The sequence below is a fragment of the Lygodium microphyllum genome, chromosome 30 (genome assembly GCF_053477565.2).
Source record: "Lygodium microphyllum isolate KBCC chromosome 30, Lygodium_microphyllum_v1.1.10, whole genome shotgun sequence".
NCBI lineage: Eukaryota > Viridiplantae > Streptophyta > Polypodiopsida > Schizaeales > Lygodiaceae > Lygodium > Lygodium microphyllum.
The window spans coordinates 4,640,180-4,702,500 of NC_141164.1; the positions used below are offsets into that span (position 1 = coordinate 4,640,180).

The 62,321-nt window shown below is 39.7% G+C and overlaps 2 protein-coding genes across 3 annotated transcripts; one reads left to right on the plus strand and one right to left on the minus strand.

The window, feature by feature from the left end:
• The first annotated feature begins 10,140 nt into the window (after positions 1–10,140).
• On the plus strand, positions 10,141–11,080 carry LOC148009504 (uncharacterized). The gene is made up of 2 exons (XM_087672800.1): positions 10,141–10,456; positions 10,600–11,080. The coding sequence occupies exons 1-2, from the start codon at positions 10,281–10,283 to the stop codon at positions 10,946–10,948; spliced, it is 525 nt and encodes a 174-aa protein (XP_087528926.1). The 5' UTR covers positions 10,141–10,280; the 3' UTR covers positions 10,949–11,080.
• An 11,993-nt stretch (positions 11,081–23,073) lies between these two features.
• Positions 23,074–60,521, minus strand: LOC148009505 (chloride conductance regulatory protein ICln-like). 2 transcript variants are annotated; one of them, XM_087672922.1, is made up of 6 exons: positions 60,288–60,521; positions 44,561–44,681; positions 25,023–25,143; positions 24,782–24,838; positions 24,578–24,684; positions 23,074–24,451 (listed from the first exon to the last, which is right to left on the minus strand). In XM_087672922.1, exons 1-6 carry the CDS (start codon positions 60,446–60,448, stop codon positions 24,389–24,391), a joined length of 630 nt encoding a protein of 209 aa, XP_087529048.1. In that variant the 5' UTR covers positions 60,449–60,521; the 3' UTR covers positions 23,074–24,388. The 2 variants fall into 2 exon arrangements, with proteins under 2 accessions (XP_087529048.1, XP_087529047.1); XM_087672921.1 differs by having other exon boundaries at positions 23,077–24,451; positions 24,782–24,841; positions 60,288–60,518.
• Positions 60,522–62,321: the final 1,800 nt, after the last annotated feature.

The following is a 62,321-nucleotide window of genomic DNA, read 5'->3' on the forward strand; positions in this document are numbered from 1 at the left end:
ATGGTTTCTTGTACAGAGAAGATGCCCCTTGGTCCTAACTTCTAGCCTGCGGGCAAATGCACCAAGCATACTTCAGAAGAGACCATGGATCTTCAGGAACGTTCGTATGCTTAGGTTGCTTCTGATTTTGTGGATTCTCAAGATGTTGACTGGGAGCATTTGTTGGAGTTTTCCAACACTCTGCTTGGTGATTATGTTCAACATAATCATGAAGTGTTTTCTGACTCTGAAACAGAAGATGTTCTAGAAGCCACTGTGGACCCGTAAAATGTCTTGTGCTCATTCTCAGTGTTTTATGAACGTAATGTTATACTCTTCTTCACTAGTAGGATCCCAGTGCTTTCCCATATTTGCCAATGGCTGCAAGGTCTACTACAAGGGGAGTGTGTTGAATAGATTTTTCTTGGGCCCGAGGATTTTATGAGATGCTGTTGAAATCTGAGAAGAATCTTGTTGATCTGCTGTCTAAACTGCCATTGTTCTTTTATCACCGTTTGGTTCATGTTGTGCCATAGCACCCAATGGCTGATTTTCAGTGCCTGCTTCAACGTGAATGCCCGGTATGGGTTGAAGTGGAAAACTGTCCGGCTGTCTATTGGCCGCTATTAAAGGATGCCATGGCCATTGTGGGCACTGTTTTGGTCCCCCCGAGCCTAAGGGCCATGAATCGTAACCATTTGTGTATGTTATGGGATACTGCTCAGAAAAGGCGTGCTTGGTTACGTCTTAATTGCTCTGGCATGCATCCGTTGCATTTTCGTTTGAAATGGGGTAACTTTGCAGGGCATTGTTTCTTGTGTGGAAAATTGGGGCATTTTATGGCCGAATGCCCACTAAAGCAATCGACTTCAGATGCTGCCGCCCATGGAAGATATGGTGCTTGATGCTCCGTCGTAGGATACAACCCAGCCACCCAAAGTTTTGGATAAAGGTAAGCAACATGTTTCGGGTTTGGATTCCCGTGGCAATGACTGGGTAGATGTACATGCAAAAAAAGGTAAAAGGTTTGATGTTGGCATGGCGGATACTGTGCCTAATGCTTCACAAGATTCCTTGCGTACTTATATGCGCAGGAAAGAAATGTTGTCTTCAAAGCACACTGCTCATGCTATGGTTTCTTCTGCTCCTCGGAATCAGCCTGCTAGGAAAGTATAAACGGATGGTCCAAAGGGCCCACCTGCTAAGTTGGCTTTTGATGCTAGAGGTAACGTGATTACCCCATGGGATCGTCGTTATCCCCGTTCCATCCCCAAGACAGTGGATATACCATCTACCTCTAAATCTGGCCTCTGAACTTTTTTGCCTTGTTAGCTGATTTTTTGGATGAGGGAGTCCTTAACATTCTAGCAGAAAAGGTTAAATCGAGGCAAGCTCTGCCTCGCTCCTGATTTTTCTTTTTTGAATATACATGAAGATAGCCACGTGGAACGTGCGAGGCATTTGTTCTCATAATAAGCAACATGCCATGTGGACTGTATTGCATGAGAATTAATGGGATGTCTTATGTGCTGTTGAGCACAAGAGTCATGGTGAAGTAGGAAAAGTTGTGGATTGCCATGGGTTTTGCTTGTTTTATGTAGGGACGCATGCCAGGCACTATTCTGGTGTGCTTATGATTATACATGAGAAATATCAGCCTATTCTTATAAAAATGATGTGCATGGTCGTTTTGCGGTGATTGAAGTTTTATTTGAAGGAGAGATCATCTAGTTACTTGGCCTCTATGCTCCAAATGATCCTTTATCCCACTGGGATCTTTGGAATACTTTGCAGACCTCATTGTCACTAGGCAGACGGGGTTTTTTTATGGGGTATTTTAATATGTGTGTTGATTCTTCGTAGTCCACATCAAAGCATTAGGTGATGGACGCTCCAGAAAGCCGCGTATGGAATGCGTTTGCTCTTGCTGTACTTAAGCAAGATCTCTGGTCATGGCTACACCCTTCTTCTACAGGTTTTACTTTCCAATCTACGCAGTATACAACTACATGGTCGCGGTTGGACCGCATGTATATCATGCAGGATGATGATTTTCTTCCTGAGATGTTGGAAATGAAAGTGTTGCAGCAATATGCCTTGTCAAACAATTTTCCTCTATAGCTTGAGATGCTTGCACAACCCATTATACCTTTTAAGCAATTTTTGGATAGACTCCCGTTGCATTTCAATTCGTCTTATTTGAAGCATTCAATCTTTCGGGGCTACATGCAACAATTGATTGATAGATTTTTATTGGACTTCTCCTCTGATGGCAATGCTTCTTTTGAACGATTGCTCGCTAATGTGTAGCGGGTTGTTCGGCAGTATGGGATCCATCATGCCTCTCTTTGTCGGCAGTGTCGACAAGCAGCGGAGGAATTATTGGCTTTGGTTCGTTCGCTACTAGTGGAGACTCCAGATGATGCATTTATGCTGCCATTGGCTAGGTGTTTGGTCGATCTTATTAAAGAGTTTCAGTTGAAATCTTATCAACAGGCTAAATTGCAAAATTTGACTGAGAATTTGCAAGACAATGCTTGTCAGACTCATAAGTTCTTTCGAGCTCTTCATGCATCTCCTGCTCGAGAGAATATGACTAGACTCCAGGATGCAGAAGGTCAAATGGTCATTGATCCTCAGACTATTGTGAATATGTGCAGGAATTATTTTCTAGACCTTCTTGGTTCTACTCCTTCACCTTCGGATCAAATTACTCATGCCCGCTCAGTTTTCTATGATTTGGTCCGCAATCAAGTTTCACATGACATGCAAACTACTTTGGAGATAGATATTCGTGAGGCGGAGGTTATGGATGTTTTGTTACACTTGCCCAAGGATAAAAGTCCTGGTTGGGATGGTCTCACCAATGAATTCTTTGAGGCTTTTGCTACCCAACTGGTGAAACCATTGATGGCTATGTTTCAGCAGGTTTGGGAAACGGGGTTCATGCCTTCCTCATGGAAAGAAGGACTGATCAAACTGCTTCCAAAAGTTCCGTCGTCATCTATGCTAAAACATTGGTGACCAATTTCTTTAATGGGTTCTATGTATAAAATATTTTCCAAAGTAATGGCGAATCGGCTCCATAAGCATCTTCCTGCCATTGTGCATCCTCTTCAGTATGGCTTCATTAAGGGCCGAAACATACTGCATAATGTCTTAAATGTGCAAATGGCTATTGACTATGCAAGGCACTCTAACCAGGAGGTGGTATTGATTCAATTGGACTTGGAAAAGGCTTTTGATTATTTAGACTGGTCTTTCATTACAGAAGTTATGTCTACTATGGGCTTTGGTACTCGAATGTCTCATTTGATCTACACCATTAGTGTTGAGGCTTCTTCGCGAGTGATGCTGAATGGTGGTGTTTCCGAGCCATTTGTCCTTGCACGCTCTGTGAGAAAGGGTTGCCCTTTGAGTCCTCTCTTTTTTGCTCTTGCAACGCATCCGATGCTTTCATGTTATCTCATATGGCAGCTTCTACTCAGTTGGCTGGATTGTCTTTTCCTTTTGGACAGCACTTCATTAGTCAATCCTTGGCTGATGATAGCTTTATGATTTTGCGTGCGGATAAGGATAATCTTCGCAAAGCATTGGATGTTTGGACTCTTTTTTAGTCATGCTTCTGGCCTTCGTATCAATGCTTTGAAATCAACCATTCTCAGTTGCACGGAGTCAGATTTGCAGTCTTTGGACTGGTAGGTAATGGTTGTTCCCCGTGGTTCCATTGTCAGGCACCTTGGGTACCCGTTGGGTGTTGATGTTCGGCCGAAGCAACTACTTCAATGGATTTCACAGAAACTCGCTGCTAAGTTTCTGTATTGAATGTCACAGGCTTGGCCCTTCCATGTTCGCCTCAAAGTGGCTCAAACAATTATGTTGCCAATGCTCACATATTTCTTGCCACTATTGCCTTGGACCACTACTACATTGAATGCTCTGACTCAGTACATTTGTTTCATGTTATGGAAGAAGGACTCCTTGCATGCATGCATTTCATGGATTTCTTGGTCGCATGCATGTACCCCCAAACGTATGGGTGGTGGGGCTATTTTGGATGCCGAGACTCATATGCTGGCACTCCGTTGGTCTCTCTTTCGTGCCATGTGCTTGGATCATCACCCGTGGGTCTTTATAGCTCGTTATTTTCTAGAGTATCACAGAATTGTGCATGGTAATACCCAAATTCGGAGCTCCTGGTGGCATGTCCTTAATGCAGACTCGCGATTTTCTAGTCCTTCATCATCCATGCTTGCTCATTTGGTATGTTCCTGGAAATTGGTTCTCCAGAAGGCTCAGTGGCATCCAGCGGAGGACCGCTCAGCTACTAACTCTTTCCAACTGGAATTGTTGGCACCCTCGCGATTACTTTCTTGGAAAGGCAAACATGAGCTCAAACCAAAATTTAACCGCATGGCACATTTGGGCTTGACTTCAGTTGCAGATGCCACCCTTGCCAGCCGCAATGTGTTAATATCGTTTCGTACAACTAGGAGGCTTTTCAGGATCCCTCGTGGATTCCGTGATTTATGGGGTCGGCGTTTGATGGTACTCCAAAGTAGACAACCCTTTCCTGCCCTCCAGTTGTATCATCTTTTGATTAAAGATCATCAATGGCTGCTTACTAAAGCTAATATTGTATGGGGTTTGCATAAACCTCACTCATGGTGGAAGGCAACTGTGATGGAGGGCTGGTTGAACAAGACACCTTTCAAATGCAAGGTCTTTCTTTGGAGGGTGATGATCGGTGGTCTTCCCCTTGCTTCAGCCCTTTCCAAGTGTCGAATCTCCAACGGCAATTGTTTCTTTTGCACCACCAATGTGGAATCGGCCCGTCATCGATTTATTTCTTGCCCTCTTGCTAAGAAAATCTGGTCACTCTTATCGACAATTTGGCGAGTAGTGGTTGGCTTCTCGTTAAGCCCTTTTGACTGGGTTTTTGCGCGGCCCAAATACCCCACACCGGCTCAATTGCATACGAAGATCTTGTTTCACTTTCTTATATACTGGGGCTGTTGGCACAATTGGACCATTCGGAAGGCTTTTCTTTTTTATTCAGCCTATAATGTTCCGAGACATATTGCTAGGCTTAAAGGCCTTTTGCATTGGCAGATAGATCTCACTCGGCACTCTGACTTAGTCCCGCGGGAGGACTTACTTCCTAAGCATATGACAATTTCCTCTGCATCTTTGCCATGACTTTTTGTAACCCTTTTGTCGTTTACTACTTTAGAGAGAGAGAGGGATTTTACACATGATGGCTTAGAGCCATTGTGTATCTTGTAATCATGTAACCTTGTACCTTTTTTTTGAAATTAATACAATTACCTTTTACGAAAGAGAGAGAGGGGGGGGAGGGAGGGAGGGAGAAGATGAACATAGTGGCATGTTGACAACGAGACAGGGTGACAAATGTGGCAATGATGTGACTTCACATAATGCGGGCAATTGGGTATGTGACATTGCAAAGAAGCCAACTAAGGTGGGCTAGATGTAAACAACTAACATAGGTGAGAGATACATAACAATGCAGATGGGTAAGCAGTTTGATTGTGGAGAGAGAGAGAGAGAGAGAGAGAGAGAGAGAGAGAGAGAGAGAGAGAGAGAGAGAGAGAGAGAGAGAGAGAGTGTGTGTGTGTGTGTGTGTGTGTGTGTGTGAGTGAGTGAGTGTGTGTGTGTGTGTGTGTGTGTGTGTGTGTGTGTGTGTGTGTGTGTGTGTGTGTGTGTGAGCTTGATTTTTTGCGGGGCAAAAGGGGCCATCTTATGACATCAAAAGATTTTGATTCTCCCCTTAATAATCAAATGGTTATTATTATACATAATAGTTATTAATATTAATATTTATTATTTGAAAATAGTTCATGATAAGTAGTGTTTATATAAATACTTAATATTATTAGAAAATTAATAGTTAATCATTATTATTATTATTAAATTTTTAGTTAAAAGAATTAATATTCATAAATTATTAATAATTAATATTATTTATTTATTTATTTTTACTTAAAAATAGTTCATTGTTAATAGTATTAGTACTAATTGTTAATATTATTAGGTATTTAATAGCTAATAGTTATTATTCATAGCTAATAGTGTAACTATTAATAGTCAATCATTTAGTGTTATTAGTTTTACTTTTTATTATTTAAAAATTGGTAATAAGTAATAGTATCAATATATTGGTTAATATTTAATATTTCTATCAATATTTGCTATTAGTTAGTATTTAATCTTGCTACAATTTAAAATTTAATCCTATTTATTATTTAATCAATTAATAATACTTAATATTAGTATTAGTTAATTTTAATAGATCCATTTCATTAGTCAAAATTATTAGTATCTAATATTACTAATATTTTAGATTTAGTAATATCTAATAGTTAAGATTTACTCAATTATTAATATTTATTACTAGTTATTATGTTACAATACTATTAGTTATTTTTTTATATTTATAAATATTTAATATTTATCTAAATATTAGTATTTAATAATGGTCAATATTTAATATTATAATTCATATTAATAGTTAAAATGAGCACTAATTAGTTAGTATTTCATTATCCATTACTATGACTAATAATTATACTAGTTAGCATCAATATTAATTAGTATTTAACATTACTATTAATATTTAATATTGGTGAGTACTTAATATTTCTAATATTTTAGATTTAATAATATTTAATATTTCAAATTTAGTTCATTTTTAATATTTGATATTTGTTAATGTTTTATATTATTATTAGTATTTATACTAATTAGTTAATATTATTAGTTGGTATTTAATATTATGAATATTTAATATTTAGTCAATAGTATTAAATATTAGTTATCATTTAATACTATTATGAATGTTAATCGTTAGTATTAGAACTAGTTAGTTAGTACATAATCCACTAATATTACTACGAATATTACTATTTAGCATTAGTATTACTTAGTGAGGAATCAATTGAATAATTAAACATAGTATTAGCTATTAATAATAATAGTATTAGATACTAGTTAAGTAAATGTTAATTAGTCAATATTTAATTAATGTGAGAGAGAGAGAGAGAGAGAGAGAGAGAGAGGGGTTACGGGCAACCCCTTGTCCAACGAAAAAATTTTCGAAAGTCCCCTCCTTTGCCTCTCTGAGGGGACTTGTGAAATTATTTTTTGATGGATGAGAGGCTATCCACAACCTTTTCCAAGTGAAAGAAAATTTAATAAGTCCCCTCCATCTCTTTGAGGGGACTCGTTGAAATTTTTTTGGTCGAACAAGGGGCTACCACAACAACCCTTTTTTGGCGAAAAATAATTTTACAATTTCCCTTCTTCACATATCTAAGGAGACTTATGAAAATTTTTTCGCTAGGTTGTCAGCAACCCCTTTTTTACACCCAAAAGAAAAAAAAAACGTCCCCTCCATCTCTCCACCTAAATAGTTAGATTTTTTTAAAGCTACTATTGGTGTCCCCTTCCCAACGAAACGAAAAAACAACAAATCAAGTCCTCTAAGAGAGAAGATAAAGGGGACTTGTGAAATTTTTTCTACCAACAAGGAGTTGCTATCGACAACCCCTTGTTCAACCAAAAAAAAAATCACAAGACTCATTTTCTCTTTGAGGTTGCTGTTGACAGCCCTTTGTTTAGTAAAAGAAAATTTACAATTCTCTTCCTTTTCTCTTTGAGGGAGCTTGTAAAATAATTTTTCATTAGTAAGGGATTACCAACAACCCCTTGTCTAGGAAAAAAAATCCAATCAACTCTCTCTCTCTCTCTCTCTCTCTCTCTCTCTCTCTCTCTCTCTCTCTCTCTGTGGGTATGTCTCAATTTGGCTTTGTTCTTGCTTGGTTGCCATGCTTACTTAATTCATAAGTGGTACTTAATTCTTGCTCAATTGTTGTAATCTTATTATGTGAAAGCTTTTAAACATTCTTCATCTTTGCAATATCAATAATAATGTTTTGTATTGTACAAAGGAGGAAAGAACTCTAGAGCATGAATGTGCAATGCCAATGGACGTGGCATTTACACGTATAAGTAAACAAACATGACTCATGAATTTAATGTGTTATGATCATATAATATGAAAGCTTTTAAACCTTCTCCCTCTATACAATATCAATGGCAATGTTTTGTCTTATGCAAAGGAGGAAAGAATGCAAGAATGTGAACTTACAATGCCAAAGTCTATGGCACCTACACATACAAGTAAACAAACTTGATTCATAATTTTTATATTCAATGCCATATTATGCAACAATTAAAAAAAAACCTTCTTCTCCTTTACAACATCAATAAGAATGTTTTGTCTTGTGTAGAGGATCTCACTCAGAAAGCTCACTACTCGTATGTACTTTGTGGTCCGAAGTTATCTTTTACTTTTATTATTGTAGGTAGCAAGGTCACATAAGATTGTAGTGCTATTAAGATACACAATGATAGATGCGAAAAGGACATAGGGAAAGCATAGGATAATGCTAAGTCTTCTGATGATTGCACCATTGTTTCTAAGTCTAGTATTTAAGATAAAATAGATAAATGCCTTAGAGTATCATGATTACATACTTGCTACCCCTTCACTTGATGCTACTTAGCTACTTGATGTTCAATCTACTTATTCTCAGTATTGGCTTCTTGACTTGGGGGCTTTCTTCCTATTACCTTGCATCCTCATTGGTTTTAAACCTACCACACTATTACAAGTTCCATCAAATTAGGTGATGATCATGTATTTAATATTGTTGGCATAGGTGATGTGAGATTATAGTTTGATACTAGTGCTCCATTTATATTGCATGATATATGTCATGTCCTAGTTTTGATTAAAAGCCTTATCTTAGTTGGATAGCTAGATGATGATAAGTATCATGTATCTTTTAGTGATTCTACATAAATGATTATATGTGAAAATCTCATTTTTGCTAGAGGTGCCAAGGTTGTCAACCTTGGCATATCTAGCAAAAATGAGATTGCCAAGGTTAGCAATGTGTATCTCTTGCTTGAATCTAGATCTATTGATCATGTTTTGGCTGTGACTAATCTTCCACGTGTATCTCTTTGGCATCATCATCTTGGGCATATGTCCCTTAAAGAAATGAAAGTCCTTACTCATTTGCAGTACTTATATCCTCCTGACTACTCACATTTGGATTCATGTGATCATTATTTATATAGCAAGTAGATCCGTAACTCACATAAAAGGTCTAGTTCTACATGCATGGATGTACCATTGGCTCTTATGTATTCAGATGTCTATGGTCCCATGCTTTGTCAGTCTTTAGGTGGTGCAAAGTATCTTAATACATTCATTGATGACTAGCAAATCTCCCTTGTAGGTATACTTGCAAGTCTTTGAATGTGAGACTTTCTGCCATATTTCCAAAGACAAACACAATAAGTTAGATCTAAAGTATATCAAATGTATATGGACTATCACCTTTGGGATTCGTAGGCTTGGAAGGTTATCCATGGCCATGATGTTATCTTCCATGAGAAAAAGATAGATATGAGACCAAAGTAGGTAGTTGAGATATGCGTGGCGATCTTTCATGAGGAGCCTCGTGTTACAATATAGCCAATCCCAATTAGATAGCTTGTAGAGCTTCTAATGAGAGAGTGGTCTAGTATATTCCTGTTGTGCAAGATTATGATGCTACATAGAGAGAAAAGGGAGTATAGGCCCCACAACCAGCTTTGAGACACTCTACTAGAGCCTCATGTCCTCTTGATTGCTTTGAACCCTCTATGCATTATGTTATGTTAACAAATTCTGGTTAGCCTCTCACTTATGAAGAGGAGGCTATGCATAGAGGCTACAATTACTCTTGGGTGAGAGCCACACAATCTGAGTTTGACTTACTATAGAGAAATCATAAATGGGATTTGTTTTCCTTACCAGACAGTAGAAATGAAATGCCATTCAAGTGGATGTATAAGTTGAAGAGAACCCTTGGTCACCCTGAGCCAACATGCAAGGAACATTTGGTTGTTAAGGATTTTTAACAAGAAAAGGAAGTTGACTTGGATGAGATATTCTCCCCTACTCTTAAGACGACTATCACTTCCTTATATTGGCTTTGGTAGCACAAATGGATCTGAACTTGTATCAAGTGGATGCTTAGATAGCTTCATAAGAGAGAGAGAGAGAGAGAGACACACACACACACACACACCCACACACACACAAACTAGGTGGCAATTTGGCGCTGTGTAGAGGAGTCTTTATGCCTACGAACAACAACTAGTCATTGAAGCCGCATAAGGTTTCATCGCAAAAATCAACCACAACCCACCATGAGACGGCAAAGATGATGTCTCCTGCTGCCCGATTCCTACAAAGCGGGAGACGCTTCTACTCCTCTCATCGGCACTTCGCTGCTGGTTCTTCTTCTGATCTGCGATCCTGCTATCGGGAGTTAGGTCTTCCCTCCGGTGCAAGCATTCCCGAGGTCAAGAACGCTTATCGTCACCGGGCTTTGCAATGGTCTCTTACTGGTTTTGTATTAAATCTCTTCCTACGCAAACACCCACACACAGACATACCCACACACATTTTCTATCCTGGATGCCGGTGGTGATGCCCCGTGCTCCGTTATTGTATTTACCCTGTGTTTCATGACGCTGCAGCCACCCGGATCTGCATCCTAGCAAAGGAGATGAATTTGTCCGCCTGAGGGATGCCTACGACAGAATTCTGATGAACAAGGGGAGATGTTCCGGCCCCATGCCGTCGGCAGCTGCAGCACAAGGGAGCTATCAAGGGTGGCCTACTATCCTGCGGTCAGTTACCCTATTGCTGGGAATAGTGTTGTTCTGGTATCCCACCCAGATGTACCTAGAAAGGTGCAATGATCGTCAGAAAGGGCCTTACATGGCCGTAAGGCCAACACGCGATGTGGTCAAAAGGGAGCGCATTGCAGCCATAGTCTTGGAACGACAAAGGAGAGGCAAGGCACAGGGTAGTGACAGAGCTTAGAAGCTAGAACACCCCGAAACATAGGGGAATTGTACTTCTGAGTTTTTCTAAGAAGGTACCTCCCTATATTTGAGTTGTTGTCCTTCAGAAGATGTAAGGAGGGCAATACAACCATAAGGAGCATGGTATCTGTTACGTGATACTGTTCATCTAGGGATAAATCATGTACATTACGGTTTCTGACATGTAGATACAATAAGGAAGTTCTATCAGTGAAACAAGACATCCAGTCATTGCTAAATAATCTACAAACAAGCTAATTTTATTTTATTGACAAGCTTGATAAATACAGTCTATCATATTGTTTAAAGTAGCCTCATGATTCAAGCAGTTGGTCTTTGCAATTAGGAGATTGTCTCAAGTCATCTTCATTGGATATCAGTACGTAACCTGCATTTTTCGTTGTCTTCTTCTTATGCACTACTGTTACATGTAATGAGAACTGACTTTCACTGTTTCAAGTTTCATCTTCAAGCCAGAAAAGTTTTTGGACATGTATGTAATGTATGTGCAACTCATCTAAGACTTACAATCTTGCCTACAGAGGTAGTGTGGAAATGGTTGAAGAGTTGCTTTATGACAATGAGCTTGTTCACAGTGGGACTTGCAGTGCGTTAGCATTTGAGCAAACATTGCTTCTGGAGTATTTGTGTTTTGCCTTTTCCTAGCAATGCAGTTCTTGAGCTGTAAACACAGGGAATTGAGCTCTAAATTCCTGCTGTTTCCATATTTGAGCAAATGCAGCCACACAGGTAATTGTTGTAGTCAGATCAGACAGATGAATGTGGGCATCGGTGGCATTAGTGTAAGTGCTTCATATTTCTCTTCAATCAGCCCTTCCAGTATCTGGATGACATATGAGCTTCCTTATGTATGGTTATAGACTTAGAGCTATGTTTCTCTATGAGTGGTCTACCTTTAAGGTCTGCCTCTTTGGAGGTAAGTAGCGTGCCTACACATATTGCATTAAACTAAGTATTTTGACATCTGAAAAATGGTTAGGGTTTTCTCTATGCAAAGCTTTCATGTTTGCCACAGTGACGATAATGTAATGTTTTGTGGCTGTCAAATGACAAGACTCCTGCATATATCTAGGAGAGGTGGCATGAGGTTCCTATACAGTCAGTACTTTATTGGAGTTGCTGGACAAGGTACAATGCCTCCCCCAAAACCCTGCCTTGTTTGGCTTCTATCTGGGGTATTGTAACACTCAGATGGTTATTCTGTATGACTATAAAACATTTTTGTATATTATATTTGCAATTTGGCTCCCTTTCACTGATGGAAATTGACAATGTGCACATGCTAGGCATAGTGCTTGGCACATGTCAACCAGAAAGTGAGATTGCGAAAATGGCAAGGCAAGTTTGTGAAGAGGATAGTTTGGATACATGAAGACCTTAAAGGAACTAAATTCTTAGGCTTTCTAAACTCCTTTATGTTAGATTGCCTTGACAAATTGCACATTTGCCTTCATGTCAAGGCCTGTTGGTGATTTCACACATGGTTGTGTTGTGATCCACATCTTGGTTCCCTTGAAATATTTTGATTGCTTCGATGTTGCAACTTTATCTTAGCATGTTTCTAAACACCACGTTCGCCTGATTATTTATTTGCTTGGTGATTTTCCATGATACCATCCAATGGAATGCTTATCCTTGCACTATTGGCCTTAGGTTAGGCCATAGCTTGTAGGCTTTGCTTGGTTGTCCTTATCATCAAGTTTCTCTGGTGCTTTTTCATGCCACCTATTAGGCAAGCCTTCTAAATGTGTATAGAAGGTAATCATATTTTTTGATATAGCTTCATTGACTATTTATAGGAAAGTGTTTGGGATGCCTTGCTTATTTGTTTCCTTGTTTCAATTTTATTATGTGTTTTTTAGAAAGCTTTACAATGGGTTGCATGAAGCTACTAATACAAAGATGACACAGAGAGAGAGAGAACAAGAAAGAGCAAGAAAAAGGAAATAAACTTTTTTACTTCCACAATCTACAAGGGTTGTAAAATGAAACTTTTGGGGAATATACCAAAGCAGCCTGTTTTGGAAGGTGTTATTGTGGCTCATTCAAGTTGTTTTATCTTTGGAGTGCATCCAAAAATTAACTTTTCTACTTTTTCCACAATCTACAAGGGTTGTAAAATAAAACTTTTGGGAAATACCAAAGTAGCAATGTCAGGAATTATTGTGGCTCATTCAAGTTGTTATTTTTGGAGTGCAGCCAAATGTCTTTATACATAATCAAATTGTTATATTTTTCATTTTTGAGTCCTCTTATTTAATGAGATTTGTTTATAATCTATCAATGATAATTTATACAAGTTGTCATCTAGCATTTTTGTTCGGCCTTGCATGCTAAACATGGCTTAGCAATGAGTGCATTATACATATCCTTACTTTTGAGAGAGAACATATATGAAAGGATTGTTGAGAAGGGGAAGGCAATTGCTATAAGGAGCAAAAATTATAGGGTCTATGCAAAAGCAAGTGGTGATGAATGCTATGAGGAGTAATTCTTGGAATAAATGGCTCAATCAGAGATAGCATGAAGAGTAAGTATTTCCAACCAAAGAACTAGAATGGCAAGCCAAAGGGCATAGGAGAGAAGTAACAAATTATTTCAAATTTCTACCCATGAGTTAATGAGCTACCACTTGCAATCAAAGGTCTCAAGTACAAAAAAATTTATGGTCATGGTGAGGTTACTAAAATATATTCTCCTATAGCTAACACCACTCAAAACTATGTATGTTTTGGATTTTACATAGAATTCTTCTCCAAGTCCATGTTAGAAAAAGCTTTGCTTCATATTATAGTTTCAGTACGACCTTTTTTTTAGGATTAGGTTCCATCCTTCTCGTGCTAAAGGGACTATACATAAAGTTTCCTCCTAATTTGTGATTTTTACCTCTACCTTCCTAGTTTTTCATGTTGAAATATTTAAGCTTTTGTTAAAATTTACATAGCAAATTTATGGTTTATTATTATACAACTATGTTGTAAGACCCATGAGTCCATATTACTTTGCCAAGTTTCCAAGAAGAAAACTCAAGTGCACTAGAAACAACATAGTTGTAATTGAACATCTCCATGAACTCTGTCAATAATGTCACACTCATGACTCTCGTATACACAAAGAGGGGTTGTGCATCTTAAAGAGCAATCCAAAAGATTACATAGCTCTTTCATGCTCTGAACTTTCATGCTATATATTTTGCTTTAGATATTATATTTGAAATAGTCACGTGTTGATGTCTGTGTGTTGTTGATGTGTAATTTTTATTCACATTCACATATTTTAAGTGCTTCTTTTTGTGATAAAGTTGTAAAATTTAGAAATGTGAATGGAGTTATGTAGAAGTGCTAATAAGAGGCTATTATGTCTCTAGGTTATTTGGTTGTTTACATTGTTTTAAGGATATAGCTATTTTACGTACCTAGATGAAAGAATGTGATGCATTGGGAATGTTGTTAACATTATACATTTGTTGGAAAACCATCAGCCTAGAAAGATTGTTTTCTTGGAGGCATTAAACATTTAAAGAAGTAGCAAATGTTGTCGATGCTTCATGTTAGTCTTCTACAAGATTTTTACTCGATGTGAATATCATTTCCATATATTTGAACCAAACAAGATGTGAAGTAACATACATGTAAGAATTGAAAATGTGGTTTTTAACTTGAAGCTTATCATTTAGATTAGCAACCTTTGTGAAGTTAAATCTAGTATTATACATACAAATATTTGTCCATGTTTTATACAGTTCTCATAGTCCCCATTTTCCCATGAAAGCATGTTGTTGGTACTTTTCTCCATTGTCTTAATCCAAGGCCATACACTACTTATATTGCACATGCATCTCATGATAATTGATGGCATGGAATATTTTTCTTATTTCATGAATGACTTCTCATACTATAACTTTTGCCTTCTCATGAATGACTCTTTTAACACACATACACACTATATATATAAGCTCTTTTCACATAGATTTTAATACATTTTTACACATTTACAAAAGAGTCTCATTTTTATACACATTCACAAAAGGAGTATTCTTAAGCCTCAAGAAGCTCCTTTATGAACAAGTGTAAAAATATATTGAAATCTTTGTGAAAAGGTCTCATAAACAATTCCTCTTCTATAGTTCTTATGCTTTGGATCCTAAAGCTTAGGACTAATGAAAAGGTGAATTGGTAAATTATGTGTGTATCAAATAGATCAAACAAAAATGGAATGTGATTCCTTCAGGAAAAGGAATGAAACTTTTATTGCTCCCAAAAAAATGATTGGTTTGTATACAACAAAAAGAAGCTTAGCACATGAAGAGAAGTAAGTGGAAAAAGATGTTATGGCATGACTATTTCAAACATGCAATGATCAACCCATCTTTAGCATTCTTGTCCCCCTCTTCTTCTACATCCACTTTTAACTACTGGAAAAGTTATGATCTCCCTTGCACAAAGAGTATCATCTCATGGAGCTATCATTACCAGCACTAGCGGCTCCTGGTATTAAAAAGATAGGTCTAGGTTGCCCATTAATCTGAACCCACTATCTTCTATGTCCACCTCTTCCATAAGGACCTTCTAGCATTAGGCAAGGACCTTGCATGCTTTGCTCGTAGCTCAAGCTCAAGCTAAAGTTAAGAGGCTCCACTTTTCTTTGTACCCCAATGTAGACTTTTTTTTAAACTCAAACTTGGACATCATTTACTAGCTCAAACTCAAAGGATCAAACAAGGCTTAAATCTAAGTATGATACACTAGGCTTAAACTTGGGCATAAGCCATAGAACATCTATAATCAAATTGGTCTTGATCCATATGTGAGATCATAAAGGGAGGTAGCAACAAGCCTAGGCCAAAATTTAGGCTTCAACTTGAGGTCAAAGTTGGACTTGAATCATAGACCAATCTCATAAAAGGAATTGAAACTCAAACTTGGCTAGCATCTATAGAATAGGATATAGAGGAGCCTAGGCTCAAGCTTGATATTAAGCTAATTCTATTGATGAACAAACATCTGATTCAATGGTGGGCACCCATTAACTTGAAACTAAGAACCAATGCTAGAATCCTTTCTCCACTCCTAATAGATTTTGCCTTTTCAACTCTTGTGAGTAGATTAATGTCAACATCACTAATACCAAATCATTTTTATGTCAAGTCTGAATAACATAGCACTACTTAACTATTCAATGTGTTTTTGTAAAATGTTTAAACAATACATTAGCTTTATTACCCTTTATATAAGTCATCATGAATTCAAATGTGTTATAATGCTAGGAAAGGCAACAAGGGAACCTCCTTATGAACATCTCATGAATTTGGGGCCAAGTCAATGACATAAGAGGTTGCGCCATTCTTTCTATGTATTATATAGACTTATTTAGCATTTGGGCTTTTCATGTTGTCTATATAAATAGAGGAATGGGTACTCATTGTAATGTGCATGCAATGTTAGCACATAGAAAGGTATGTGCTTGTAGCTTTGAGGAAATGGCATATGGTTCAAGCTCATCTTGAGAAATGGCTTAATGAATAATATCCTTATTTTGGAGATTTCCCTTATAGGTATAAGGACAAACATGGGACCTCATAATACAAATTCAATGCATTTATAGTGTTACCAAGTGCTATATTGTTTTTACGTATCTTTCATAATGTCTAGCACAAAAGATAGACCAATAGATATATAATATGCATGGTGTGTTTCCAAATGCATATAGGCCCATGCTTGGCAAGTCTTCTAGAATACACATTTCTTAGATTTGAATATGTAGGTCTATAATAAACCTAGTTTATGCATACTATGTGGAGTATACAATGCTTTTGCAAGTAAGCATGGAAGGACATTTCTTTGCCTTACATATATGGATATTTGTGCATAATTTTGCATAGTGGCTAGGGATCCAATCCAATAGATACTTTTCCATGTAAAGAAACACATAGGGATTCGGTATTATGCTATTAAGAGATCTAAAAATACTATTAGGAATACAAAATCACATGTACATGTATATTTGAAGTAGATATATAATCTCATGATATGTCTTTTTTTTGTTACTAAAGGGCACGTATATATGCATATAAAGTGTGTATCATTGTGTCTATTTGAATCACAATAAATATACACATGCTTTTTGAACTATTGTTGCAAGTCTACTCTAGAAAGTCCATGTAGATATATAAATGACTCATAAAATGTTGTAGCACACCTAAAAAATAAACAATGCATGTAGGCAATAAGATTTTTGTTATTAGCCTTGTTTGAGGAAGTGATGATACATTACATATATATATGAATATTTGAGAGGTAGTGTTTATGTCGTTGCAATGCCCAAGTTGCATGGAAATCATATGCCAATTCTATTAGTTATTTGATTTCACATATTTTTTATTGAAACCTAATATCTATGTGCATGCGTGCAAATGTCCATACATACGTGTATGTCAATGTATGTGCATGCATGAGAGAGAGAGAGAGAGAGAGAGAGAGAGAGAGAGAGAGAGAGAGAGAGAGAGAGAGAGAGAGAGAGAGAGAGTGTGTGTGTGTGTGTGTGTGTGTGTGTGTGTGTGTGTGTGTGTGTGTGTGTGTGTGTGTGTGTGTCCCAAAAAATGAATATCAATGTTATAGATTTCTATCTTAACTAAAAACATATGTATTGTCCTTTGTAGAAATATCACACATGCCAAATATTAGGTTCTACCAAAATACAAGAAGCTTGGTACATACCTAAAGGAGTTAAATCTATCGATTTTACAATGCATAATTGATGCTTAAGTGTCCAAAGTATATTTGCAAGCCAAAATCAAATTAAAAGTTTTAGCACTTGTCTAAATGGAAATTAGCTAAGTTTTTATCCCTTATTTTTAGTTGAGGCGTACATTAGCTACAATAGAGACAAGTCAATAATAATCTAGAGATACCTCTAATTAATGCAAAAAAAAAAATTGTATGCTTGTACATATGAACGCTTATGCATATATGCACCCATCCTATATAAGAAAAGAGCATGCATGAGATGGTGAGGACACTGTAAATGGCAACTTAAGAGTAGGTGAAGGTGAACATCCAAGTACATATCTAAAATTATACTCATAAGCTAAATTTCTATCACTATCAAAGGTGAAAATCATGTTTCATCTAGGGAATGTCATGATATTTTCTAATTATAACTTGACTACTTTTATATTCAATTGAGGAATTATTGTATTGTTATGATGAAGTAGTAAATTTGGGTAATAATACACAAAAGTCGCTACTCATTTAGCAAATACAAATATGTACCAAATGTCATTACCACATTTTGTTCATCTATTCCAAATCCTATCACCGTATTTTGGTGTATTTGTAGGAGATGGTGTTACTATATTTTTGCTATCTATTCCAAATGCTATCCATTATTTTGTAGTGTTGTATATGAACATAGTTAGGACCACAAAGGCATTTTTTCCCTCACTAACATGTTTTTCCCCTCGACTTTGTATAGAGCCTACTCACTCTAGGGCAAATTTGGTCTTGTAAATCTTCTACATTTCTACTTTCATACTCTGTTGTTGTCTACTCTCAAAATTCTTCTCCATATTATGTGTATGTAGGTCCTACAAGTCTCAATCCACCATTTGGTATCAAAGTGGGCTTTGAATTCTTAGATGCAGTCATCAACACCATCTCTTCCAATTGGGACAAGAGTTGAGGAACGTCAATAGATTGACTAATACTATAGGACATTCTGTGGACAAGAGTTTAGGAGCTTCAGTAGATTGACTAATACTATAGGACATCCTATGGAGCACTGTCAAATTTTTCATTTCGATTGATTTTGAACTCTGGCTACATTATTACTAGTTATACACATGCTATTTCATTATTTTTACCCAAAAAAATAGTATTTAGTTTTGCAAATATGGCCTTTGCAATCTACTTTGTGTTATGTTATATAGTACATGTTGGTTTTATGAGAATTTTCCTCCATACAAGCAACTATTACATCTAGACTAGTCAACAACCATAGCTAGCAACAATGATATATCTATTATGTTGGCTTTATGTATCCCTTGTGTTAACTATTGAGGACAAGTTGGATAGAACAAACTACTTGTTATGGGCTTAAATGATGTCTCATGTATCAGTTGTAAAAAGGTTTGTGGAACACTATGCAAGGAATTTTTTGTGTATGTTGTTGTGGCCGTTAAACCTATAAGTATAGTGAAAACAAGTGATGTTGAGAATATTGTAGATTCTAGTTTTGCTATAATGTAATGATAAAGTTCCACCACCTACTTCTCATTAGACTCATTGGCATAGGAGAGATGTTGATGCTCATGTCTTCATAGCATTATGTGTTAGACATACCATGATCCCATGCATATGATCATGCAAGCCAACTAATGAAGCTTTAATTACACACACTTTGGTATCAATGAAGAAATGAGGTATGTGTGCTCAACTTGCATAAGAAATTAGAGAGTAAACACATCGATAAAGGTGACTTTATGAATAATTTTATGACAAATATCAAATATGTTGAGTAATTGATTGTTGCAAATGAGAATTTTACCAAAATTGGCTAGCTAAGACAACTAAAGGCCTGTGAAATATCATATAATAAACAACCATTGACTCTCCTTAAATGAGTTTTTGCATGTAGCAAAACAAAGAGAGTGTCTAGACTATTTTTCTATCTAGCAATTTATTTGATGATTCCATAAATTGTCATTTTGATTCTTACATAATTTTGCATCTACTATCTTTTGACTATGAAAGGAAATCCCAATTTTCTTTCGTTTGAGGAGTTGGTTTTGTTTTGCTACGATAAGTCCAATCTTGAAAAACAAGTCCATTATATGTGTTACAAATGAAGCCTTTGTGGTTAGTCAGAAAGGCAAAGTTAGCTTTTCTACTAGTAAGCAGAATTCTGCAAATGTTATTCCAACAAGATTGGTAAGAATGAGAAGAAACATGAAACTAAAAGATCTTGTAAGTATCATAAGGCAAGAAATCGTGTCATCAAGAACTTTCATAAACTAGCTTTGAAAGAGACTAAGAAGAAAGAGAATATCATGACTATTGTAGATGCCTATCCTTCAAATTCAGAATTTGCAAATATTGTACAAGACAAAAAATGGAAATTTAGTTGAAAATGTGATTATGATCCTTTGTAACAAGACATAGTACCATCAAGCACATTATATCGCAACATATTATGTTCACTTGTCTTGAGACTATATGGCAAAAAAGTTATTGTTTGCACTTTCCAAGTTTGGCTTGATTGTCAAATTTATCGATGATAGAGATATTGTTCATGACACCATATGTGATACAATTACTACATCCGATACACTTTCAGGGATTGCACAAGCTCAAAATTTATGAAAAATGTGTGGAAGATATGGTATTTGGAACTACAAATTTACAAATTATTTCTAATGTATATACTTTCGCATGCATGTTTTGGTCAACTAAATCTTACTAATTTGCTATGACTTATAGAAATATGGCATGGTGTCTCATTGCCTACTCTTGAAGCTCCTAAAACATGTTTGTGGGGGCTTCACATTATATAAGATATAGTGTGCTTCCTTTCCAAAAGGAGGTCCAATGAGAGACTATTTGCAAACCACACATTATACACTGTGATGTTTGTTATCTAAAGCAAACAATGTATTTTAGCAATAATCTATACTTTGTGACTTTTATTGACACTTCAAGCATTCATGGACATATCCTTTGAATGTTAAGTTTGAAATCTTCTTGTGCTTCAAGCAATTTGTATCTTTGGTTAAAATTTTGCTAAGAACTAAAGTAGGCACTCTACATTCTGAGCAAGGGAGAGAGTATATGTCTAAAGTATTTATTGTAGTTCCTCACTAAAGGTGAGATAAAGTGATATACACTTCACAACATAAAGTTTTAGCTACAAGAGAGAATAGATCTCTCATGGAATTAGTATAATATATGATCAAAAGTCAAGCTTTATCACATGGTTTATAGCTTAAGATTATTATATGCGTAGATTATGTACTAATGTCTTACCAAAGCATTGCAATGTATTACTCTGGATGTGACTTGGTATGCCCGAAACCCATATGTTGCTCACTTGCATATTTTTTGGTTGCTTGCCTTCTACATTAATACATATGTGACATTGTTTAGGTTGAAAGCTTCCACCATAGGCTATACCATCCATGAACTAAGGCTATTTTGGTGAATCATAGCGTTGTCTCTGTGGAAGATGTCATGCAACCTTTACTTTCATATACCAACAACCATATGCATGCTCGTATGACATATACGATACTTTATTGCCTCTTTTCAATGATCGATAATCATAGCACCAAATGGGCCAATTTTCAACCTATATAGATTTCTACATTACTACACCAAAATGGCCAACACAAATATTATATGGTAGAAAATCAAATGTACCTTTGTCTAGTCATACTAATTCTGGCTCTCATAATGTTTGTTATGCATTAGATTCTTATGCACTAGTCATTTCTAGTGTGCATGATGAGGATGAGCCTCTTCATTTTAAGAGACAAAAGTTTAGAAAATTGGATGATTGTTATGCAATGAGTATGATACTATTGTAAAGAATGGCACTTAGTTCTTGTATAGTTTGCCTTCTAGCAAAAAGGCCATTAGCATTAAGTGACTAACAAGGTGAAATGTAAGCTAAATAGTAATATTGCTCTCTATAAGACTAGATTTGTGAAAAAGGGTTATGCTTAGCACAAGGGTATTGACTATGATGAGACCTTTGCCCTAACTTAAGTGTATGATAATAGTCCATAGTGTTTTTGTGTGTTTAACAACTCATAATGGTTATAAGATACACATCACTGGGAAGTTAAAAAGTAGATTTTTGAATGGTGACTTATATATGAAACTATATGCATTTTAGTCTCATGGTTTTATTCGAAAAGGGCACAAAAATGAAGTACATAAACTAAAAAAGACATTATATTGTCTTCTTCATGCCCCTTGGACATGATATGAGAAAATACATATATACTTGACCACATGTGATTTTCAAAATAGTTCAATTGAGAACATCCTATATATTAGACATTGGAGTAATGTGCCTCTAATCATTGTGTTTTATGTTATTGACATATTCACTAGCATTAATAAGAGTACCTTTCTAATTTTAAAGATGCTTCTTTGAATTTGACATTTCATATACCAAATTTGAGCCTACTACATCATTGTTGGGCTGTTCACTTTAAATAGTGTGGTGTCATAATTTTATACTAAATAAAGTATGTTGAGACATTCTTCTAGAGATTTGGTCTTGAGAATTCCAAGTTTATGGCTACTCCTTTGAAGATAGATTTAAAGTTGAGTCTTCACAAGGCTTGGAACTACTTTGATGAATTTTTCTATACAAGCTATTGGATGCTTGATTTGTGTGTGCATTATGAGGCCTAACATGAATTTGTAGTCTCTATAGACAGAGCAGGTTTATGCATAGCCAAGGCAACCAAGCATCGATAGGCAATGAAGCATATCCTTTCTATTTGAGTGATAGTCGATACCTTGGGCTATTTTATTTCATAGGGAAAATCATTCCTACCAAATATACATGCTTTTTTAAATTTTGGAGATGATTAGTCATTACAACACTTATATATCCACTAGTTTTTACTTCATGCTTGGCAACTCATGTATATCATGGTTGAGCAACAAAGGGTCTTCCTTACACTAGTCAACATGAGGCCATCTTCAACTTGCACTGGCACAACTTTGCTAACAAACGGTTTTCACATCAAACGTTCGTTTAGCTCATGACCAATTCTAGTTGTAGACATTTGGTCAATGCTGGAAGCACACGATGTTTCACAAAGCAATGTATATTCCTCCTTCCATGCATAATCATGATCGAATATACATAAAGGTGTCGACTATAGTCCTAGTTTTCCCCTTTGTTTTGAATGACTTACCTCCACATTATAAAGTAGTAAAATCATCAAATATCACTAATGTACGCGCACACACATCTACGCAAGTGCAATATAAAGTAGCACAAAAGTTTTCTACACAAATCCCGCATGCGAGTAAAAAGTGCTATTTTGCAATGTATTATATTAGAAGCCACCATACACAATTATGCATATAATATTACTCTCTGGAAGGATGTGAACTAAGGTGTTGGTGCTAACATGCCACTTGCAAATTAAAAGTACATTATTGCACTAGATTGATCCAACATTGGAGCGGGTATCACGTTAAGTGGACAAGTTCATTGGGGACAACTACATGATAAAGAAGACAAGTTTGTGCAGGACAACTAAGTGATAAAGAAGATACACTGAAGTAGCTCATTTTGCCACAAAAATGCATGGCATACCGTCCAGAAGTATAACAAGTTTTATCTTCTCCACAAACTTGGAAATAAAGCTTGATGAAATATCAAGCAAGCATCATGCGGCGTGTAAAATCCTTTTGCCACCTCCTCAATAACACTTCAGGCATGCCTATGGCCTTTTGCAGTTGAACACGTCATAAGTCATAAGGTAATACAAGTTGCCTTTGAAACGGAGAGCTTGGTCTGGTCGGTGCTTGGTTTGTTAGTATATGCGCTGGAGTCACTGAGCATAAGTTGCATCTACTTTGGCTCTGCCTGTTGGAGCAGTGGTGTAGTCTGTAGAGCCGATAGAGCCCACTCAGAAGTAGACTCCCATACACCTCCCTGTTTGGTAAATCATTAAGACATCATGTGATAACACTAGACCAGAATTTGGAATTTGATCTGATAGGACAATTGCTGATCAGTTAAATCAATCCCCTATTTTTTAACAAAGACCCTTGCAGTCACTCAAGTGTATTTCATTAAGTATGACTTGGAAATAACAGGGGTTCCTTGTTCTTTCTGCTTTACCATATTGCACCTTGATGATCGTTACAGGGCTGGCTTTGCCACTGTGCAGTAAAGCAGATGATTGGTCTATAAAACCCTCTTTTGTGTGTGTGTGTGTGTCTTTTTGCTGCGATTCTCTAATTAGAAGTTACAATAGTTCTAGAGCTCTTTTCTCAGTTCTTGATTGAGGCGAACACTGTTACAAGGTTCTAAGTGAGCCAAGCAACAAGCAAGGCCATGTCCATGACATTTGGAGAAATTTATTTCCCTTACACGAAAACACAGACACAGAGAGAGAGAGAGAGAGAGAGAGAGAGAGAGAGAGAGAGAGAGACGTTGGATCTCAGTTACTGAGTGTACCAATAACATCTGATATCTCATCAATGTCTAGCCCACAGAGAGTGGGTGACAGTGAACAACCCTCCTTCAACCCAATGGATGTCAAAGATCTCCTCCCACATCCCTCCTGGAGCTCAGACCCGTCCTGTGAACTGACTTGTATAATTCCAACACATCTCACCAAGGACCCAAGATTGTGTACTGTCTAGATCAGCCTCAGGCAAAGGTCTGATCAACTACAATCCTCACCTTCCATATCATCAGCATCCTCGAACTTTTCATCGTCAATATGCAACTGCAACACAGAAAACAATATTAGGCTGAAGAAACTATGCAGAAGTTACTTAAACATGCAGAGCAGAATAGAAGAAATAACTTATCTAGAATCTTAGGTAGTGCGCTCAAGCATATGGAGATATACCTCTGATATGTCCACTAAATTACGATCCACTACACTGTTCGATTGTCCTATTGCACTGCCTTGTACCTCATCCTTGTTGAAATACCATTCTCCCTCGCCTTCAAGCTCTATTCACATTGCAGGAGTCCATCACAGTCCCAAAGAAAACACAGGACGAGCACAGAATAGAAAAGGAAGTTAAAGAAATGAAAACACACTGCAAACCTCCTTCTGGGTCTGGATTCAATGCTGCACAATCACACAAGACTTTGAAAATGTTATCTACTAGTTTAGTTCAGGTGAAAACTAGCAAATCACTGATACAGCATGATATATCAAAAAATGAAACTTTAACAAAAGGCTCAATCTGGTGCATCACCTTAAGCAACAATGTTTTCTAATATTCATTCCTTACATCTATTGTGTATTTCATATAAACTACAGCTTCATGCTTTCCATAGGATACACACAGTTGCATCCAAAGGAACGAGTCGCATTTCTTGGACCATTGGCAAGTCTTTTGGTTCATGGTTGTTCATTTCCGTTTCATCTTCATCTTCGTAATCAATGTTGTCAACAGCCTCTATCTGTTCAAACAACTCATAGTGAGAAATATGAGAGATCTGAATAGTGAACAATCAGAGGAAAGGCCACTAATAACTTGTCTTACACTAAAACTATGGCCACATCTAGAAGACTTCCAAGTAACTTTCAAGTGGGAACATTTGAGATCAGAAAGAATCATACAGTCAAGAGGAAAAGGAAAGGGGAGATTGTAAGGGTGGTGTTACATCACCGCTTGATTCAAGCAATACTGAATTATAAGAATTTCAACCTCATAATTTGAAACCCTATTCATTCTTATCCTGCATTCTTTTTTTGCAATTGAATAGAATACAGCTCCACCTGTTAAGCAAAGCTGAATTATGCCAACAGTACTACAATATAATTACAATGTATTGGCCAATTTTAATTATTGAAACAGCCCCAAAAAGGACCAAATTAAATTATCTGTCTAGGTTGAGTTTGGTTAGGAGAAATGCACCAAGTGACAGCACACTTCATTCCCAATTATTTCTATTCAGCACCAACACAGTCATGATCTCTCTTGATCAGTAACCAGCCTCCACATCACTCCTATGCCCTTGTTCTCAGCCTGCCACAGGAGCCTTAAGCTTACCAACTGCTCCAGACCTGTCAAGCTGCTGTTCAAGCCTCAAAACACAGCTGCCACATCATCATGTGACAGCTACTACAACATCTCTTTAGCCTTCTGGAGCTGTCCCAGCCTAAACTGCACATCCTGCTGCCTTGGGACTGTTGCTGGTCTTCATGACCTGTAGTTTCTAGTACCCATGCTGCACCTTGCCTACTGGGCAAAACACAGCCTCTACAAAACCATCCCCTAGAGTGCTGGCTGGATCATCCAGGATCTGTGTGATTTTGACGATACTACAATTTGCAGCATCTTCCACTTTAAATTCAGCACCAGTTCATTCTGTCACATTTCTCACTTATGTAGAGGTTCTAGTGACTACTTATCCATTCTCGTTCTCTTTGTGCATATCATTTCTCTAAGCATTCCCATTTATTCATTCTCATTCTCTTTTCGCGTAGAAATTATTTTAGGAGCATACACTTCGTCCATTTTGTTAAGCCCACTTGTCTTCACATGGCATCAAAACTGGATGCTCTTGGCATCTGAGCTACCGTGAACTTTTGGGCTACAAGTGCCTCCATTCCTGATCATTGGAAGAACCAACAACAATCTCTTTGACTGTCGAGCAAAGCCCTGCAAAAGCTCAACATCCACCATCATGCATTCCCTTCCTTCAACCACCCTGCAAAGGGTTCCCCCATGTGAGAACCAACTCTTTGCCAAACCAAAACTCCTATCATGCACTTGAAATCATACCATCTTTGGAGTTTCAAAACCCCTAGATAAGTGATGCATGTAAGAAGTTACACATGGATGGTCTGGCACATCATATACTAGTGAAGCAGGAATGCTCCACTACAACCCTCTCAGTATCTCTGTCTAGCTCACAAACTCGTGAGGGGTCCAAAACATTAGGGTTACAAAGGGACTTCTGCCTTTGTAACCCCATGTGAGAACCAACTATAAGCCAAACCAAAACCCCCATCATGCACCAGAAACCATACCATCTCTAGAGTTTCAAAACCGCTAGATAAGTGATGTACATAAGAAGCTACACATGGATGGTCTAGCACATCATATACTAGTCAAGCAGGAATGCTCCACTACCACCTTCTCAGTATCTCTCTCTAGCTCACGAGCACACGAGGGGTCCAAAACATTAGGGTTACAAATGTTGGAATCAAATGAAGAGTCAACACCACCCTTGCCCTTGTCATGACTCATCCCTCTTCTTCTTGGATAAAGCCTCTTGATGTTTCTTGCAGTCCTTCCAAAGATGACCCTTCTTACCACGAAAGTAGCTGTCACGAGGACGTGAAAATTTGATGCTTTGCTTATGTTTAATTGACATTTGATTAAAGGATTAATCAAATGTGCAATTAAAATATGCACATGTGGGGTGCAAGCTACTTTTTCACAGTTGAAGGCCGAAGGACCCTGTGAAAAAGATGGGTGTCAAAGGCAAAAGTTGTAACAAGTTACACTTCTTAGATTCTAGGTGAATTTTGTTGTCAGTTTTCCCCTAGGACCATTAATTGGCCATTAAGTGTCAGTGGTGACACTAGGGACTAGGCATTAATTAATGGATTAATGCTTGTCCAAGGGTCAATTAATGCATGGGACCACTTTGGGTTGCAAATGGCCTAGCCAATTAATTTTTGGATGGGCAAGGTCAATTTTCTGGGCATGGATTAAGGGTTGAATTAATTTTCATAATTAATTAATTTTGAAAATTAATTAAATGGCTGGAAATTGCTGAAAATGGATTAAGAAAGCTGCCACTTTGCAAAACTTTCCCATGCAAGTGGGGGAAAGGCTAAATAGGGCTGAAGGGAGAGGGAAATCTCGGTTTTTCATTTTGGAGCTGTTGAAAAGAGGTGTTGGATTGTTGCTGCCAGCTTTTGGGGCCATTTCCCAGCCATTGGAGACCGTTTTGGTGATGGAGATTGCATATTCTTGACCTTGGGAAGCTGACAATTGCTGCTAATGCATTTTCTCCTGAAGATCACAGTCTCTAATGCTCCTATTGTTGTTGGTGCATCCGTTTGGGGCTGGTACAGCAGGGCAGCAGCTGATTTTGATCAGTTCTTCGCGACAAATCTCAAAATTTTCTCTTTACAGCATTCTCTCATCTCCTTCAGCCTATGCTCAACCATTCTCAGCAATTCTCAGCCATTCAGAGAATATCTCAGCCATTTTTGGTGGGCTGATCTATAATTTCTGCAGTAAACCCTAATTCACAGCAGAAATTAGGGTTTAGCAACCACCTTGGGATCCGTGCCAGAGATTGAAGGCTCAAAGGACTGAAATCAACAGCTGATAATTGAAGATTATCAAAGGATTTCAAGAGCCAGCCCATCCCGAATTGATTTGGGGCAGCATTTGGTTAGCCAAGGGTCAAATTGGAGAAGAAGTCCTGGGTGAAACAAGGAGCAAATGACCTAAAAGGCTTGCTGGACATTTATGACAGCAAGAGCAATTGGTTAGCAGGAGGAGATTGAAGAATCTCAAGTTGTGCTCCTTCCAATTGAATGAAAGCTAAAGAAATGCCGCAAGGGGCACCAATTTTGGAGCCAACAGGGTGTCTACTGTCCAAGAATGTTATGGTTAAGTGCGTATTTCATTTTATGCGCATTTATTTATTGCTGTAATTAATTCTTAAATCAGGTTATCACCACCCATTCCAAGAAGGAAGGCTGGTTTCATGGTGTTGAGATATCGAGCTCCACTCGTGATATGCCAGGGTGATCGTTGTGCATTTATGTCACCGACTTGTCAGTTGCAGATGCGGTTGGTACACCGCCCATGAATAATAGCTAGATGACAGCTATCCTTATCTACTCTAGTTCGTGGCTCAGTTAGTATGCCACCTTAGTTATTTGAGTTTGGTTTGAGACCCATATATAGGGTTCTTCTATTTCTTTGTAAGAGAGTTTTTTTGGCTTACACAACTAAGAAGAGGAAAACTGTTTTCAACCTCCACCTCTGTGTGTATTCCCCCATTGTGCAAGCAAGAAAGCTACAAGTGAGACTCCTTCCTTCTCTCCCACAATCTTAACATGGTATCAGAGCCTTGTCGTGGTAAGGAGCTCAAGAAAGCAAGCCAAGCTCGCGGTGTTCTGGTAAGAGGAGCAGTGTTGCTTTCATTTTCTGTTTTGGGAGCAGATCTCTGCAGGTAGCACAATCGGAAATTGCAAGAGTGCATTGTCTCAGGTTGAGACGCCCTTCGCGATGAAGCAAGAGGGCAGTATATGCTGCAAGCAAGGGCTTTAGCCCTTGGTGACCCTGTTTTTTTTATTTGAGGCCATTTTGGGGCCTGTTTTGGAGGCGGAAGTTTTCTGCACGCACTCAGGAAAAAGCCCTGTTTTATGCTGTGCGACCACTGTTCTACAGGTCGGTGAAAAGTTACCACAGAAATCGTCACTAGGAAGTGACTGTGTGGTCAAATACCACTTTCGCCAGTTTTGCAGATTTGCCCTTGTGAGAGTGAAGCTGTGTCTTTTGCAATGACAGAATTTTTTGCAGTGTTCTGTAATGGCGTCTGATTCTCTTTCACAGATTGTCACTGAAAAGCTTGACAAGAACAACTTCCAAGCATGGAAGTTTAGAATGACGAATTTCCTTGTGGGAAAAGCATATTGAGAATTTGTTGCAGGAAATGAAGAAGAACCAGTTCTTCCTGATGTTCCCAATCAACAGCAAATGCAGGCATTTAAAGCATGGCATGAGAGAGCCAGGAAAGTTAAGTATTGGCTATCTATCAACATTTCAAACTCTGATTGTGCATATTCAAGATGCAAGTACGCCAAAGGAGACATGGGATACTTTGTCAAAAATGTATAGCACAAATACGCAAGCCAGGAAAATGCAGCTCAAGCAAGAGTTGCACAATGTGCAAAGAGAAAGTATGAGCATCAATGACTACCACATGAAGGTGAAGAAGATTGCAGATGCACTTGCTTCCATTGGGTCGCCAGTGGAGGATGATGATTTAGTCTCAGTGACCTTGAATGGTCTAGGAAAGGATTATGCATAGTTCCGAACATCCATTTCCATCCGTGAAAGATTTCCTGATTTTGAGGAGTTGATTCCTCTTCTAATTTCTGAGGAGCAGAGAAATGGCGGTGCATCTTCTTCAAGAGGAACTTCAAAAGAAGCTGTCTTCTACTCAAATGCTGGAAGAGGTAGAGGCAGAGGTAGAGGAGGCCGATTTGGAGGCCGTGGTAGAAATCAGAATATGCAGTAAACTCAAGAAAACCAGTCCTATGGAGGAGGACGTGGTAACTCTAGAGGCAGGGGGAGCCAAAGAGGTCGTGGTGGATAGCAAAGAGGCCAAAATGCAAACAGTAATGTTGAATGCTACTACTATGGTAAAATGGGTCATATGGCTAAAGACTGCTATAAAAAGCAGAATGGCATCATGAATGAAAAACTGCAACAAGGAAATTATGCATCTTCTAGTAGACAGGGTAATGACAGAAATGAGCATTTGTTTATGGTGCAACACATGAACAATTCTGTGACAAGTGCAGAAGAAAGCAACGAAGTGTGGTATGTTGACTCAGGTGCATCAAACCACATGACAGGTCATGCAAAATGGATGGAGGATGCAAGAAAAATGGAAAAACCAGGATTTGTGGAGACTGGTGATGATACTGCACATCCTATTGTGCAGATTGGAAAAATTCCTTTGTCTATACAGGATGGGAAAAAGAAATACCTGTCCAATGTATTTCATGTCCCGAATATCACCAAGAATCTGGTTTCTGTTGGTCAAATGGTTGAGTAGGGCTTGCAGGTCAGATTTAATCCTCATGGATGCTTTGTTGAGGATATGAAAAATAAAGGTCGCTTGATAGCAAAAGGAAAGAAGAAGGGCAGAATGTTTACGTTGGATCCAGACATGCCTGAATTGAGTGTAGCAATGTTTGCACATGGAACCGGTGTAGTTGCAGATATTGATATCTGACATAAACGCATTGGTCATGTTAATGTACAGTGACTTAAATCAATGCAGGCCCAAAATATTGTTGCAGGATTGCCTAAATTCAAGGTTGCAGAAATGCATAAGATATGTGAAGCCTGTCAATTTGGAAAATAAGCAAGGAAACAATTTCCTAGACATGTTCAAGAGAGTAAGAAGCCATTGGAATTAATCCACTCTGATGTGTAGACTACTAAAGCTGCATCTCTTGGAGGCTGTCATTATTTTGTCACTTTTATTGATGACTATAGCAGAAAAGTTTGGGTGTATTTTATGAAAAAAAAAAGTGAAGTTTTTCGGCATTTCAAAACTCTTAAATCTATGGTTGAAAAAGAAACAGACCTGCAAATAAAATGCCTAAGGTCAGATGGAGGGGAAGAGTATCTCTCAAATGAGTTTGCAAGGTTCCTGCAGGAGCATGGTATAAAGCAGCAATATTCATGTAGTCATACCCCACAACAAAATGAAATTGCAGAAAGGAAAAACATGCACATTGGAGAGGTATCTCGTGCCATGCTCAATGAAAAAGACCTGCCAGATTTTTATTGGGCTGAGGCAGTTGCTACAGCAGTCTATATAATGAACAGGACTCTCACTGCAGCAATACATGGGATGACTCCAGAGAAGAGGTATACTGGTAGGAAACCAGATATTTCTCATTTGAAGATTTTTTGTTGCATTGCCTATGTTCATGTGCCAGATGAGTTGAGATCCAAGTTGGATCCAAAAGCTAAGAAGTGCATCTTTATTGGTTACTCTCTACAGCAGAAAGGGTATATATGCTATAATCCTTCTACTCGTAAGTTTACAGTGAGCAGAGGAGATGTTTTTTATGAGATAAGTAGCTGGTATAAACCAGTAAATGTGATTGATGATGTAGATGCACAAAATGGTAATGCTGCACAGAATTCACAGCAGCAGTCACAAAATATTAGTGGACCTGGAACGTCTTCTAGCAGTGGTTCATATTCTTCGCCATGGACAGGCAGATTGAGATCAGGAGAATCTTCTCAAAGCAATGTAGATAGTGGTATGCAGATATCACGAAAAGAAAAAGAGAAGGTAGATCAGCCCATGTTTGATGTGAATGCAAGTCACTCTTATGTGGATGGTAAATCCAATGGCTCAGAACAGAGCATTGATGATGAGTTGGGTATTCCTTCTATTGTTACACCTGGAGTAAGGAAGACCAGGGATGTTTTGAGAGCACCTGGGAGTGAACCTACTTTGCGCAGGTCTACCAGAGTTAGGTATCCTGTGGATAGACTGAAATATGATGGATTTACAACCATTCACTATGCATATATGGTCAAAGTGATACAGGAACCAGAACCCACTTCTTTTGAGCAAGCCATGGGAAAAGAAAAATGGGAGAAAGCCATGGATGAAAAAATGGATGCCTTGGAAGCAAATGCTACATGGGAATTGGTACATTTGCCTAAAGGTAAGAATGCAATTGGCTGTAAGTGGATTTATAAGGTGAAGCACAATGCAGATGGTTCTGTGAACAGATAAAAGTCAAGATTAGTAGTCAAGGGGTATGCACAAACATATAGCATTGACTATGAAGAAACATTCAGTCCGGTTGCAAGGATAGCAACCGTAAGAGCAGTCATTGCTATGGCTGCATCAAAGGAATGGTCTTTACATCAGATGGATGTAAAGAATGCCTTCTTGCATGGTGACTTGCAAGAAGAGGTCTATATGGAGCAGCCACCAGGTTATGTGCATACTGTTCATCCTGAGTTTGTTTGCAAGTTGAAGAAAGCCTTGTATGGCTTGAAGCAAGCACCTAAAGCATGATCTGACAAGATAGGACAGTATCTTGTCACTATTGACTTTCAAATTTCCAAGGCAGATTTCTCACTTTATGTGAGAAAAACAGAGAAAGGTATTATGCTACTTGTTATTTATATTGATTTGATTATGACAGGTGACAGTGATGAAGATATCCTTCATGTGAAAATGCTATTGAAGCAGAAGTTTGAGATAAAGGATTTGGGAGAGCTGCATTATTTCTTGGGCATTGAGGTGATTAGATCACCAAGTGGGATACAGCTCTTGCAGAGGCAGTATTGATTGGACATGCTGTCCAAATATGGGATGACAGGCTGTAAGCCTATTTCAGTTCCTTTGGAGCAGAATGTGAAGCTGAGCGCAGATGCAAGTGAGCTTCTAAAAGACCCTACTATGTACAGACGCATAGTAGGAAGTTTGATTTATATGACTATTACCAAGCCAAATTTGAGCTATGCTGTTGGATTGGTAAGTCAGTTTATGCAGACTCCAAAGAAACCGCATTTAGATGCGACTAGACGCATACTCAGGTATGTGAAGTCCACATTGCAGTATGGACTATTTTATGAGACTGGGGTTCAGATACAGTTGCATGGATACACTGATACTGATTGGGCTGGTAGCATTTCTGATAGACGATCTGCCAGTGGATATGTGTTCCCTTTTGGGAGTGCTGTAATCACTTGGAGCAGCAAGAAACAGCCTACCGTTGCCTTGTCGAGCACAGAGGCTAAGTACAGGGACGCAGCAATGTCTGCATGTGAGGTAGCTTGGTTGCATAAGCTACTTTATGATATGCATCAGCCTACAGATGGGCCAGTTGTCATTTATTGTGACAACATGAGTAGTATACACTTGGCAAATAACCCAGTCTATCATGCTAGAACAAAGCACATTGAGGTGCATTATCACTATGTACGGGAGAGGGTTTTACTAGGTCTTATTGATCTAGTTTATGTTAGCACAGAGGATCAGGTAGCTGACATATTCACGAAGGCATTGGGCACAGAGAAGCTGCGCAAGTTCAGAGACCTGCTTGGTGTGCAGGAATTGGGATTGAGCTCAAGGGAGAGTGTTGAGATATCGAGCTCCACTCGTGATATGCCAGGGTGACCGTTGTGCATTTATGTCACCGACTCGTCAGTTGCAGATACGGTTGGTACACCGCCCATGAATAATAGCTAGATGACAGCTATCCTTATCTACTCTAGTTCGTGGCTCAGTTAGTATACCACCTTAGTTATTTGAGTTTGGTTTGAGATCCATATATAGGGTCCTTCTATTTCTTTGTAAGAGAGTTCTTTTGGCTTACACAACTAAGAAGAGGAAAACTGTTTTCAGCCTCCACGTCTGTGTGTATTCCCCCATTGTACAAGCAAGAAAGCTACAAGTGAGACTCCTTCCTCTCCCACAATCTTGAAACATGGTTTCATTGCCGGGATAATCACTCAATCTCTTGATTTGGTGAGCCCGAGGCACCTAATTGCAAGCCAAAGCTTTGTGCTAGTGCTGAGAAATTACAGCAACATGTCTTCATATAGTGAGATGGAATCAAGCAGTGATGATGCCTCTCAGTATGGACATTCTCATGGGAATGAAGGAAATGCAATGCCTAATCTTAGACAAGGCTCTCATGATGGACAACAAGCTGATAACGATGATAGCACATGAGAGAATCAGTGATGTATGGAATATCACACTGGGTTGCATGTGATGAAAGATCGAACATGCATTGTATGTTAACAAGTGAAGCATGGTAGACAAAAGATGCCGCAGTTTATTACAACTTATGTAAGGATAAAGTATGCGTTTCAGAGAACTTAAGGAACGTAAAAGGGAGCAGCTGATCACCATGATATGTTTTGTATTTTCTAAAGGGTGATTATATATTGCTGCATTTTGAAAAGGCAAGACTGACAAGGTGAAAGGGCAAAAGGGAATGTATCCAAAGTTCAGAATGAGAAACTATGGACCTTTCCAGGTGTTAGAGAGGATCAACGATGTGGTATATCGACTGAAATTACCTCTACACTAGCGGATACACTATGCCTTTCATGTGAGCTTGTTGAGGCCTTTTTATGCTGATGTGTCTAAGGATGTATCTACTGAAATTCAATCCAATGTAGAGGAGCTGAATGAGATATTGGTATCCGAGTAGATTTTAGCACATAGAGAAAAAAGGTCAAAGGTAAAGCTTCCATAAGCTATTGGGTGAAGTTTCACAATTGTTCACCAATGGATGCTAAATGGATGGAAGAGGATGACTTGGCAGACCATCCTCAGTTGTTACAGCTTTACCTTGATGCCTTTCAGTTAGAGCCGACTTTGGATCGGGCTCTTTCAAGTTCAGCATGGCAAGGGTCTAGAGTACCACCTAATACTCAAGGGGGAGGTAGCACTTCCACTCCTCCAGGAATGGATTGCTCTCGTGTAAAGTGGATCTCGGATGTATTCAGCATGCATCCAAGATATTGTGCAGACAGTATGTTTGCCATAAGTCACTATTCAGTGTACTAGTCACTGTGGTATGTATACAGATAGATATGGTTTTCACTACAGCTCTGAAACTGTACATTTGCATCGAGTTATGATTATGAGAGACTGATTACCGAGTGCTAGTTTTCAGTGTATGATCATTAGTTTTAGTGGTATTCAGTTGGTTCTTTGGACAGCAGCATGTGTATTGAATGCCATTGACAATTCAGCCATGGTTTTGGCTCAGTTTATACTTTACTATGGTTGTGTAGTCAGTACTGTTGAGAAACAAGAGTTTGGGATGCATCCAATGAGTTTCTGGCAACAGTTCTGGACTATGGTTAAGTTTTATGCTATGTTTATGCTGGCTGGAAATTTTCAACAAATAGTGGGTATATGAGATAGTTAGTCAACAGTGGCCAATGTTGTATTGACTATGATGCCTTGTGAAAATTCCAGTGCAATATTGTTTGCTTTGACACATTACAGTGCAATCGAGGACGATTGCAAGGATTTCAAGGGGGTGGTCTGTCACGAGGACGTGAAAATTTGATGCTTTGCTTATGTTTAATTAACATTTGATTAAAGGATTAATCAAATGTGCAATTAAAAGATGCACATGTGGGATGCAAGCTACTTTTTCACAGTTGAAGGCCGAAGGATCCTGTGAAAAAGATAGGTGTCAAAAACAAAAGTTGTAACAAGTTACACTTCTTAGATTCTAGGTGAATTTTGGTGTCAGTTTTCTCCTAGGACCATTAATTGGCCATTAAGTGTCAGTGGTGACACTAGGGACTAGGCATTAATTAATGGATTAATGCTTGTCCAAGGGTCAATTAATGCATGGGACCACTTTGGGTTGCAAATGGCCTAGTCAATTAATTTTTCGATGGGCAATGTCAATTTTTTGGGCATGGATTAAGGGTTGAATTAATTTTCAGAATTAATTAATTCTGAAAATTAATTAAATGGCTGAAAATTGCTGAAAATGGGTTAAGAAAGCTGCCACTTGGCAAAACTTTCCCATGCAAGTGGGGGAAAGGCTAAACAGGGCTGAAGGGAGAGGGAAATCTCGTTTTTTCATTTTGGAGCTGTTGGAAAGAGGTGTTGGACTGTTGCTGCCAGCTTTTGGGGCCATTTCCCAATCATTGGAGACCATTTTGGTGATGGAGATTGCATATTCTTGACCTTGGGAAGCTGACAATTGCTGCTGATGCACTTTCTCCTGAAAATCACAATCTCTGATGCTCCTATTGTTATTGCTGCATCCGTTTGGGGCTGGTACAGCAGGGCAGCAGCTGATTTTGATCAATTCTTCACGACAAATCTCAAAATTTTCTCTCTACAGCATTCTCTCAAGTCCTTCAGCCTATGCTCAGCCATTCTCAGCAATTCTCAGCCATTCAGAGAATATCTCAGCCATTTTTGGTGGGCTGATCTGTAATTTCTACAGTAAACCCTAATTCACAGCAGAAATTAGGGTTTGGCAACCACCTTGGGATTCGTGCCAGAGATTGAAGGCTCAAGGGACTGAAATTAGCAACTGATAATTGAAGATTATCAAGGGATTTCAGGAGCCAGTCCATCCCGAATTGATTTGGGGCAGCATTTGGCCAGCCAAGGGTCAAATTGGAGAAGAAGTCCTAGGTGAATCAAGGGGCAAATGACCCAAAAGGCTTGCTGGTCATTTATGACAGCAAGAGCAATTGGTTAGCAGGAGGAGATTGAAGAATCTCAAGTTGTACTCCTTCTAATTGAATTAAAGCTAAAGAAATACCGCAAGGGGCGCCAATTTTGGGGCCAACAAGGTGTCTACTGTCCAAGAATGTTATGGTAAAGTGTGTATTTCATTTTATGCGCATTTATTTATTGCTGTAATTAACTCTTAAATCAGGCTATCACCACCCATTCCAAGAAGGAAGGCTGGTTTCAATCTCCCTTATAACTACAAAGCTATCTTATGCTCAAGTAGCATAGAGCTCATATGCTGAAACTCACCGGTTGAGACAATTTGAGACCTTGATACATAAGCCACACCATCATACTAGCAAGGAAGCTTGTGCAAAACAATCTCCACCCAATGAGCCTCTATAAGAGCCAAAACCATGTTTTGAAGGTGATCTTGGATAATTGACACTTGGAGTAAAAAGGCATGTATGGATTCTCCCTCTTCCCAAGCTAACCATCCAATGTGAGAGCCCACCTAGGAGACTATCCCCTATACAAGTCGCATAGCTTGGCCCAAGCCTCCAAGGAGATCCTACAGGAGGTAACTGCCAAAGAGATCTATTTGGGAAAAACACCTAAATGATGTTGCATAGACAACAACATCATTTGAATCCCAATCCATAACTGCCTTAAGGTACTCATCCTCTTCCACCTTTGTTGTCATACTAGACTAAGATGGACATTGGGGTCTCAAGATCTCTCCTAAGAGAAAAGGCCACAAGCAACACTCCAAGTGTGAAAGGTAGAGCCTTGGAGATTACCATTTTTGTTTGTGCATGAAGGTGTCATAACGGAAAGCTGAAAATAAAAACAAAGTAGAGAAAAGGGGAGATACCTAGAGCCAATGAGATGTCCAAGAGCCAACAATCACCAATCTTGAAGATATTATACACCAAGATATCTAACCAACATCTTCAATAAGCAAGTCAAGAAAATGCAAAGTGCATGGAGCCCATGTGATGGTAAGAAACTTATATTTAAGAATGCTCACATAGCCACACAATTACCATTAACTGTGATCACCTACACCACATTTTGGACCCCTATGTCTATGATGGCCTCTTGCATGTGACTCCAAATAGAATTTATTGTACTAATAATACCTATCATAGAGGTACCAATGGCCTTATTGAACATTGTGCCTTTGCATGAAGGCACATCTAACAATCCATCATATAAGACCATGCAACCATGCATAGTTGCCAAGTTGTAAATATGACTCATATATAATGTAAATTTATCATGATTCATAATCCTATACAATGCAAATGAAGATTCAACATAGCATCAATATTTACATGCCTCATGGTCCATTATCCATGACAATATTAACTTTAATTATAGAAGAAGCCATCAATATGTACATGCATCATGTACAACAACTCAAGGAAAATACCTATAATCAATGTCAATATCCGTGTCAGCATGTCAAATAAAATTGTGATAAATGTCGACTACAAAAGTTCAAACGCATTTTTTAGAGTAGGGTTTTTCTCGAGGTTTCCAACATGTGTTTCATAGATTTCAAAAACACCTAGGCATAAAATGAGTTTCTTAACCTTATGAAATGGGTTTCTTGGCAACTACACATCCATATTTGGCCCAACTTTGCCACGAACAATAAGGATGGAGGGTATCATTATTGATATGCAGCCTGAACATGCAGAATACTGAAACTGCAAGAAAAAATCTATATTTTGGCTGATGAAGAGAAAAATTCAGATTTTGGCTTCGTGCAACAACATGCCTAGTAGTAACTGCATTTTGTTAAACTTGCTTGTTGACGATAATTGCATCAATTTTCAGCCTGTTTTCTTTTTACACTTCAGATACACAATTGCTTGGATTTAGAGTCATTTGGCTGATGACGAGAAAAACTCATAATTTGGCTTCATACAATAGCATGCCTAGTAGTAGCTGCATTTTGCTTAGCTTGCTTGCTGATGATGACTACATTAATTCATCCTGTTATGTTTTTGAAAGATCAAATATAGAGTTGCTTAGATTTGGACTCTAAAATGAGCTTGTCTGAAATGTCCCCCTTGGATCCAACCTACACACGAGACATGACACAAGCCGCATTCACAATGAAACGGATTGGACATCTGACTCACCTCCCAACCAAACAACCTCACCCCCGAGCTTGAGCGCTAGCAGTACTACGAGTCACAATCACATCCCAAGTTTTAGCATCCCATACCACCGAGCCACACCATCTTGGTGTATGGATGCGTTGGCCAACAAGCCAAGAGTCCAAGAGTGATGATCACACAATAATGTGCATAATAGGTCTTGAATCCTATAAATAGGATTCAAATGCCCTAACCCCAAAGTATTCTTAGTGCATTCATACTAAGTCACTTAGTAACCATCGTGACCAATGCTACTAGCGCCCATCAAGATGTCCAAGGATGTAACACTTCCCCCCTTATGAATGGTTATCGTCCTCAGCAATATCCTAATAATTTTCAGCTAACTGTATAGGAACCTATGGATTTGAGTACTCATTTCCTCTTCACCATTAGCTACTTGTACTCTTATGGGTTGCTGTAAATCAGTGAGAAAACAATGTAACATGTCTACAATTGACTTATTCACAAAACTATGTGTACAATCACTGTCTATTAGAATAAACACATCCTTTCCATGAATGGTACCCTTCATATGAAATGTATTAGGGCTCTTTGAACCTGTCTAAGCATCTATGAAAATAGAACAAAAGGAAGTGGCAGCAAGAGGATATCATTTGCAAGTTTAACAAACAAGCCTATTTTATTCCGGTGAGAAAGAAAATAAAGGCTAATCATATGATACGATTGTTTTTGCAACACATCTTTAAGTATCATGGTATGCCTAAGTCGATCGTTTCAGTGATCGAGACCCTCGGATGACCACTTTATTTTGAAAGGGATTATTTAAGAATATGGATACCACGCTAAAATTTTCATCATCCTTCTATCCACAAATAGATGGTCAGTCTGAGGAAGCAAATACCACAATGTTAGATCTTTTGAGGTGTTATATTTCAAACCGCAAGACACAATGGAAGTAGTATTTGTCTTTGGTTGAGTTTGCTTACAACAACACAATGCATAGTTCCACTAACAAAGCTCCATTTGAGGTGATTGAGAATGGCAAGAAGGTACCACATATCTTACAAACTAAGGATAAGATCTTTGAGGCTAATCGTTATGTGGAAAACTTGGATACAACCTATGCAAAGATAAAGTATGCACTTCATAGATCATCAAAAAAGTAAAAGAGGACAGCTAATCATCATAGACATGCCTTGTAGTTTATAGAGAGCGATTATGTATTGCTGCGTTTTGAAAAGACAAGGCTCAAAAAGATTAAAAAAAAAGAAAGATTGTATCCAAAGTTTAGTATGAGATACTATGGGGCCTTCCAGGCGTTGGAGGACATCAATGATATGGCATATCAACTGAAATTACCTCCACATTGATGCATACACAATGCCTTTCATGTTAATAGACCTTTTCATGGTGAGGTGCCAAAGGATATGTTTGCTGAAATTTAGTCTAAGATTGAGGAGCTAGATGAGATTTTGGTACCCGAGCAAATTTTGGCACATAAGAAAAGAAAGGTCAAAGGTAAAGATTAAAGGGGATACTTTGTGAAATTTCAAAATTATTTACCAATGGATACCAAATGGATGGAAGAGGATGACTTACCAAACCATCCTCCATTGTTGCACCTTTATCTAGATGCCTCTCAATTGTAGCCAACTTTAGTTTGGGCTCAATCTAGTTCAATATAGCAAGGGTCCGAAGTATTGCCTGATACTCAAGGGAGAGGTAGCACTTCCACTCCTCTAGTTATGGACAACTCTCGTATGTAATGGATCTCTAATGTATTCAGCATGCATCCAAGGTAGTGTGCCGATAGTATGTTTGCCCCATGAGGTCACTACTTAGTGTACTAGCCAATGTGTATGGGTTCCACCTCGGCACTGGAACTATACTTTTGCATCAACTTATGACCAATTTTACATGAATTTTGCCTTAATTTTGAGACAAAAATTGTTATCAGTTTCAGCTCACTTTTTTATTAGTTTGAGAACCATTTATGGTCACTTTTGGGATCAGTTTTTACAATGATTGATTGCTTATCTGTTTTTGTGATGAGTTTGTGACCACTTTGGGATCACATTTGCAGCAGTTTTTGTGATCAGTTCTCAAATCAACAAGTGATTTGTTTATGATCAGATTATGCTCAATATCCATGGACAACAGCATGTTAATAAATGCCACTAATAGTTTCAGCCATGGTTTATACTAAATTAACGCTTTTCTATGGTTGGAAGTCAAAACAGTTGAGAAATATGAGCTATGGAGATATCCAATGGGTTTCTAGCAACAGTTCTAGATTGTTTATGCTAGCTGGAAATTTTCAACAAGGTTTGGGGCATGTGGCATGGTTGGATAACAGTGCACAATGTTCTGACTGTGATGCCTTATGAAAATTCCAACGCAATATGCTTTTCCTTTGGTACAATGCAATACAATCAAGGACAATTGTAAGGATTTCAAGGGGAAGGTCTGTCACGAGGACGTGAAATTTTGAGATGCTTTAAACTTACTGATAACATTTGATTAAGTTATTTTATTTAGCACATGTGCTGCACATGGTAGTTATTTCATGGTAACAGGCCAAGGACCCCAAGGATGCAATGGGTATCAAAGGCAAAAGCCCTGATGAGTTACGCCGACTGGGTTTTAGGGGTTAGTTGGTATCAATATTGACCCTAGGACAATTATTTGGTTGATAAGTGTTGGTGGTGACACAACAATCAGCAAAGATTAAGAACCACTTCAAGTTACAAATGGCCTAGCCAATTTAATTATGGATGGACACATTTAGTTTCGGGCAAGGTTAGAAGGACTGAGATTAATTTTCAATATTATTTAATTTTGAAAATTAATTAAATGACTAGATAATGCTAAAAAATGGATTTAGAAGGCTTTCACTTGGCAAAAATGCCTATGGAACTGAGAAAACGTTTTGGGGGACTGAGTCTCAACCATTCAATTAGTTTACAGCTTCGGAGAGAGAGGCATAGAGCTGCTAGTCCATTTTTTTTGTCAGAGAACACCAATTTGCTGCAGAAGACAACCATCTAGGAGCCTCAACAGACAAGAAACAGCAAGGAGCCACCTTCGAGGGACTGGCAACAACATTGCTAATCAAGTGACAACACCTTGGAGGTGTCTTGAAATAGGTAACCGCATTAAATACAAGCTGGAGCAAGCAACAAGCAGAATTTAGAGTATTCTCACGAAGAAAACCAGATTTCTCTCTCATCTTGGCCTTCTCTCACCTTCTCCAACCAATTCTCAGTAGACCTCAGCATTTTTCAACCATTTTGAGCAGATCTTAGCCAAATTTGGTGAACAGCAGAGAGATCTCTACCCTAAACCCTAAATTTCTACAAAAAGCAAGGTTTGACAACCACCTTGAGACCCGTGCCAATTGATGAAGGCATTGTATACAGAATTCAACACCTGGATTTTGTGTAATTATTAGGAAATTCAAACGCTAACCCATTCATTGTAATTTGGGATTGTTACCAAAGTAAAGATCATTTTGACAACACCTTCTGAGAAAAAGACAAAAATCAATAAAGATTTTGAAGAACGATAAGGTATTAACTTTAGGAATTCGACTAAGAGCATTGACAACCATATCAGTTGCATCCTTTCTATACCAAATTTTGATGTCAAACTCTTGCATAAGCTCCATCCATCTCGCATTTCAACCACAGAGATCGAGCTAATCACAACTGTATTTTGATGAATGGTGGTCCATCTAAATAATAAATTGGGCATTGTATAAATAAAGACACCATACTTTAAGTGCATGGATGACTGCCCATAATTCTTTCTCTTGGGTGGTATAACAAGTTTGGGCATCAGTGAGCTTACGGCTCTCAAATGCGATAGATCGACCATCTTCATAAAGGACAGCACCTAAAGCATAATCACTCGCATCTCAATGAATCTCAAAAGGTCTAATTGAATCCATTATTTACAACATTGGTACAATGGTAGCAAGTCATTTCAATCTTTGAAAACATTGATCGAGCTCAATAGTCCAAACAACGGACTGACATGCTTTTTCTTGCTTTGAATACCCTTAAAGCAAATGTGTTAAAGATTCAACATTTATGAATTTTCAAAAAAACCTAGTAAAACCTCAGAAAGATTTTTAGAGCATTCTTTCAGACTATCTATATCGAATAGTAACCGAAACTAAGATCGATTTTCGTGAAATATGGGACTTGCCCGACTCAATAAATCCCTTAGCTAAATAGTCTTAAAGTTGTCTAGCTATATTGTCTTCCTCCTTCGAGCTAAACTTGTAAGGTTGCCGAGAGACGGGATGGCTACTGAGCAACATCTCAATCCTATGGTCTAGGTGTTAGTGATCTAGTCAAATAAACTTAGTTTGCTATAAATGGTGAAGTCATATATTCATTTAGTGCATACAAGTGGGATCATTTTCCCACTAATGATGCATTGAAGCATGCATTCTTGAGGCAATTCCACAAGGATAAAATGACAATAATATATATTTTGGAGGAGATAAAGAAAACTAAGTAAGAAGATTCTTGGTTGCTCACTCACTAGTGCGGATCCCCATTTTTAAGGGCCCTACATTCTTGAGCTCAGTGTTTTGGCTATGGTGTGGATGGTTTTCCTAATGTAGGAATTGAGACTTCTTTTGTTCATGGTTCTTGGTGCTACACTTTATTAGCATTTCCATACGCATCATTCTCTGCTTTGTATATGAATTCCATTTCCTGAGCACATCTTTGAGTTCTCTTTCTTTACAATATTCTTTTGTTCTTTTGTTTTCTTTCTCTTTTGTCTTGTGTTCAACAGTTTATTTCAACACTTGTCTATGCTTTCATTGTTGCACCACTTCTTACACTAAGGTCCCGCGAGAGGTGAAAGTCCATCAAGTAGCTCGGATGAAAAAACTTAAATATGCTCGTGTAATATCCAAATACTCTCACTATGTAAGCAATAATACTTAAATCAAAAAAGCATTGAGTAAATTTCGTTGTTGAAATCACATGTATATTATTTTCTCTGATCTTAGAAAATTAACAACCCTCAATCACATGGAAATGACCAGCTCCAAAAAAAAACATGATTTTTATAATCAAAATCCAAGGATAAGTATTTATCAAAAAACCATAGCATACCAAGAATGACATCGGCATGCTCAAGGCTCATAATTCGAAAATTCATAAGCTAATGATACTGTTGAATCGATAGATCCAAATCCAGTATCATCTAATCCTAGTGATCCACAGTAAGACCCTTTGAATACCGAGTATAATAAATTTAGTTAGCGAGTACCATGTGGAGCCGCAACCCCTGTCACTCATTTTTTATCAATTACATAGTTTGTGACCTACTTTAACCTTGCTTAACTCTCTCCCCTTCGAATAGGTGACGACTTTGTAATTATGATAGCCAGCAAACACAATCCATTGCAAATAGTGATATGTTGCAACTGTTTGTGTACTTTCATGACACGAACCCTGGTCCCTAATGCTCTGTTAAAACACTATTGCTCAGCATAATGCAGCCAAGATGCCTTTGATGTTGACAATGTGACATAAAAGATATGCTGTATTTCAGATAACCTCATCAAGCTTACTGATACTAGCACGACAAAACCTCCATCTGACAAAGACATGGCAACGAATACCAGAAATGTTGGTACTTTTGAGGAGGATGCATAAGATTTCAACAGCTTTCTGTAGTTGTTTATGAGTTAGGAACTAAACTTCAGCAAAAAAAACAAGCAAAAGTCACCACATCTAGCAAACCTGAGTATAAATACAAGGAGCTGGATATGCTTCTGTATCCCTTGAAACTGCATGCATAGAGAGTGATAGAAAATCCACAGCATAACCATGAATGTCTGCATCACTTAACCAAATCAGTCTCCTGTAAATGCACAACAGGACAGCAGTCAGATCACTGCAAAATGATGCATGGACAAGAAAGCATGTATGTTAGTCCTTAACAACAACATTCTCATGTTGCAAAATTGTGCGCCCTTGGGAAAGGCTGTATGACAGATAATTATTACACTCCATAACCCTTTAACTTAAAACAGAAAACCTAAAGGAAAACCTAGACATGAACTCTTTTTACCCTCATCAACATATCGTCTCTCCTTAACCATAAAAGTTTTAAAAAACGGAGCCTTCTTTCAATACTGAAAGAATTACAGAAATAACCAGCTGTTCACATGTTCCCTTCCTCTTTGATTCTTCACATCTTTGCTTTGCATGTCTTCTCTTTGTAGGCCATCTCATTGGCTCCGTGTTCATGCCCTTTATTCCATGTTTCAAGCTTATTAGTGTGTTTTAACTGTCACTTATGACAGTAGTAACCCCTAGTCATCTAGGACTCTAGAGTCACTAGGGTTAGGCTTGCTTATGATAGTGAAGCCATTTCAAGGTTAGCTTTATCTACAAAAGAACACTTTCTGGAAACCTAGCACATTAAGTGTGGCATTATCCACAATTCATTCATTAGTACATTGGCTTTCACTTGCGATTGAGTATTATTGTGCTTTAATTGTGTGTGTGTGTGTGTGTGAGACAATAGGCTTTTCGTGAACCTTGGTAAAACCAAGGTTATAGTGTTTAACACCACGCCACAGTGGGTCAAGAGATCGCATGTTGAGCTAAACATTCATTACGTACTAATTAGCTCTTTGAAACAGCCCCAAAACAGTAAATTACCAAAAGTTTCATTAAACAGGGAGTGGTTTTAAAGAGTTTGTGTCCCACATGTAAAACCCTAATTTGGGAGGATCCTTCTGTATCTATAATAGATAGGCTACCCACCATTCGACCCCATCCTTCTATGCAGATTTCTCACATTCACATGCAGATTTCAGCCATCAGCCTTCTTCCTGTGGCTGTCCAGCCCCTCCAAACTGCTGCCATGTCATAATCCTTCTCTAGCGACCTGTCCACTACTGCCACCCATCACTCTAGCTGCTGGCAACACCGTTCAGCCCCTCCAAACTGCTGCATTTGCTAATCAAGAAGGCCACTCCATTGTCTGGGAATCCTCTCAACATTAGACAGGCTGCATTTTGCAGTGCCAGCCCCGACACATCATCCAACACTCCACCTGCTGCTGCATTTTGGAGATCTGCTACTCTATTCATCATCACACCCCTTTCTCTACTATCATCTAGCTGCGTACGACCTTGGTGATCAGTGTTTTGCTCTTTCCCACTGTCCAACTAGTGGTTACAGCACTTGGGATCCGTCTTCACTGAATGTACACTTTGACGTTCATTGCTTTGCCCTTGGGCATTCTGCACACTCTTACATTCATTTGTAGCATTGATTCATTCACTTCATAATTCTCTTCTTTCTTTGTCTGTGTTTGTGTTTTTGCATTTTGAGTTTGAGTTTTGTGTTTTGTGTTTAGTGTTAGAGTTTTGTACGTCGGTATCAATCGTGGTCATACATTCTATGTTTCCTCAATGCAAACCTTCGTATATCTTCACACAACACCTCCTAAGTTCATCTTTGGGCAAGAGGAGATGGAGTATGTGGATTCTTACACATACTTGGGAGTTTTATTTACAAGCTTTCTCTATGAGAGAGGCGGTAGACACTAGATTGACAAAAGTGGCACTAGGTGGTTTGGAGAGGACGTGCTCACATGTACAATTTCAAGGACCCTACACCAAGTTGTGGCTCTTTGATACGCTAGTCACATCCACATTATTATATGGAGTGCACGTATGGGGGCTCAACCTTGATCACTACAACAGATCGAGTCGCACTTAGGATGGATGGAAATCAATGGAGAGACCCCTTATATCCATGATCACCAAGATGATTAAATGTACCTTCTCAATTCCACATGAGCTCATTAGAGTTGAGTTAGTGGTAGGATCTATCCAAACTTAGATATTCACGATTGGCTCTCTGAGTCCTCCCAACAACTTGCTCGAAAGGGAGATACCTCTTCTATGCACAAATATCAACTTGGTTATGGCTTTGCCATGAAAAGACTACCCCCTTTCAGTACTCCCTAGATGCACTGCAACCAGCCTTCCTTCTTGGAAAGGGTGGTGATAACCTGATTTAAGAGTTAATTACAGCAATAAATAAATGCACATAAAATGAAATACACACTTTACCATAACATTCTTGGACAGTAGACTCCCTGTTGGCCCCAAAACCGGCACCCCTTGCAGTATTTCTTTAGCTTTCATTCAATTGGAAGGAGTACAACTTGAGATTCTTCAATCTCCTCCTGCTAACCAATTGCTATTGCTGTCATAAATGACCAGCAAGCCTTTTGGGTCATTTGCCCCTTGATTCACCCAGGACTTCTTCTCCAATTTGACCCTTGGCTGGCCAAATGCTGCCCCAAATCAATTCGGGATGGGCTGGCTTCTAAAATCCCTTGATAATCTTCAATTATCAGCTACTGATTTCAGTCCCCTGAGCCTTCAATCTCTGGCACGGATCCCAAGGTGGCTGCTAAACCCTAATTTTTGCTGTAAATTAGAGTTTACTGCAGAAATTACAGATCGGCCTACCAAAAATGGCTGAGATCTCCTCCGAATGGCTAAGAATTGCTGAGAAGGGCTGAGCATAGGTTGAAGGAGATGAGAGAATGCTGTAGAGAGAGAAAATTCTGAGATTTGTCGTGAAGAACTGATCAAAATCAGCTGCTGCCCTACTGTACCAACCCCAAACGGATGCACCAACAACAATAGGAGCATTAGAGCCTATGATCTTCAAGAGAAAGTGCATCAACAGCAATTGCCAGCTTCCCAAGGTCAAGAATATGCAATCTCCATCACTAAAATGGCCTCCAATGGCTGGGAAATGGCCCCAAAAGCTGGCAGCAACAGTCCAACAGCTCCAAAATGAAAAAACGAGATTTCCCTCTCCCTTCAGCCCTATTTAGCCTTTCCCCCACTTGCATGGCAAAGTTTTGCCAAGTGGCAGCTTTCTTAATCCCTTTTCAGCAATTTCCAGCCATTTAATTAATTTTCAGAATTAATTAATTCTGAAAATTAATTTAGCCCTTAATCCATGCCCAAAAAATTGACCTTGCCCATCCAAAAATTAATTGGCTAGGCCATTTGCAATCCAAAGTGGTCCCATGCATTAATTGACCCTTGGACAAGCATTAATCCATTAATTAATGCCTAATCCCTAGTGTCACCCTTGACACTTAATGGCCAATTAATGGTCCTAGGGGCAAACTGACACCAAAATTCACCTAGAATCTAACAAGTGTAACTTGTTACAACTTTTGTCTTTGACACCCATCTTTTTCACAAGGTCCTTCGGCCTTCAACTGTGAAAAAGTAGCTTGCGCCTCACATGTGCAACACGTGCATCTTTTAATTGCACATTTGATTAATCCTTTAATCAAATGTCAATTAAACATAAGCAAAGCATCAAATTTTCACGTCCTCGTGACATGCACCATCTTGCACTTTGAGCCACTTAGAGATTAGCAGGAGGATGGACCTCACTCAATTGGACACCAAGATGACATTCTTGGCACCAGTGCAAGACTTGGGAATAAAGATGGTTGTTTATAGAGAGCATATTTTCCATACTACAAATAATGGCTTTATTGCCCAATCCCCCCCCCCCCCAAGATACATGGACGCCCACCTTTTGTTAAAAGTGGATCCATCAATGGAAGCATATACGTATGCTGAAATAGACTGCTGAACACAAGACCAAGAGAGAACAAGAACACTGCAAAAGAAGAGAACTCATAACAATGCTCAAGAAATGGAATCCATATACCAAGACATGAGAAAGTACGGAACCAATATGAGTCATTGGCTGTGAAGGCACTGACACGGGTTTCTCTCTCCAGCAAGGACCTACGAATGATAGATGAATTATGAGAGTGGAGGAGAAGCCTGAATAAATAGGCTGAAATAATGCCATAAATAGCAACAAGTCAACCAGCATTTAATGCTGGTCGGCCAACATAAAATGCCCAAAATAAACATCAAAAAAAGCCAAATAAAATGCTTAAATACACAAGATAATATCCTGGTACCCTAGCCCACTAGATCACAAGCACAAACTCAACCATGAGCTGACATATCTACTAGCACCCTCTCTCACATCATGGGTGATCTAATACAATACAATATACAATGATAGTGTCCCATCACTGTACATACAACAAGGACAACCAGAGTAAAACCATGGATACCCAAGCAATGGGTGCACAAGCCACCACCAAGGTGCCTTGGAGAGAACCCAATGTCAAATGTCAATCATACTAGCTCCTGAAAATAGAGAACAATCAAAGCAGCTCTCAATGTCTGTCAACAATGTCTCACAGTAGCATACAAGACCATCCTATCAAAAATGCCTCTAAACATATGTGACCATGGATTTTCCGCCTTTGGTCATACCACCAAAGTGTCCCCTCATGTGAGACTATGAGCTCACACTAGGAGCAAATCCCGTTCTCTATCAAATACCAGAATATCATAAACCTTGATATTAATCCCAACTCCAAGGTTTGAATTTGCCAAACTTTGGTTGATCTGTCAAGGATGTGCCTCTCTCTAACCTATGCACTAGTATACCTATATAGTTGAGGCTCACCGACCCCATCGCACTACCCTCCCACATTCCCTCTTTGGCACCAAAGAGTCATAAGGGATCACCACATCACCTGTACTAAAAAGCAGCAGAGAAAGGGGTACCAAGCCCTTCCCTCGATCTAAAGAAGGACCCCTTCCGTGCCTTCTACGCCTTGGCCTTCACCCAAGCCAAAGGATCTAAATTGAAGTCTAAGGAAAAGAATGACACGTCGAAGAAGTCAACATCTCACTTCTTCTTCTTCTCCTACTTCTTCCACAAGGCTACTAACTCCTTATAATCCTTCCGCAAGTGGCTCTTCTTACCACAGTAGTAACATTGGACCTTCGACTTCTTCCTCTCATCCCTCTCTAAAGCTACAAAAGCCTCACCAAATCCGCCATATGAAGACAAAAGCTGTCAAAAGTGGTGCAACAATGGAAGCATAAACATAAGCTGTAAAAAACTATTAAAACACAAGACAAAAACGAAAGGGAAAGAAAGAACACAATACAAATGAGAACTCAGAAGTATGCTTGGAAAATGGTATCCATATACCAAAACATGAGACAGTACAAAAGCAATGTGAGTCACCAGCTGTGGAGGTACTAGTACCTCCTCCCTCTCCCCAAGAACTGTCAAGTGATGAATGAATGAGGAGGAGGGAGTCTGACAATAAATAGGGCAAATAAATGCCAAAAATATGACTGGTCAACCAACATTAAATGCTGGCCAACTGGTTGCAAATAATGCTAAATCCCCATAAATAGTGACAAATAAAATGCCTAAATAATCTCTGAGCCCAGCCTGTTGTACCACAAGTACAAACTCAACCATGAACTGACTAATCTGCTAACAAAAGCCTCCCTTGTAAACGCAAAGATGCCTCATGCTCAAGCAACATCAAGGACATGTGTGAAGCTCACAAGTGTAGAGAATGTTATGTGCCCTCAAAGCATTAGTCACTCTATCAAACATTGAAGGAAGCTTATAAAGTACCCTTCCCACGAGATGTGCCTCTGGAAGGGCAAACTGCATGTGTCAAGGCTAGTCCTATACCTATATAACACACAGCAAAAATGACTAAATGATCTCCTTAGACTCAAACTTTATCTACTAAAGTTGTCTATAAAGGGTCACAGCACACATGGTGGAAGGTGTCTCATACATCTAAAGCTTCCACTATACTTCAGGAGATGTTCTGCAACAGGTAACCGCCAATAGAACTTCCTTAGAAATACAACAAAGCAATGCAAAATATGCACGTGCATCTTCCAAATCCCATGTAAGCACAGCTTCCTCATGGTTGTCCTCATCAAAATCTTCAAGAAGAGAAAAATGATACTAATGCGGAGAAATAGTTCCACAAACAATGTACCACATCCGCTTTTGCACAAACCAGGCTTTCATCACAGCACTCCATGTAAGATAGTCAGGTCTATGTAACTTATCATTTGTAGTACACGGAGGAGCCATCCGGAGAGGATAAGAAGAGAAGATAGAATGTATACAAAGAGAAAAGACAACCAACCAAACAACATAGACTACACAAAAATAGAGTTCACATGTAGCAATGAGCATTCATAGGCTAATCAAAAAAAACAACTACAAAAATTTGAAAACGGCCAATAGACACAATCAGATGTCAACAAATATTGTCACCCGACCTATGAGAGTAGTAAATGTGAAAAACACAACAATAAATTATTCAAAATTTGGAAATGCAAGCTAGGCAAACATTAAATGTTGACCCAAGCTGCCGTACAAGCAATAAGAGGGAAAACGCAAGCAGCAACAAGTCGACTGGCAACAAGGAGCTGATGCCAAATCAGCAGGGGTGTAGATGGCCTGTAATCAGCAAAGAAGCATGCCACAAGGGCCTAGATCTACAATCTGATACCATGTTAGAAGTAGATGCAGCAATGGAGGCATATATGTATGCTAAAATAGATTGTTGAACACAAGACAATGAGAAAAAAAGAACACTACAAAGAAGAGAACTCCAAAGAATACTCACAAAATGGGATCCATTACCAAGACATGAAACAGTACAAAACCAATGCCAGCCACCGACTGTGAAGGCACTAGCACCGGCTCCTCTCTCCAGCAAGGACCTATGAATGACAAATGAATGATGACTCTGGAGGGGGAGCCTGAATAAAAAGGCTGAAATAATGCCATAAATGGCAACAAGTTGGCCACAATTTAATGCTAGTCGGCCAACACAAAAACGCCCAAAATAGAAATTAGAAAAAGCCAATTAAAATGCCTAAATACACAATATAATATCTTGATGCCCTAACCCATTGGATCGCATGCACAGACTCAACCATGAACATACTGTGAGAGTGCGCAACGGAAGAACACAAACACAGAGGAGAGGAGAGAGAAAGCAGGGAATGAAGAAAGAAAGTCTGCACTGACTGAGATGAATGCTGAATACACTGAAATGGACAGAGCAGTCCCTGCATGCAGCCCGGAGCGTCAGTGAGGGCACCAGAACTGATTGGAAGCAATGGCAGCACCAATGCCCAAGACGGAGATGGCGGAGACAGTGCTGAACCTGCAGAATACAATGCTGGAATGACTGGGGGGGCTGCTATATATAGCCCCTAGGCCAGTAAACTGGCCGACCTGCCAAATCTGGCCGATCTAGCCAGATTTGGCCGACCAGTCAGATCTGGCCGACTTTGGCCAGATCTGGCCAACCTGCCCAAAAAACTGGGCCGACTGCACAATAACAGCCCAGTATGGGCTGTGTGACTCCCGCAGGCTGTGGACTGATGAAAACAGCCACTAAAGGACTGACAGAGCTCCTCTGTCTCCTATCAGACTCTGACAGGAGCTCACAACCAGGAGATGACAGACTGAGAATGATAAAGAGCAGGCTAACACCCCCTCTCAGATCCTGGGAGGGTCTGAAGACCCAAGAACCGCATGTGATGAAGCAAAGAAGCCTGAGGCAAAAGCTTCGTAAAGAGATTAGCAGCATTGGCCGCCGTAGGACAATAGACCACCACCAGCTCCGAATCCACGATCCGCTCTCGAACATAGTGATACTAAACCTCAATGTGCTTCGTGCGAGCATGAAAAACCGGGTTCTTGGCCAAAGCAAGAGCACTCTGGTTATCCACGCACAGCTCCGTAGGTCCGGTCTGGGAAAAGCCAATCTCCGTTAGTAAGCGACGGAGCCAAACTGCCTCCATAGCGGTCGAACATAGGGCCCGATACTCAGCCTCTGTAGAAGAAAGTGCCACAGTAGGCTGCTTCTTACTGCTCCAAGAGACAGCACCGGATCCAAGGGTGAAAGCATAACATGTAGTGGATCGTCTCGAATCCACATCACCTGCCCAATTAGAATCACTCCATCCAGAAAGGGTAATCCCATCTCCATACAGGATCCCGAAGGATCGAGTCCCCTGGAAATAGCGAAGAACCCGCAAGGCTGCCTGCCAGTGATCCTGGGTAGGAGTCTGTAACGAGTGGCATCTAGAAGGGGAACTCCAGCTGTTAAAAGCTTGGACTCTGGGTCCATGGGGCATGAGATAGGCCGACACGCAGCCATATCAAACTCCGAAAGAAGCTCGGAGATATACCTGTGCTGCGAGATAAAAATGCCCTGTGCCATCGGATAGATCTCCAGGCCTAGAAAGAAGTGAAGGATCCCTAGATCCATCATGTCAAACTCCTGCTGAAGAATGGACCGAGTATGCTCCACCTGCTGAGTGTCGCTCCCTGTAATGATAAGATCATCCACATACGATAAGGAACACAGAAAGAGAATCCACAACCCGTAAGTAGAGGTTGGGATCATAAGCGGAGCGCGCAAAGCCACTCTGTAGAAAGAAGCGGTCAATCCGCTGGTACCAAGCACGAGGAGCCTGCTTCAAGCCATAAAGAGCCTTCCGCAACCTGTAGACATGATCCTCCTTCCCCTGCACAAGAAAACCAGGAGGTTGTGAAACATAAATCTCTTCCTCAAGAACGCCATTCAGAAAAGCAAACTTGACGTCCATCTGATAAACAGGCCAACGGTGGTGAGCAGCAAGAGCCAAAAGAACGCGAATGGTGGACATCCTAGCTGTAGGAGCAAAAGTCTCAAAGTAGTCCAACCCTTGGCCGTAAATGCCTTGGTGGAGCCACTGGCTCCCACCTCTTTTAGTCGCTCGTCATGCTCCAAGATAAGCGGGAAAGCTCCTCCCATAGGAGTGTCTCACGGGTCCTCGAAGTGATGAGGCTGGTATAGAAGACATCATAACGGGGTGATGGCAGCTGAGTCAACAGAATCATCGCCATATCCTCAGACGATATCAGACGACCAAGAGAGGCTAACTCGCCTCGCATATCCTCCATCTTCGTGATGTGCTCCTTCATGGAAGGAGAATCATCAAGACTGAGCATCCGCAACTTCTTCTCCAAGGAAATCTTGTGGGCAAATGTCTTGTGCTGATACAAAGACGCAAGCTTCTTCCACACTTCCGCCGCGGTCTGTAACCTGTGAATATGTACAAGAACGGAATCATGGAGACTCATAAAAAGAAAGGAATGGGCTCGAGAGTTGAGCCTATCCCATAAGGCTGCACGGTCCATAGAGGTGCCATCGGACGAATCCGCGGGGGGACGGTCGATGGGTGAAGAAACAAGCTCCCAAAGGTCAAATGTATCGAGGATGCAGGCCACCTTGCATGACCAGAGGGAGTAGTTGGAACCATCCAACTTATCTTCCTTCGGAAAGGAAGGGAGAATCAGCACCTGAATAGAGGGAATCAAGGAAGGCATCCGCACATCTGAAGCAGTCTTCATGGAAGAAACCTTCGCGGTAGATGGAACCCTCTAAGATGCATGGACTGAAGAAGGACGAGTGCGAGGAGGTTCTTCCCGACGTTGAACCTCATGATAATCTCGCCTCCTCTCAGAGGAATGATGAGAAAGAAGTTCATCCTCTGAGTCATCAAAGCCTGAAAACTGGTAAGACATCTTCGAATCTGCAAAATACCAAAGAAAGTTGTGCCGATGTCGAAATATGACCAGCAATGTGGTCACCAACCACCAAGACGCAGACTGAGAATGCCTACAAACACCTGGATCTGCAAAACGCAAAGATAACTGATGACGATCACCAGAAAAGAGACCACTAGCACCAGGAAACAGCCAGGAAAGGAGTCGCCAGCAGGAAATGTGCCGCCTGGAGTGGAAGCGACCAGCAGAACAGCAAAACGCAGCCTGTAGATGAGTCGCCCAGTAGAAGGAGGGACAGCCTGGTGAAAAACGCAGGGTTGTTGCGTCGCTGGATGACGCGGCAGCCTCTGTAGACAGCGTGGACAGAAAACGCAGGCTGAAGAGCCTCCAGAAGAAGTCGCCTGGCAGTTGTTGATCAGATGGCAGCAGTAGTAAGGTATCTCACTCCTGAGGGTATGTCCTTCGTGCTCTCAATCAGGCGATGATACCATGTGAGAGTGCGCAACGGAAGAAGAACACGAACACAGAGGAGAGGAGAGAGAAAGCAGGGAATGAAGGAAGAAAGTCTGCACTGACTAAGATGAATGCTGAATACACTGAAATGGACAAAGCAGTCCCTGCACGCAGCCCGGAGCGTCAGTGAGGGCACCAGAACTGACTGGAAGCAATGGCAGCACCAATGCCGGAGACGGAGATGGCGGAGACAGTGCTGAACCTACAGAATACAATGCTGGAATGACTGGGGGGGCTGCTATATATAGCCCCTAGGCCAGTAAACTGGCCGACCTGGCCAGATTTGGCCGACCAGCCAGATCTGACCGACTTTGGCCAGATCTTATCTGGCCGACCTGCCCAGAAAACTAGGCCGACTGCACAATAACAGCCCAGTATGGGCTGTGTGACTCCCGTAGGCTGTGGACTGATGAAAACAGCCACTAAAGGACTGACAGAGCTCCTCTGTCTCCTGTCAGACTCTGACAGGAGCTCACAACCAAGAGATGACAGACTGAGAATGATAAAGAGCAGGCTAACACATACACATCTATTGACACCTTTCACATGGGATTAGATGAGCTATTGCCCAACTATGCACCTCCTCACATCAAATAAAGGTTGAGAATGGTAGATATAAATCCATACCACCAGAGAAGTGCATATGTCAAATATATCAACTACTATCAAGAGTCATGGATTACATTGATCAATGATGCATTGGTCTCTTCCTCAAGATATAAAGGCCTAGAAAGACACTCCTTAAGAGTACAACGCCAAGATACTAAGGACCTACCCACATGTAACTTACATATTTCTGAAGATTGAGACTAGGTCGAGATCTCCTGAATCTCTTGGAGCTGAACTCTAGAGGACCTACCTAGAGACGGCTCATTTACCTAAGTCAAAATCTTTCTGTTGTGTTGAGTATTTAGTAAAATCCATCTACATTTTGCATATAAAAAGATCAAAATGTTGAGTATTTAGTAAATACTATTCATCTAATTAAGCTATGTATTAAAGGGGCCATTATCATGGTTAGTAAAGCTTGTTGCATGTATACTATACTCTCAACCAACATTATGTTATAGATTGTCATGGTAGATATTAGTTTTCATTGAGAATGTGATATTGATGCTATCCATTTAGATAGGAATTCTTCATAGTTAAACACATCCCCAAGAATATCAAATAATTAAATTTATTCGGCTTTATAAATTATTTTAACTTTGCTATCTCCCTTTGCTGATAATAATGATGTTTTATGGTTTTATATGGTATTTTGCTACTAGCTTGTATTTTCAATTTGGCACTAACCCTTGCACGAGCTACCAATTGATTGAAATGAAGAATTGGATCATTAGGCACTCATTATCTAGGTTGCCCTTCTTTGATGGGGCTTCACACTTTGGACAAACAAGGAGTCCTTTCCTTCCAAGGCTAAGTTCTTGCCTTCCTTGAGGAAACCTAGAAACCAATCATTTCACTAGTTTTCAAATAGACATACATCTCACTCTTCTTCTTTGAATACTTATCTTTCCCCCAACAACATCGACATCAACATTGACATCAATATCTTGCAAAGAGAGGGGGTGCCTACTCCTTCTGCCATTTGGTAGTGAAAGGAGGTGGTCCTCTCCTCATGGTGTTTACAAGATTTTAATTATTTTCAAAGACATCATTATTATACTTTGTATCATTGTCCACATCATTGGGATAATTCTAATTGTAAAAGTGCACTTGGACAAGTGAACAATTCCCCTCCAAGGACACTATCCAAGTGGCACCATTGCATAGCATTTTACTTGAGCATGAGATCTTGCATTACCCCATGCATTGGCATTCTATCCTTGTAAACATATATGTGCACATTTCAATCAAAGAGTGGTCGACTCTGGATTCATCATATTCGCAGCAACTCACATGGCAATCCCCCTCCATAGTCTCTGTAGCAACTCAACGCATATACCCTCCATGCTTTTCCTTCTTCACCAACACTCTCAGAGATGGTAGAGATAGCTTGTTTGTTTTGTGGTGTGCTGAATCTAACCATCCCTTTCATTTTCCCAAGAATAGAGATGCTCAGTAAGACAAAAACGTTCAATTAAACTCTTTTTTTTTTAATTTCAACATGGTTCCATCTGCCTTTGCAAGTCCTAGTAGGCCACTGGACAGCCAATGAACACTCCTTGTTGAATGCCTTGGCCTCTCCAAGGTGACCTTTTGGGCTCCCTTGGTAAGATACCCATCACCTCTATAGTCTTGGTAGGTCCTTGAATGGCCAACATACACCCTCAACCCCATACCCAAGTTGCTTTGGGGTGAGACGCCTGAGGGCAATTGTGGGCTTGAGCTATCTTGACGATCCCTTCCTAGTCATTTTTTGACCTGAGAGAGAGTGTTGAACTAGAAAATTTGATTAGCTCTTTATTATGGCTCCAAAACTCAATTATTACCAAACTTTCATTAAAAAGAAATGCATTTCTATCGAGTGTCTATGTCTCGTAAGCCAAACACTAATTTGGGAGAATCCACTCACCTCAAAATAGACAAGCTGTCCACCACTCAACATATCCTTGTTTAACAAATTGTCGGCGCCTCTCCTTTACTATCTACACGCCTTCCCAACAAATATCTCAATTCCAATTCGTTCTCCACCAACTAGAACCTACATCCAACCCTCCATCAATTGGCGATTATTTTCTACTCTCTAGGCTTGAGTTTACTGATCTTCAACCATCAAGCAATAGTTTCCGACCACCATCTACTACCTCAAAGTCGCTAGACTGTGCGTGCATTGCTGACTAGACATCTATGACCTGCATTTTTAGTTCCAACAATTGTCACCGATCCGCCACATCATATTGATGTTGTATTTTTCTGTTTACAGCAATTGCCTACATCTTACTAACAGTTTCCAACCTATTACCTACTGTTCAAGCTGTCCCAATTCTGTCCGTTATCGATCTAGACTCTCCTAATCTACATTTGTTGCTGCAATACACTTTCAAAGGCTATCTGCTGCATTTCAAGATCTGTACAAAGGACACACTCTCCAACTCACACTCTCTGCCTCTGTCCTAGAGACATAGGAGTTGCTCTTGGAGCTAGTACTTGTACAAACTGTTGTGATTAAGATTTGAGAATCTCTTCTAATTTTCTTCGGTTCTCTCCTATTTTGTTTAGTTGTGCATTAATACTGTGAGTCTTACAATAGACCACTTTGAAAATGTGTCTAGCCACCACAAATGGTCTTACCAATAACAAACACTTGAAGTTCACTGTTATTGGAAGGCATTGCTACTACATGGTTTTCACAATAGAAAGACCACGTCAAACAAGACTAGCAACTAACAAAGCAGCTATTGATCTAAGCCCTTGCCCATCAAAACATCATCCAAGCTACATTATAATAAACACAAGAACTTAAGCAATGCCATACATAACCAATGGCTCAATTTATTGTCAAATTGAATCAATTGCTACTATGAGCCAACCTATCTATGGCGGAGGCTATGAGGTGGTTTATCCTATGGCCAAGAATACACCCTGGCCCAGCCAGAAGGGTACAAGGCCAAGGTCCAACCACCTTCCATGATTCCATCCGAATAGCATAATGGATTAACATCAGTAACACAATTATAGCCATGCCAATACAACAAAGAACCTAGATGCACTGCCCATTACAATCTATTAGCAAGGTTCTTGGCATGTTTGACTTGTGATAAAGAGAGAAGAGTGAGACATGATTTGGGGGGAGAGATGAGAAAGAGCTAGAGACAATCCCATGCTTTGTAATAGTGCATCATTGTAAATTGAATGATTAAGAAAGATATTTTCTCCTCCTTCGAATAATGTATTCACTCTTGACTATCACACATGTTGAGGCACATCACAACATTATAGTACTCAAAGTATGCACGAGTTGTTATGCAACTCCACCATGTAACTTGATCTTGGACATTCCAAATTTCAAGTAGACTTCAAAAGACGAATAGCATCATATAATAAACTATGAAAATTTAGGCATCCATTTTCAATACTAATTTAAGCTAGCAAATCTGAGTGAGAAGCAACGAAGAGCCAAGTCCCTTCTATGTTACGTCCCTTGTTTGCATATTCCATTTGTTATCATGCAAAATATGCCACGTCATGATGCTTACTGCGGGAGAAGATTTCATGCACATTCCAAGTGGCAATTTTCATATGCATCCAAAAAAGAAGAGTTAGGTCAAAGCTAGTTTTGCCTTGATTTAACCTTTTTCACCAAAATCTCAAGGGTTCTCTCATCAAGAAGATCGGCTAGTGTCACAAATGAACTCAAACCCTAATGTTCAAATATAGAGGTGGAGGGATCATTCCCCTTCTTTGGGGTGGAAAGTTAATAATGACAATCCAAGGGGGCAATCACCTTACCTCGGGTATCAAAAGCAAGTCTAGCAAGGGGATCCCTTGAACAGTCTGTCGAGGCTTTCATAGTGAGAGGCTTTTGCGATACAGAAGGAACCATTTCATCAGCTACATGCACCATAGATGACTTATCTTTCTACCACACATAGGTACGCAAGGGCTCCTACAAAGTGGCAAGCATAGTAGCCACCATGTTAATATTGGCCTTTTTGTCTCTTTTAGAGCGAACATCAACCCTACCATATTCATGTTGGTCTGAAAACTGCAGGGGCTGCTTCTCTTTATCCACATTTGTCGACATGAGCCTCATTATCCTAAAGGCTTTCAACCATGAGGCCCTCATAGACTACCAAGGCAACCCCAACATTTGGAACTGCATTTTTCTCTAGGCACTTGGCCATAAAACGCCCCAACTTCGCACAAGAGCAACGATGGCCAACAAAAGTGCCCCATTTCAAGCGAAAATACGTCGAATGCATTCCAAGACAATTCAAACACAGCCAAGTCATGCCTCATGAGAAGTGTCCCACAACATGCACATATAGTTGCAATTCACGGCCCTCAAACTGGGGGTTATATACCAAGACAATGTCAATAGCTGCCATAGCTTCTTTCAACAAAGGCCAGTACACAGCAAGACAGGCTTCCATTTCCACCCACACTGAACACTCCTATTGAAGCAACCACTAGAAATTTGGCATTAGCCTCCATGGCACAACATGGACCCAGCATCTATCGAAGAACAAAGCCACCCTTGCCAAGAGGTCATCCCAGTATACTGCTGATTTTAACAATGCCTCATAAAAGTCCCATGACCCCATAAAAATTTCCTCCAAGGGCCAATGTCACTGTCTGTCTGTCCTATCCCTGCAAGATGCACACAACAGCACACGAAGGTCACTGTCTGTTTGAACTGTCATCAGCACGCACAGGTCGTCACTGTTTGTCACATCAGCACACAGGTCGTGATATATTTAACTTTCACTTCGGACAGGTTTTCACCGGCTGAACTGTCGTGTTGCAAGCAGGTAGTCACTGTCTCAAGTCCCATGCACTGGCCAAGTGCTTGCCTTCTTACCTGGTTGTGACATATAAGATACCAAGATGCTGAAGGGGAGCATCATCGAAGGCGATTCCCACTCCTTGCTGGACCAAGCACAGAGTTTCTCCCGCAGCGGCGTCCAGGATGGGACGCCCATCCTTCCCGCGGACGCTGTATTCAACAACTCCGCCTCCCATTCTGGTCTTGCTTTCGCGGCAAAAAGAAAAACGACTAAAAGGCCGACGCTCACAAATTCACAAACGACAAAAAATAACGAAATGGAACTCTTTCTAAGCTACGCCTTCATTTACCTCACCCATATCCTTTTCCTCTGTTCCTTTTTCCTTCTTTATTTCTAGTTTCTAATTTTTTTCCTCCCCCTCTCCCTGTGATAAACTTACACTCGTTACGCACTCAACATGGCACAAAAAGGTAACACGGTATATGAGCTCAAGGTATACTCTTGTATTATTCAATCCAAAAAGCGAAACAACATAGACACGTCCCAGGACTACACCCTCGTGATGTCGCACATAAGAGGGTTCAGATACTCCTGGCTTATTCTCCTTCATTTGCAACTTGATTGGGGTCTTGCTAGGCAGTTGCATTCTTTCACATGGTACTCTGACGCCTTCTCCTTGCATATCTACCATCATTTCATTTACACCTTTACCAAACATTGCAATGACATACTTGTCATAGAATTCCAAGCCCAATATCACTTCAAAATCATCCATGGGGATTACTAAGAAGTTGAGTTTTGCTTTCCACTTGTCGACTTCTACTTAGATTGCAAAGACTTGTTTCACTTCCTTAGCTTCTCCTTGTGCAAATGTTATTATTAATCCTTATGGGGCCTTCGATAGTTTTAATCCATGTTTTGCTGCACACCCTGGTATCACGAAGTTGTGTGTTGCTCCTGTGTCCACCATGATAGGTTGGTTTCCTTCGCCCACTCGGCCTTTGATGTATAGATGGTGAACTGCCGCTACTATGGCTGCCATGCATTGGGGTTGGGCGCTAACTGACCCAACCCTTGGGTAGTCCATGCTTTCCTCACTTCCATTTGGGATTTCTTGGATGCGCGGTGGTTGTGGTTCTTCTCCTCCATATGCACTAGTCGCATTCACCCTTGATCCACTTGATGAAGCTGTATCTTCTATTGGGCATCTATTTTGGTAGTGTGGACCCTCGCATCTGAAGCATCTGATTCCGACGGATGGGCTTGGACCATGATGTATTTGATCTTACGGGCCCATACAATGTGCTAGGGGTTGGCCTGTAGTGATTGTTTCCCCATCTTCCTGTTGCTCCTCTTGGTACTAATGTTGTTAAACCTGCTTTGGTTTCCCTGTGCTGTTCTTCTGCCTTCCAGGTCCACTAGTCTTTCGGCCATTCTCATGGCTTCTGCTAAGCTTGTTGGCTCCTGTCTCTCCACATCTCTTCTAGCCCATTCTTGCATCCCAAACAAAAATCCATGTAATTTAGTGTCTATATCCATGTTTGGTAGATGCAGCATGATCTGCCTATATTTGCTGACATATTCTTTCATCTTCCCCTGTGTTTGCTTGAGGTTCCTCCGTTCATCTCTCACTTTAAAATTTTCCATCTTTGGAATGAATTAGTCCTTCAATTCTTCCTGGAGTTCTTCCTATGAAAAGATGGTGTGGCCTTGCTCTTGTTCCAGCAGATACCAACTGGCAGCATCCTCCTCCATGTAAATGGCTGCCACCTCCGCCTTCCTGTCTTCAATTATTCATGAATACTTCAAGTACCTGTCCACCTCTGCGATCCATTTCTTCAGAACTAGCCCATCTCTCTCTCCCTTGTACTTGGCTGGTTGGGGCATCTTGAATTTTCCATAGTCATCTTCTGAACTGTCACTATCTTCCTCCTCTCTACGGTGGTGCTTATTCTCCTTCTTCTTATCTTTCTTTTTACTTCCTAATTCTACTACTTTCTCCTTCTCTTTCCTTGTATCTTGCGCTCTCCTAGATGTCTCCTCTCTACCCATTCTATCCATCTCCTCTTGCATTTTGTGTCTTTTCTCCTCTTCTTGTTGTTATATCA

Excerpts from the sequence above, each read along its gene's own strand:
- LOC148009504 (XM_087672800.1), top strand. The coding sequence starts at position 10,281 with ATGATGTCTCCTGCTGCCCGATTCCTACAAAGCGGGAGACGCTTCTAC. Across the intron at positions 10,457-10,599 it reads CGTCACCGGGCTTTGCAATG|CCACCCGGATCTGCATCCTA; the intron begins GTCTCTTACTGG and ends ATGACGCTGCAG.
- LOC148009505 (XM_087672921.1), bottom strand. The coding sequence starts at position 60,448 with ATGGGAGGCGGAGTTGTTGAATACAGCGTCCGCGGGAAGGATGGGCGT. Across the intron at positions 25,144-44,560 it reads CTCCTTGTATTTATACTCAG|ATAGAGGCTGTTGACAACAT; the intron begins GTTTGCTAGATG and ends TTGTTTGAACAG. Across the intron at positions 24,685-24,781 it reads GAATCCAGACCCAGAAGGAG|AGCTTGAAGGCGAGGGAGAA; the intron begins GTTTGCAGTGTG and ends CAATGTGAATAG.